The 72,089-nt window shown below is 42.0% G+C and overlaps 2 protein-coding genes and 1 pseudogene across 4 annotated transcripts in view; 1 reads left to right on the forward strand and 2 right to left on the reverse strand.

Annotated features, from left to right (window-relative positions):
• The first annotated feature begins 19,011 nt into the window (after positions 1-19,011).
• Positions 19,012-36,874, forward strand: LOC311048243 (carbohydrate sulfotransferase 1-like). Of its 2 annotated transcripts, none has more exons than XM_084061380.1 (5): positions 19,012-19,098; positions 32,136-32,237; positions 32,447-32,603; positions 35,043-35,344; positions 35,831-36,874. In XM_084061380.1, the coding sequence occupies exons 2-5, from the start codon at positions 32,176-32,178 to the stop codon at positions 36,456-36,458; spliced, it is 1,149 nt and encodes a 382-aa protein (XP_083917506.1). In that variant the 5' UTR covers positions 19,012-19,098; positions 32,136-32,175; the 3' UTR covers positions 36,459-36,874. The 2 variants fall into 2 exon arrangements, with proteins under 2 accessions (XP_083917506.1, XP_083917507.1); XM_084061381.1 differs by lacking the exon at positions 19,012-19,098 and adding an exon at positions 26,183-26,374.
• Positions 36,875-38,313: 1,439 nt separating this feature from the next.
• Positions 38,314-54,943, reverse strand: LOC311042583 (extracellular calcium-sensing receptor-like; annotated as a pseudogene). The gene is made up of 11 exons: positions 54,523-54,943; positions 51,562-51,746; positions 50,453-50,583; positions 49,848-50,130; positions 49,041-49,127; positions 48,700-48,921; positions 48,327-48,543; positions 47,381-47,550; positions 43,023-43,250; positions 42,804-42,927; positions 38,314-39,235 (listed from the first exon to the last, which is right to left on the reverse strand). The product of its transcript is annotated as an extracellular calcium-sensing receptor-like (transcript).
• Positions 54,944-71,443: 16,500 nt separating this feature from the next.
• The window catches only part of LOC311042590 (E3 ubiquitin-protein ligase RNF13-like), a gene marked incomplete at both ends in the record, with an annotated part of 912 nt that continues 266 nt past the window's right edge, over positions 71,444-72,089 (reverse strand). The window contains one exon of the mRNA XM_084053403.1: positions 71,444-72,089. This exon is cut by the window's right edge and continues 266 nt beyond it. Within this exon, the coding sequence (XP_083909529.1) occupies positions 71,444-72,089 (646 nt within the window).

The raw sequence follows: 72,089 nt of genomic DNA on the forward strand, positions 1-72,089 counted from the left end.
CCTTTATGTTTATCGTTCATGTCTTTAATGATGCATTGTTCTTGCAGAGAGTTACTGTCCACCAAGGGGTCCTGTGCTTGTGTTGTCTTTGACCAGGAGGTAATTTTATTATGCTCTTTACCAAGCTATGGCTGTACCTAATCCTATCAAAATTGGGGGGGCTACTACAAAATTCACGACTTGGAACGCCAGAGGGATTAACCATCCAGTGAAACGCAGTAAAATATTTGCACACCTATCAAAGTTGCAAACGGATATAGCCTTTTTGACTGAAACACATTTGCTTAATAAGAATCATAATATGCTGAAGAGGGGGGGCTTCTCTCAGGTCTTCCATTCCAAATTCAATGCCAAGTTCCGCGGTACAGCCATTCTTATACGTAGAGATGTGCAGTTTGTTCAATCAAAGGTGATATCCGGCAGTGATGGTCGTTATATTATTGTTCAGGGCCACCTGTTTAACATACCGGTAGTACTGACATGTGTCTATGCTCCCAATTGGGACAATGCTAAATTCTTTAGTGATTTGTTTTCTCTGCTTCCAGACATGAATAGTCATCATTTGGTTTTGGGGGGGGATTTGAACACAGTATTATGCCCCCTGCTGGACAGATCCAGAACAACACCTGGATCATTGAGTAAATCAGCTGAGACTATTAATGCTTTTCTCCAGGCATATGGAGTGATTGACGCATGGAGGTACAAACATCCGGGGACTAGAGAGTATAGCTTCTTTTCAGCACCACATCAGTCCTATAGCAGAATCGATTATCTTCTGATGGACAAGAGGCTCCTCCCATTTCTAAAGTCAAGCGAATGTGAGAGCATTGTTATCTCAGATCACGGTCCGGTTACAATGGCCTTAGGCTTTCCGAATAATGAGCCCCCGCAGCGAGTATGGCGACTAAATGCACAATTATTGTCAAATGAAGAGTTTGTTGATTTTATCAACTCCCAAATAGATTTTTTTGTGGAAACAAATAAAAATCCGGACACAAGCCACTGTAACTTTTGGGAAACAATGAAGGCGTATTTGCGGGGTCAGATAATAGCTTACAATGCCGGGGTGAATAAGAGACGGTCAGCACGCCTTAATGAATTGACATCTCTACTAAAGGATATTGACCGGAGACACTCGGCTTTGCCATCCACTGACCTCTACAAGGAGAGAATTATTTTGCAGACAGAGTTTGATATCCTGTCCTCCGGGGTGGTGGAAGAGCTCCATCTTAGATCTCGTCAGGAATTCTATGAGCATGGCGAACGAGCCAGCAAATTACTTTGTCACCAATTGAGACAGTCTGCGGAGGCGGGCCTTATTGCTGAGATTGATACTCCAAATGGAATAGTCACTGATCAAAAACTCATTAACGGTCAATTCAAGAAGTTCTATGAGGACCTCTACACCTCTGAGAAGGGTGGGGAGGTACAGATGGCCCAGTTTTTTGATAATCTTGAGTGGCAGACTCTAAGTGAACAGGACAGTTCTGATCTTGATCGCAATATATCTGGGGCCGAAATTGGCCAAGCTATTAAGAAAATGAAGTGTGGCAAAGCCCCGGGGCCAGACGGCTTCCCAATTGAGTTTTACAAAACATTCTCCCCCAAACTAATTCCTATTTTGGAAGATGTGTATGTAGAGGCATTGGAACGGAAGTCACTTCCCCCCACTATGACTCAGGCCACTATCTCAGTTCTTCTTAAAAAAGGGAAAGACCCTCTGAAGTGTGAATCATATCGGCCAGTCAGTCTACTTTGCTGCGATTATAAGATTTTGACCAAGGCCTTAGCCAGTAGACTGGAGTCCGTAATTCATACAGTGGTGCATTCGGACCAAACTGGTTTTATTTTGGGGCGTCAGCTTTTTGGCAACGTACGTAGGCTGTTCAATATTATCTACTCCCCTGAAGCCCCTCCCACAGCAGAGGTTCTATTATCTCTCGATGCGCACAAAGCATTCGATCGGATTCAATACGAATATCTTTTCACAGCTTTAGAGAGGTTTGGGTTCGGGCCCACTTTTCGAGCATGGATTAAGGTCCTATATACTTCACCACAGGCCTCAGTTCGTACTAATAAGATTATCTCCAGCTACTTCCAGATAGGGAGGGGCACTAGACAGGGTTGCGGACTGAGTCCCCTACTGTTTGATCTCGCCATCGAACCACTGGCGGTCGCTCTAAGGGGCGACACGGGCCTTACAGGTATTGTTAGGGGGGGCCAAACGCATAAATTATCACTCTATGCAGACGACCTGATCCTGTACTTGTCCGATCCCCATGTCTCCATCCCGAAAGCACTGGATATTATCTCAAATTTTGGCAAATTCTCTGGATACAAGATTAATCTCTCTAAAAGCTTGCTATTTCCGGTCAATGACTTAGGTCGAAGGATGTCGTTAGGAGTGTATCCACTGAAGGTAACTACTGACTCTTTCACGTACCTGGGAGTGACTGTTACGCGCAAATATGCTGACTTATTTAAGCTCAACTTTAAACCAGCCCTAGATAGGGCCAAACAGGATCTTGCTCGTTGGTCAACATTGCCTCTATCACTGGCTGGCAGGGTTAATTCAGTCAAGATGACAATTATGCCCAGGTTCCTATTCTTATTTCAAACAGTGCCCGTTTTTATCCCCAAATCTTTTTTCAAAGACCTAGACAAATTTATTTCAACTTTTATTTGGAATAAGACCACCCCGCGTATTAGAAGGGCATTTTTGGAAAGACAGAAAGAGGATGGAGGATTAGCACTTCCCAATTTTTTGCAATATTATTGGGCGGCAAACATCCATAAGTTGACGTATTGGATGGCTGCATCGTATGGGGGAGGGGGAATGGTCTGGGTGGACATGGAGGAACACTCTGCTCACCCTGTGTCACTATCCTCATTAGTGTGTGCTCCATTGCCACTCGGCAAAAAGCGCCTCACAAATAACCCCATGGTGATTGGTTCACTCCGTATATGGGCACAGTTTAGGACGCACTTCAAATATAAGCAAGCCTTGAACTGTCTCCCAATTATGTCTAATGCACTTTTCCCGCCCTCACTCATGGATACGGCATTCAAGTCATGGGCCATGAAGGGGTTAAAGCGGGTGAAGGATCTGTTTAAAAAAGGGTCACTTATGTCCTTTGAGCAGTTGGTAGGCGAGTATGACATTCCTCGTTCACACTTTTTTAGGTATTTACAGGTGCGGGGTTTTGTTAAGAAATATTTTGCTTCTTCTCTACTTCAACCAGACGGATGGCTTGATGAGTGGCTGGAGGGAGACCCAAACCAGAGGGGGATGGTGAGCTTAATATATAGCGATATTCAAGAGATGGCATCCCCATCACTAGACCGCATTAGGGAGTCCTGGTGTAATGATATGGGACTTGAAATCCCTGATATTTCCTGGCAGCTGGCAATTGAAAGAATACATAAGTCATCTGTTTGCATCAGACATGGACTACTTCAATTCAAAGTGTTTCATAGGTTACACTTCTCTAAGAGCAGACTTGCTGAGATTTACCCTAATGTTGACCCGACTTGCTCCAGGTGCCATCAAGCTCCAGCCACTCTCTACCATATGTTCTGGTCATGCCCATCATTATCACAATTTTGGCTTTCTGTTTTTGAGACCTTTTCTTTTATCTGTGACAAAGAGTTCTGCCCTAACCCCTTGGTTGCAGTCTTTGGTGTGGTTCCTAGTGAAGTGACTGTTTCTGGCGCCCAGTCTGATGCGGTGGCCTTCTCCTCTTTATTGGCTCGACGCCTTATCTTGCTCAATTGGAAATCAGCCAGTCCTCCATCGCATCGACGCTGGGTCGGAGATGTGATGGCTCATTTAAAACTTGAGAAGATAAAATATTCTACCAGGGGTTCTGTTGAGAAATTTTACAGGGTGTGGCAGCCATTTCTGGATTATTTTGATCAAAAATTCCCGGCTGGGGACACCTAGGTATGGGACGGTGAACTAATAATTTGACAATTTTTGTATGACAAGTGACAATCTGTATGAGAACGACATGTTTTTTGTTTGTTTTTTGTTTTTGTTTTTTACATTTTATTCTGTGTTTATTTTCTGATTTTTGTATTACTGTCTATTTACTTAAGGTATTGTTAACGTACGGTTAATGTATGGTTATATTCCTTTCTGTCCTGTAATGTATGTGTGTATTGTTGGTGTTAAAAAATCAATAAAAACAATTCAATAATAATAGCGCGGCACTCGGCACAAGCTATGAGCTTGTAGATCTGCCATTTTCACAATTGTTGCCTCTTTCTTATATTATTTGACAATTTGGCCACCTCTGGAAGAAGACGCTCTACTGGTCCTGAGGCACTTTCTCCTTCTCTGTTGATGAAGAAATGAGGCCCGTTATTTCAATGTGTACACTCAGGGATAACAATTACTTCCATCATGCATCCAAGAACAGTCCCCAAACTTGTTTTCAAGAACAAATGCAAATGATCACTTTGTGTTTTCTTTTCAATGAAAGGTTAAGCTTTCTTCCTTAATAGTGCCAAGTTACAATAGATTAAATGAAACTGGACTTCCAGTACGTGGACTTCAAAATGAAACCTGTGTTAACTAATCACATTATTAAGTTTCAGATAGTATTCAACAATGCAGACCTATTTTGAAATCTGCCTATAGTTTCTACAGGAAAGGAGTTATGTAGTAGAGAGAGAGAGAGAGAGAGAGAGAGAGAGAGAGAGAGAGAGAGAGAGAGAGAGAGAGAGAGAGAGAGAGAGAGAGAGAGAGAGAGAGAGAGAGAGAGACACACACAGACATTTTGACTGTACAGTACTTGTACCTGGTTGTCACGAGTCCACGAGGGGGGAGAACATACCTTTCCATATGCCCCATTTCTCCTATACACTCCTATACACAAACACAATAAAAACATCAGGTAAGACATTAGCCCAGCTCAACAGAGCCAATGTAAGAAAGTCTACACATGGAGACACTCATTACATGAAAATACACAACCTCTCACATAGACACTCATTACATGAAAATACACAACCTCTCACATAACCTAGACACACTTTAAAGAGATATTTCACTTTCAAACATGTTTGGGGTCATTTTAACGTCTACTCAGGCTTTTGTGTTTCACTCCAGACAGTGTTTAAGGTGTTTGAATCAACATTTAGATATTAATTTTAACAGACACGCCCCTTCCTATATAAACCTGTTGTAACTTCAAACTCCATTTTAATCATGATAGATTCATAGAAAACACCCATCCTTGGTTCTTTATATACAAAGTAAATGTAAGAAGTAATTGAAAAAGCACGGGCCCCTCACACATTAAGCCCGATCCATGCTAGAGTAGGAGAGACACAATGAAATCGGTCCGGGAGAAGTCCCCCGACCCGATTTTATTTCGACTCAATAAAAGTAATTTCATACTAATGTGACTCTGTGTGTGTGTGTGTGTGTGTGTGTGTGTGTGTGTGTGTGTGTGTGTGTGTGTGTGTGTGTGTGTGTGTGTGTGTGTGTGTGTGTGTGTGTGTGTGTGTGTGTGTGTTACTCTGAGGTGTACAGGGTTAGGTACACACACAATAGCAAATATATATCTGACTTTTTTTGTATATGTCATATTCATGTTTATATTAGACAAAGTTCTATATAACTAAATGTATTTGTTATTGTACTTATGTAAATTCAATACAGATGGTTTGTGGATTGTGGAAGAGAATTCAATGTATAAAGACAATATTGTCAAAAACTCAGTAGTGACCCCGAATAGGCCAACCAAAAATCACACTCCAAGGATTTCTAAGAAGTTAGCCCTGTTGTTCATAAGAAATTATTTATAATGTAAAACAGGGAATGGGCCAAGTTCTCTGATAAATGTCCCAAACTGATTAAGTATAACGCATAGTTTTCTTGGTACTCACTTTGCATAGGTTGAAATATTTCATTAATCCATATACCACGAGTCCCACACAGATGAACAGCAGACCACCAATGCCCCACCACTGGAAAACAACATAGTCAGTTAAGCAGTGGCACATACTAGTAAATATTACCAGGAAAACAACTGTTTGACCAGTAAAAACTGAATTAGGAAAATGACACGATAGTAGGCAAAAAGTCATCAGCATTGCAATATGTAAAGGTTTTTAACAGTGCGTATTTGAATGGCAGAGAAGGCGTAAAAGTAATAATTAATATGTTCAATTGCTAATTGAAATAACTTTTCAATCGTTACAGATCTTCAGGAATAGTGTTGATTTTGACAGCAATGTTTTATTCAATTTTAGTCATAGTATTTTGAATAAAATTCCATTTAGTTTTAGTCACATTTTGAAAATGTGTTTCTTTTTGTCTAGTTTTAGTCATCGTAGCTTAGTTTTTTTAGTGTTTTTTTTTGTCAGTGAAAAAAGGTAGTCGACGAACATCTTTCTTTGTAGTTTTAGTTGACAAAACACTGTTCAGGAACCAATTGAACAAGGAACATTTCCAGTGTAAGAACACTATTTATTTTCTAATGCCCTACGTTATGTGTCCTGCACCTGGACTTGACATTCGGATGTGCATGCATTTGTTTCTTATAGACAAGGCAATTTTATTTGTATAGTTCATTTCAACAACAAGGCAATTCAATGTGCTTTACACACAACATCAAGCAAAGGCAAATTAGAACAAATTAAGAAAGAAGTAAAATGAATAGATACAGTTAGGGTAGGTACACACTCTACGATATTTAGTCCGATTATGCTGTCGGGGACCTTTTTTGGCGATCGCCGCCAAAACCCCCGATCTGACGCAGATCGGGCTGTGATCGGCGAGGTTTTGGTCGCTGTGTGTGAAAGGCTCTGTGAGGGGATCCGGCCACAATAATTAAGCTCGGCGATGCGTTCCCGAGGGTTTCTGGATATCTAGCAGGTTTGATATTATGCTCTGTCGCCAACTGGACACCATACAATGTAAAAGGGGCTGCGATCACTCTGCAAGGAGATGCGCACTACAGCCAATGAGAGCACATTACAGCCAGCCACCGTGGCTATGGTGGGTCACTGGACCTGACCACAACAAACATATGCCCTGCATAGTTACGGGCCAGTCCTGTATTAAGTTAAACATTATTATAAAACAGAATTAGAGTGAGCGAGCGTGTTCGAGGGGGATGTTTATTTGAGAGGAATACAGAGAGAGAGAGAGTAAGAGAAAGAGAGAGAGAGAGAGAGAGAGAGAGAGAGAGAGAGAGAGAGAGAGAGAGAGAGAGAGAGAGAGAGAGAGAGAGAGAGAGAGACGGAGAGCGAGAGCGAGAGAGCGAGCTGTGTGTATGTGTGTATGTGTGTATGTGAGAAGCCTGTCTGAAATGTTGCCAGATTTTGCGAGAGAAGGAAGCAATCAAATCTATGAAAACAAGCCCAACATACTATAGGCCACATGAGCACTTCAAACCTATACAAATACATTGCATATTTGAAAATAGCTAATCTACAAGATCACAACGCGTCGCAGCTATTTTCAAAGAAAAATCTTGAAAAAATGTAAAAATTGTGGAATATTTTCCAAATCCACACAAATCTTGTATGGGTGTTCTATGGCACAACATATTTTCAGAAGGGGGGGTCTGCGGACAAATACATATTATGTGTTGTTTAAACCATTAGGAAACAAGGCCAAAACAGCAACTACACAAATAAGCCCCCCCCAAAAAAAAAACGCAACTCGCAATAACCAATATTTACAAGCAACTCTACAGAAAAACAAGCTCAAAGTCGCTTATAATAAGCGGACATGGCAACATTGTTTCTGAGTTGCATTGAGCACTTTTAGGCTGGTTGACTTGTTTCAGAGAGAGAGAGAGAGAGAGAGAGAGAGAGAGAGAGAGAGAGAGAGAGAGAGAGAGAGAGAGAGATACAGAGAAATAAATAATTGATTATTTTATGTCAATCAATAGCGTCCTGTCTCGGTCTCGTACATCACGGCTCACGGGAGCTGTGCACGTTTTCGTGTGACGTTGGTTAAAATGAATCCTAGTGAACTATCCTACAGTGTGTAATCCCTTGTCGGCGACCAATCTATAGTGTGAAAACCACAGCGATATATGACAGCCGATGTCAAGAAATAGACTCCTGTAGTGTGTAATGCTTAACGATCAGATGACTCCCCGGCCAATTTAAAAGTCCTGCTGTGTGTACCTACAGTGTAGAGCAGTTACAGTTACAGTATAAAGGAGGTATTGAATTTACCTGTGAAAAACTGTAGAACTCTTGTGACGCTTTTATACACTGTTGACGTGCTACGGGAACCGTCTTGTTGTGGACAGTGCGGAGACAGACCTGATCTATACCGGGATCACACCATTGCATTTGTGAATTCTCAATAAACACATATGTACCGTTCCAGTCGGTCTTAGCACAAGTAATGTACCGGCCATCGAGAAACATTATAGTCAGCCAAATGACGGCGGGGACGAAACACGAGACCAATGTGCCAAACCCGGCGAGAGTTAAAGATGGACACCCACGGTCGTTGGGGCCCTTGGGCTTCATCTTGAAGATCAGCATCAGGAAAAAGGACATGATGGCAGGAATGACCAATAAGGCAGATGTAGACCATACACCCGGCAAGTCTCCAACACAAGGACAGTTGAACTGCATCCCAACCAAATACTCCAGGCCCATGAGGACGAAGGTGAAAGATGCATTTGACGCCACAGGACTGTTCTTGAATACATCATCCAGCACGCCAAACCACTTCTTCTTCTGTTGTTCTGTTGTAGCACTGGCTTCAGTCATCTTGATCGTAAACGTCTGGCTAGCTGACTAGTATACTTTCTGACCCTGCATCTTTCATATGCAGCCTAGTACGTCCACGTCATACTGGATTGAAATTCGTCAAATGCCACACTTCCACTGTCATTGGTTTTGAACAGAGGAAGAGGGTGTCATCTGTTATGACATCTCAGCTCATTGGTCGATGAGGGGTTTCAGGCGGGGTTGCATTTCGTACAGACACACTGGAGGAAGTGGTTGAGTGGAGGGAAGTTGTTCTACTGAGCTGCAGTGATGGAAGAAGTACTCACATGTACTTAAGTAAAAGTATCAATACCCTATTGTAGAAATAGTCTGTTACAAGTACAAGTTTGGAATTAAAAATGTACTTCAGTAACAGTGCAAAAGTATTGGCATCAAAATGTACTTAAAGTACCAACTGTAAAAGTGCTCATTATGCAAAAGGTCCCATTTCACAAGTTTTCACAAGTTTAAGATATATTCAAATCCTTTGAAAATAACAGATCTACTAGCTCACAACACGTCGCAATGCGGCGCCTTGTCAGCTCGGCTATTTTCAAATTACAATTTTGAACATGCCTTTTACAGACTTCTACATTGTGGTATTGATACTTCTACTTATGAAAAAGTGCCAGTACTTTTTCAACCACTGCTAATAAAACACATTTTACCATGAATGCAGGGTTCAATGATAAGGTTTTTTACTACTAGCCATGCCTAGGCTATACTGTAGGTTACCGTTGCCAGATGTGCAGTGCAGATTTCTCCCCTCATATTTCTAACTATCGGGGTGATTCTAGGATCAGATGTTTAGGGGGCTCTGCCCCCTTAAAAGTATTATTTTTACAATAATACTTTTAATGAATTACTAATATCACAAGTTTTACACCACAAATGTGAAATGTGAAAAAAATAATCATTCAAATGTCATACAGTTGCATTTTTATGCACAGTCTATCAGTGAAGATTCAACCATAATTGTTCCATATAGGCACAGCGCAGAGCAACATTCACATCGCCTCTGTCGAGTGGAAACCTCATTATGTCCAAAACTGTTACTTTTCAGGATTCAAATTCAAATATATAGTCTCAGTCAACTTCTCATCTCTCCTGGCACACTGTGGGAGCTAATAGTTCTGTGGGAGCTCATATTTGTGTATTTTGTATTTGTGTTATTGTTAAATTGATCGTTTAGTTACTTTGATCAGTTAGGATCCTTGGCCTCATGTTTTTTTGAGTCCTTGGCCTCATGTTTCATTAGCTTAGGGTTCTTAGATGCGTATTTTCATAGAAATAAAAACTAGAGGGGGGCAAAAATAAGTTAACAATGCATCACATCACAACTGTTGTGAGCTTGTAGATTTGCAGATAAATAGAAAAATAACATTTTTTTTGCCTTTAATGCCATGTGTAATTATGTTTGCATGAAGTGTCAATCTAAAATCAGATGAATCTGACAAGAAAAAAAGATAAGTACACATTCAGAGGTGGAGGAAATATGAATACCTACAGCGTTGTGCGCCACTGAAGCCATTCTCTGCTTCACTCATTTCCCTTCAACCTAACTATAACTCTAGGCCTTGCAAAGAGCACCTGCCTCTCTGCAACCACCATCTCTGCAGGTCTCTGTACAAACATAATCTGAACAGAGAATGCTCTGTTTCCTATGTCAGCTGCAGTATGAGTTTGCATGTAAGGAGTTATTAACCCCATAACCCTGGGGCTATTGATGCCACTGTATGACATAAATATATCATAGTCAGCTAATATAATAGTGTTTTTTTGTTTTTGTTTGTTTTAATAGATACACGTTTTAGATTGGCTACAGCTGTTGTGGTGTTTACCCTGTAAGCTAAACTCTCTCTTTGCTCTTGTCTAATGTATTAATGGCAAGTGTTTTTGTTGTATTATTATCAGATCAGCAGTAGTACAATATGTTATACCGTAGTGCTTTCTGCACAGTAGCACACTGCTAGTACGAAGCGGGACCTCAACTCAGAGCTATCGTGGGGGTGGGGTTCCAACCCATGGGCTAACACTCAAACAGATGTTGTGTTATTGGGCATAGTTCTGGTCATTTTGATTGAGTCCTTGGCCTCATGTTTCATTAGCTATGGGTTCTTAGATGTATATTTTCATACAAATAAAATAAAAACTAGACCGTGGCAAAAATAAAAGTGACCACTTAAGCCCTTCAAAAAGAACAAAAAGAACATTTCTTATTGCGAACGCGGAAGGAGCCCAAGTGGAGCTTACTATGAAAGTCTGCTCGGCTTGTGTGTGTGTGTGTGTGTGTGTGTCTGTCTGTCTGTGTGCAGTGCACTGCCTGGGTGCGGCCGACAGAGGGCGCCAGAGTGCAGCTACAGTCAAAACACAAACACACACACACACACACACACACAGAGTCCGTAAATACACAATATTTTCGAGCTGCGTTCGCTTCCAGCGTTCGCGCGTCTTACTTGTCTACAAGTTCACATTGCATCACATCACAACGTGTTGTGAGCTTGTAGATTTGTAGATGAAAAGAAAAATGCCTTTAATGCCATGCCCAATATGTTTGCATGAAGTGTCAATCTAAAATCAGAAGAATCTGCACAAAAAAAAATAACTAAACATTCAGAGGTGGAGGAGACATGAATAAAAGCCAAATGTGAATGCTGAGGGGTGGCCATTGCCGGGAGGCATGCGTTAATCCGACACTAGCGTACTGCACCCGCCATTGCCATGCACTGGATCCCCAAATGACACCGCTGGGGTCCTCTCTAAAATATATGTACTGTATAGAAATGTATTTGTTTACTGATGAAAACTGAAAATCCAAAAGTAATTTACTATAGTAGAAAAAAAAAAGATTTTCCCAAAAGCATCAAGTAAGTAATATATGTCTCATTTTTTCTGTTTTGCTGATATTGATTGTAAGTGCATAAACATAATGCATTTAACACAATGTGAGGTGACAGCAGCCCAGTAGGAAATAAAATGTTGGTGGTTGATTGAAAATGCCTGTGGCGGTGTGGCGGTGTAGAAGACAGCGAGGAGAGGAAGTGGTCACACAGAGTAGCACGTAGATAAGTTTAGTTCCAAGAAATTGTGCCGCTTTCTACCTACAGCCTCATGCGCCACTGAAGCCATTCTCTGCTTCACTCATTTGCCTTCAACCTAACTATAACTCTAGGCCTTGCAAAGAGCACCTGCCTCTCTGCAACCACCATCTCTGCAGGTCTCTGTACAAACATAATCTGAACAGAGAATGCTCTGTTTCCTATGTCAGCTGCAGTATGAGTATGCATGTAAGGAGTTATTAACCCCATAACCCTGGGGCTATTGATGCCACTGTATGACATATATATATCATAGTCAGCTAAAATAATAGTGTTTTTTTTGTTTTTGTTTGTTTTAATAGATACACGTTTTAGATTGGCTACAGCTGTTGTGGTGTTTACCCCGTAAAGTAAACTCTCTCTTTGCTCTAGTCTAGTGTATTAATGGCAAGTGTTTTTGTTGTATTATTATCCGATCAGCAGTAGTACAATATGTTATACCGTAGTGCTTCCTGCACAGTAGCACACTGCTAGTACGAAGCGGGACCTCAACTCAGAGCTATCGTGGGGGTGGGGTTCCAACCCATGGGCTAACACTCAAACAGATGTTGTGTTATTGGGCATAGTTCTGGTCATTTTGATTGAGTCCTTGGCCTCATGTTTCATTAGCTTAGGGTTCTTAGATGTATATTTTCATACAAATAAAATAAAAACTAGAGCGTGGCAAAAATAAAAGTGACCACTTAAGCCCTTCAAAAAGAACATTTCTTATCTACAAGTTCACATTGCATCACATCACAACGTGTTGTGAGCTTGTAGATTTGTAGCTGAAAAGAAAAAATGCCTTTAATGCCATGCCCAATATGTTTGCATGAAGTGTCAATCTAAAATCAGATGAATCTGCAAAAAAAAAATAAACTAAACATTCAGAGGTGGAGGAGATATGAATAAAAGCCAAATGTGAATGCTGGGGGGTGGCCATTGCCATGCACTGGATCCCCAAATGACACCCCTGAGGTCCTCTCTAAAATATATGTACTGTATAGAAATGTATTTGTTTACTGATTAAAACTGAAAATCCAAAAGTAATTTACTATAGTAGATTAAAAAAAAATGTTTTCCCAAAAGCATCGAGTAAGTAATATATCTCTAATTTTTGCTGTTTTGCTGATATTGATTGTAAGTGCATAAACATAATGCATTTAACACAATGTGAGGTGACAGCAGCCCAGTAGGAAATAAAATGTTGGTGGTAGATTGAAACTGCCTGTGGCGGTGTAGAAGACAGCGAGGAGAGGAAGTGGTCACACAGAGTAGCACGTAGATAAGTTTAGTTCCAAGAAATTGTGCCGCTTTCTACCTACAGCCTCGTGCGCCACTGAAGCCATTCTCTGCTTCACTCATTTGCCTTCAACCTAACTATAACTCTAGGCCTTGCAAAGAGCACCTGCCTCTCTGCAACCACCATCTCTGCAGGTCTCTGTACAAACATAATCTGAACAGAGAATGCTCTGTTTCCTATGTCAGCTGCAGTATGAGTATGCATGTAAGGAGTTATTAACCCCATAACCCTGGGGCTATTGATGCCACTGTATGACATAAATATATCATAGTCAGCTAAAATAATAGTGTTTTTTTGTTTTTGTTTGTTTTAATAGATACTGGTTTTAGATTGGCCTTTTAGTCCTGACCGAGCTTGTAGATCTGCTATTTTTGAATAGCCAAATAAATCTAAAATGACACCTTGTGTTCATTTCTTATGAACAACAGGGCTGCCAACTTGTTAGAAATCCTAGGATTTGGATGTATTATTATTATTATTCAGTTTTGTACTTGAAGTAAAGTAAAAATGTCTGTTTACATACATTTTTCCAATTTTCTTAACTTCTACTCTTAAGTAGAACTTTAGAGGGGGCAAGTACTTGCCCCACAGGGCATGTAGGAAAAACCTTACATGGGACCAAAGACTTTCTTACATTGGCTCTGTTGAGCTGGGCTAATGTCTTCTGCTTTTTTATTTTGTACGTGTATTAGGAGTACGAGGAGATTGAGATGAAAGAGATCTTGTGTGATGACCCTCCAGGAAGGTATGTTCTCGAACACTCCCCCCCTTCTCTCTCAGCCTTTGTCCATATGCTAGCTGTATGTCCCCTAAATGTCTCCCTCCCTCTCTTTTTTTCCCACAAGTTTTCAAATGTGTCCTCTGCCTGCTGCAAGTGTCCAACTGCACCTCAATAATTCAAGGGATAATACAATTGTAATCCTATCCTAAAGTGAGCTGTTCAACATAAATTGCATTCCAAAAAAAGGACCAGAGGTTTAATCAAATGTCTGACAAGTAAGATGACAATGACTTAATGTCAATCACTATACACCTCAGACTACAGATGGGCACTAGCGGAATGGATCTGTGTGTAATACATGTACTGAACTGTGTGTGTGTGTGTGTGTGTGTGTGTGTGTGTGTGTGTGTGTGTGTGTGTGTGTGTGTGTGTGTGTGTGTGTGTGTGTGTGTGTGTGTGTGTGTGTGTGTGTGTGTGTGTGTGTGTGCGCGCGCTACTATACACAGTGTAGGTATACAGTGTGTACTATATGTTGGTACATCAGTGTAACAGTTCAGTAACACATTGTACTGAACTGTAGCAACTCAACCTCATTTTAATCATCATCTAATTAGATGTAGCAGCTTCCCACACAGTGTAGAGGCAGGACAGGCGGTCGCCTGCCCAACTAAGATCTCCCCTCCAGGGACGTGCACAGATAGACTCTAGGTGGTGCTACAGCAGCAAGTCTTTTTTTTTTTCAGTTTACAGCAGGGGTCTTCAACAGGGGGCCCGGGACCCCTAGGGGATCCTCAGAGTTACTACATGGGGTCCGCCAAATCTTTTTGTGATATGATGTTTCTTTTTACCATACCCACTCAAAACCTAACATCCCTTTTCTGAGGAGAACTTTAGCCAAAAACAGCAGATCTACAAGCCCACAACGCCTCGTGCTGCGAGGCGTTGTGGGCTTGTAGATCGGCTATTTTTGGCAAAGAGGTATAGGTGTAGAGGGAAAAAAGAGCAGACCAAGTAAACAAAAAAAGTATCATTTACTTGAGTACCTGCCCCTCAAAATGTCTGTGCACGCCACTGCTCGCCTCCCCTAGAATTAAACCCAACTAACCCGAAAACGTGTCATTGCGTGCTTAATGTTCTCAAAGTCACACATCCAACAAGCTTTGAACTGACCAGATTGGACCTTCCGTTACAGAGATAATGGCCAAAACATCTTGAAAACGGCCACTTTCGCCGTTTTTTATTGTCGATTTTCGAGGGGGGGGGGGTTTAAAAAAAAAATCATTCCTGGGACGCTACTGTTCCCACAATGTGTCATGTCACTATTCTGTACATTCTTTCTAGATGTATGTGTGTAATTGTATTTTACTTCAAAATTAATCAATCAATCAATCAATCTGTGTGTGTTTTGGCAGAGTGGACAGAATGGAAAAACAACTGACTGAACAGTTCACTGAACAGTTCACTGCACAGCAGACTGAAATCAGAATCGTTGACGAGAGACAGAGAGCTTTGGAGACCAAGGTAACGTCCAGATGTGTATTCAAATCTCGTCTCTCCTCAGTGTCTGTTCCTATACGGATAAACATTGTTCTGTTTGATCTGTAATGAATCCTCATAGAACAGTTTACTACACATGTTGTCCACCATTCTGTCAAAGAGTTTTATCATTTAAATGTTGACATGCATGTTTTTACTGTTTGTGTCCACTAGGTGGAGAATTTCTCTGACGCTCTCGCCCTGTGTGATCTGATTGTACTAGAACAGTTCAAACATTCAGTCCCTGAGCAAGTGGCCGTGTACATTCGTGAGCAGAAGGCACAGACTGCAACTGAGGCTGCGGCGCTTGCAGACACGTTGGCGCATAAAGGGTGTGGGGACAACCGTAGCTATGCTGGTGGGTTTACTGGTAACCTCAGTTGAAATCACTGCTAAAAAATGGTCGAAATCACTGCTAGAGAGCGGTAAAAATCTTCTATTATGGGGGTCCCTGGCATATCTTTTCAAATGGGGGTCCGCGGGCTAATAAGTGTCTATTTGGGGGTCCTTGGCACAAAAAAGTTTGAGAACCACTCTCCTAGACAACCAACATCCCAGGTCTTGCCCAGGTTGTTGGGGAAAAGTAATTCCCTGGCAGGACCAGTGGGGCTTGGAGTTCGGAGCACAGGAGTGGACCGAGTGGTCGTGCTGTACATGACTCCGGTCATGCCTGTCATTTCTGTCATCAGCAAGGACACTGGAAAAAAAGAGTGTGCTATGCTTACGTCATGTAATGAGAATACCTCAGCAAGGCCGAGAGAAACATGGAAAAAGTTATTGGAAAGAACGTCATGTGGATGCTTTATTTAGGGCCCTATAAATTCATTGAGTGGGTGAGGCATAATAATGGAGATGTGAGCTGGGGGGGAGGGTAGTTTCAAATAGGGTTTGTTTTTGTAAGTATGTACACATGTATAGTATGTTTTGTTTGATTGATGTACTTGTTTTAGTAAGACATGAGAAACAGTACATGGAAGTACAATTCACAATACAAGGTCTACTAAACTGGAAGACTCCTAAAGCACTAAGCTTGTTTAAAATGAGATCCCATGCACACACATCATGATGACATATAAGAGACAGACAGATATACACTACTATACAGAACATCATACATATCAGCTTACAGGTTACTGATTACATGACTGACTGATTACATGACTGACTGCTTACGTATTTATAGGGGGGGGGGGGGGGGGGGTGACAGCCCCCTGGGGCCTTTGACTGTGTAGTGTGTGAGTGTGAGTGTGAGTGTGTGTGTGTGTGTGTGTGTGTGTGTGTGTGTGTGTGTGTGTGTGTGTGTGTGTGTGTGTGTGTCAGTACTGCCTAACCAGATTCTATTGCAGTGCTGGTTTGGAGGGGAAGGGGAGACACCTAGCCATTGTCTCCTCAGACACTATAAAAGACCTGCTCTACAATGCTCTGTCTCTATCAGTCCTCAGGCTACAGGCAAATTCAGATCAATTGCTCCAGCCACTGAGGAGAACCGGGCAGAACATTTTTGGTCTCACCACCCACCACTACAGAGTTTTTTTTTTCTCAAATTATAGGAGGATTTGTTAATAAACGTAACCCTTATTTATGCATTACCTCCGTGTCGTTTGCCCTTTTTTGTTATGGCCTGTGATATCCTTCCAGCGTCATGTGTTCATTCACTCTGCACCTGACTGGATGTCAGCTGTGGATGCAGTATGAGGCATGAGCATATTATCGTGTCATATCACCAGACCCTTTTGGGGTTCTTGTTGCTATGTACAGTATATAGCAACATACATTTGTTGGATTTTGTTACAGGTAAGGTCTAAATGGGTTAATGCAAACTTGAGAGCCCACCTAGGAAACCAAACCATGGTTCGATTCCAGGACTCAGCATTGTGTCAGTGGCGTGCACAGACATTTTGAGGGGCAGTTGCAGAACCGCCGGCTGCCTTAGTAGTGTGAGATTTATAGAAGAAAATTGCAACGCACATTTTGGGGAATTGTTAATATATTAGAAGCTTTTAATCCAGAATTGATCGATGTCACCATGGGCTACATACTGTAAACCAGGGGTCTTCAATGTTTTCAGGCCAAGGACCCCCTAACTGAGACAGAGATGAAGCAGGGACCCCCCTCTATATTGTATAAAATTGTGTTTAAGATTATACTTTTTTTTGTGTACTTGGTCTGCTCCTTTTTCCCTCTACACCTAATACCTCTTTGCCAAAAATAGCCGCGTTGTGGGCTTGTAAATCGGCTATTTTTGGCAAAATTTCTCCTCAGAAAAGGGATGCTAGGTTTCGAGTGGTTATGGTAAAAAAGAAAAATCATATCACATAAAGATTTGGCCGACCCCTTGTAGTAACTCTGAGGACCCCCTGTTGAAGACCCCTGCTGTAAACTGAAAAAGAAAAAAAAACGTTTTTTCCCCTTTTTTTCAAAAGGGCACTTCTGGTCAAGAGGGCAAAGGGCAGTGGCTCTAGCACCACCTAGAGTCTATCTGTGCACGTCCCTGGAGCCCACCTAGGAAACCAAACCATGGTTCGATTCCAGGACTCAGCAATATGTGGACTCAGCATTGTGTTGAAGTGTCCCTGAGCAAGGCACTAAACCCCTAACTGCTCCCCGAGTGCTGCACTAATGGCTGCTCACTGCTCCTGTAGGATTAGTGATGTGTCGTTCATGACTGATTCGTTCAAAATAACTAGTTCATTGCCGTGAACGTGAACGAGCTTGTTCACTTTCTGAAACTGTTATGTTCACGCTATCAGTGGCGTGCACAGACATTTTGAGGAGCAGGTGCTCAAGTAAATTATACTTTTTTTTGTTGACTTGGTCTGCTCTTTTTTCCCTCTACACCTATACCTCTTTGCCATAAAATAGCCGATCTACAAGCCCACAACGCCTCGCAGCGCGAGGCGTTGTGGGCTTGTAGATCTGCTATTTTTGGCTAAAGTTCTCCTCAAAAAAGGGATGCTAGGTTTCGAGTGGTTATGGTAAAAAGAAAATCATATCAAATAAAGAATTGGCGGACCCCCTGTAGTAACTCTGAGGATCCCCTAGGGGTCTTGGACCCCCTGTTGAAGACCCCTGCTGCAAACTGAAAAAAAAAACACGTTTTTTTTTCTTTTTTTCAAAAGGGCACTTCTGGTCAAGAGGGCAAAGGGCAGGTTCTCTAGCGCCACCTAGAGTCTATCTGTGCACGTCCCTGCACGCTATAGTTCATGCCCCCCATCCCCTCCCCCCGTACACAGGACGGGAGGGCGGGCTGTACGCACAACGTAATAATAACGCTCCCGCGATAGTGTTTTTTCCCTAGAAAATAGCGCTACTGAACGAGAACGTGAACAAATCATTTGAACGAATCATTGCCGTGAATGTAAACTAAATCGTTCGTCCACTGAAATGATTTCCCCCCCCCATCACTACATGTGTACAAATGTACAATGCAGAGGACAAATGTCACCTATATACAAATATACAGTGACAAACCCCCCCCACCCCGAGGTCAGAGAGATCATTTTCCAGAAACAACCCCGCCCCCTCCATGACTGACAGTGACACCATGTGATCTGAAGAGGTGCCTCCCTGTTGTAATGTCTTTTTAAGAGATTGCACTTTTTCAAGTGACGGTAAAATGATATACAAGAGAAGATACATACTGAAGAAAGAACAAACAGAGAGACAGACAGAAGACGGACGTTTTGTTTTGGAAACTTCTGACAAGAGTGAGTAGAAAGAAAAAAGCAACATTTATAATAATAATAATAATAATAATAATAATAACAATAATTAATAACTATAATAATAACTGCATTATTATTATTATTACTATTATTATAATTATCTTGACACTTTTTTTTACAATAGACAATCATGGACAAACACAATAGACAATGGGCAGCATATATCCCTGCCTGATTTAGTTTGGAAACTCATTTTGATGCTTTCTTAAATTATTCACCATTTGTTAATAAACGTACAGTAACTCTTATTTATGCATTACCTCCGTGTCGTTTCCCTTTTTTTTTGTTATGGCCTTGAGCCAGACCATAACACCTGGTAGCCTACTACATTGGTTCTCAAAGTGGGGTCCGGGGACCCCCAGGGGTACTTGGGGGAGTTCCAGGGGGTCCCCAGCTAAATGATGGACAGGAACCAAATGGACCCTTATGGGTCTGTAACTCTGAGAGTGTACAAATGCATTTGTACACTCTCAGAGTCACACTAACATTGATTTTACAATATGGGTCCCAGAGATATAAATGCCATTAAATGGGGGTCCGTAGCCCTAATGCATGTCAAACTGGGGGTCCTTGAAGTTAAAATGGTTGAAAATCACTGCTAGACAGCCGTAAAAAATAATCTTCTCTTATGGGGGTCCCTGGCTTATCTTTTCAAATGGGGGTCCACGGGCTAATAAGTGTCAATTTGGGGGTCCTTGACATGAAAAACTTGAGAACCACTGGCCTACTAAACAGGTGAAACACCTGGACCATCGATATCCAGTCAGGGTCATGTGTTCATTCACTCTGCACCTGACTGCACTATGTCAGCTGTTGATACAGTATGAGGTGAGCATATTATCGTGTCATATCACCAGATCCTAATTTATAATCTGGTGAACCAATGCAAATGAGAGCCCGCCACTTAACCCATTTTGGGGGCGGGAACCCCTATTGTATACCTTTCAGGACAGGAACCACTTTTGGGGTTGTTGTTGTTGTTGTTGTTGTTATGTATGTACAGTATTATAGCAATATACATTTGTTGTAATGTTTGAATAAATATTTGAAGTTTTTCAGAAAACTTAGGTCAGGATTTCGAAGGCGTTTTTAGAATCGGCCACAGGTCTAAATGGGTTAATGCAAACTTGAGAGCCCACCTGGGAAACCAAGCCATGGTCTGATTCCAGGATCAGCATTGTGTTGAAGTGTCCCTGTTCAAGACACTGTTAGGATGCGAACAGTGACTTGGCAAGGGGGCGGGGGGACGGGTGGGGAGCGCAGTCAGGGCACAGACGGCTGTCTTGTTGAAGGACAACGGATGCACGCTTATGAGAAACAACACAAATAAAACATGGCAAAACAGTTGCGTGCATTACCGCAAGATGAGGATAAAGGAAACATTCAGTCTAAATGTTCAGTTTGCTAATTCACTACTACTACTTTTGTACTTGCAACTTTATATTTCTCTAAATATTATAAACTTACACGAAAGTCTAAGTACAAATATAATTTATGGAAAGGCTACTATAGGCTACAGTGAAGTCGGACTGAATGACGGAAACGTTTTTCTTTTTTACTCTCTTGGTGTTTTGTTGTAGGGGATTATCTGGCACATGTATCTGTTATGAAAGAGAAATTATACAACAGGTAGTTCCGACCAAGCAATCTGATTGGCTGAAATAGCTATCTAGCCGTGCTTCAAACCAGCATCATAGCACGGGCCTAATCACATTAATAAATCACTCCGCACTGAGTCCGCACCTGATTAGACCATATATCGCGCAGCTGTGCTGTATAGTCACGCTGTCCCACGGTAGGAAAACAAACAGACAGTAGCCTGACCCACCGCCGCCACTGGAGAACAAACAGCTATGCAAAATGGACTATGTTGTTAATTTTGACTTATTTGGTGGACTTACGGTTGATCAATGGTTAGAAGGTTACAAATATCCTCCTGTATAAAGTAAAACTACTCCCATTTCGTTAACAGTCCAGTGTATGTTATACTTTATCGTACAAAGGTATCGCACGGCGAAAATAGCCGATCTACAAGTTCACAACGCGTCGCCATCGTGACGCGTTGTCAGCTTGTAGATCAGTTATTTTGGCCACGTGACACGGTCGTACGACGGAGCATATAGCCTACTGGAATTCATTACACTGCGCAAGCATTGATAGCTCAGCTGTGTTGATGAGGGGTGCAGTACGTTAGTCCGACAGCGCATTCCGCCGACAGCGCAGCGCTCCGACGTTTCCAATACTAAACCCGAACCAAACCCGCACCCTAACCCTAACCGCACGCGGATGCCACATAGTCGGAGAAAAGGTCTGTCGGATTAACGCATGCCTCCCGTTGATGAGACGGTGCCTCAAACTCAAAGCGCTGCTACAGGGACTATTTAATGTCTCTCAGTCAAAAACTCTTCTCTTTACAGGGAAACGGACAATAGCGAAACATTCTTATGATTAATTGCCCCACAATATGAATACATTTGGATGTGTTTTGTTGGTAACTGTTGTATAATCCCAATATTACACGAGAGGGTGTGCTTTACCTTACATTATTGGCACTTCAGTGATGCGCGGGGAACTCGGCTTCATCTCGTTCCTGACCGCATCACTGGCGTGCCAATAATGACGGTAAAGCACACCCTCTCGTGTAATATTGCTTAATTGTATCATGAGTGAAACGGCTGTAGTCTTTGGGAAACCATAAACCTACGTAGGCCTACATGTAAATGAGTTGCCATATTTACATATCCTTACAAATGACAAATTCCTTACATTACAAATCCTTATAAGCTATATATTTCTGGGATGCATAGTAGCTGACGTGGCCATCCGTTGTCCGTCAACAACACAGCCGTCTGTGCGCCTTGACTTCTGTGCCCTGACTGCGCTCCCCACCTGCGCCCCCCCCCCCCCGCCGCGCCCCCATTGCCTGCAAGTCACTGGGAAAACGATGTTCGCTCCTAGGTTGGGTACAATGCAGAGGACAAATGTCACCTATATACAAAACACCCCCGGGGTCAGACCACCAGATCATTTTCCAGAAACAACCCCGCCCCCTCTCCTCTCCTCTTCTCTTCCCTTCTCTTCTCCTCTCCCCTGCCCCCCCCCCTCTAATCTCCATTCTCCCTCCCCTCCCCTCCTCTCCGCTTCTCTCTGCACACACGTCACGCCAGCATAAACGTTATGCGAAGCCCTGCCTCTCCTCTCTAAAGCTGAGAGTCCCATCACTGGGGAAAGAAGCCTAAGTATTAACCAGAGCACTTAGTCCATGGGCCAGACCAGAAGTCAGGGACACGTAAGGTGGCAAAATCTCTTTGGCACCATTTTGTTTGTAGGGTCCATATAAGTACTTTGAAACATGATAGCCTTTTCAAATGAGTAGCTTTAATACTTTTTTAGGACATTCATTTTTTTGCCATTATCTCCCCACACTATCTGCACAGTAGTCCTGTGCCTGGCCTATAGACCCGACTCTGTCACAGACCCTGCGATCCACAGACTTGGACCTCCTCTCTGTCCCCAAGGCAAACAAGTGAACCTTCGGGGACAGAGCCTTCAGTGTGGCAGCCCCCACCCTGTGGAACTCTCTCCCAATAGGAATTCGCCATGCTCCAACACTGGACTCTTTTAAGGCTGCCTTGAAAAGACACTTCTCTCAGGCTTATGGCTTATAGTTGTTTGTTGTTTTGTTTGCTTGTCTGTTAGTTGTTCATTGTTTTTGATGAAGCGTCCTTGGGTTTATGAAAGGCGCTATATAAATTCAAGCTATTATTATTATTATTATTGAAGTGAATGAAAGAGAGAAAATTAATTTGTTTTGACATGTTCTGTTAAAAAAAAAGTGGCACGCTTTCTTCACTGATAACTGTGACTCCACGTGGGAAAACTATCATGATCAAATATCATCTAGGGATATAGACCTATTCAAAATACAAAACTAGAATTTTCAAATGTTGCACTTGAGTGACCCCGCAAAAGTGAAAATGCTGTTCACATTGTATCACAACGTGAGGTGTTGTGAGCTTGTAGACAAGCCATTTGCTGAATGTTTGCTCCAGAATAGGCATGCTAGGATTCATGTGTGGTTCATAAGGTTCATAAGTGAAAGAAAGAGATTGAATAATGTTTTTTTCCCCTCTGTATGACATGTTCTATTCAAAAAAGGTTAGACGATTTTTTAAGGCTGATAACTGGGACTAAGCTACTACTTCGGAAGGGCTATCATGTTGAAATGTTATCTAGGGATATAGACCTTTTCAAAATACCAAACTAGAATTTGCAACCTTGAGTGTCCCTGATTAGTGAAAATTCTGGCCTGGGCCCATGGACTAAATGCTGGGCTGAAGCTGAACTCTCCCTACTTCTCTGTCCTCAGACCATAGAGACATGTCGACCTCATCATCTCCTCGACTTCAGCATGGTTGACCCCATGCTAGTAAAACATCCACACACACACGCACACACACACACACACACACACACACACACACACACACACACACACACACACACACACACACACACACACACACACACACACACACACACACACACACACACACACACACACACACACACACACACACACACACACACACACACACACACACACACACACACACACACAAACATTGATAGTTGTGGATTGCGTATTTTTGGGCTTGTTTCTAAAGTGTAGTTGCTTATTTGTTCTTGCTTCCTATAAAGAAAAAAATAATCAGTGGTTCTCAAAAATGTTCATGTTAAGGAAATTAATATGTATAAGATTTGTGTTGTTCAAAATGTTTAAAAAATCTTAAGCATTTGTCACTTTTTTCAATATATATATATATATGTTTTAAAATAAGAGATCTACAAGCTCACAACGCATTGTTGTGAGCTTGAAGATCTGCTATTTTCAAAAGCCTATGTGTATAGGTTTAAAGTGCTCATTTGGCCTATAATAATAGTCGCTTCTTTTGGAATAGTTTTCATAGAGCTGGTTGCTTATTTCTCTCGCAGACACTGATAAGACAGCTCTTCCCTTCCATTAAACTAACAACAAGCCCTGCTAAATAAAACAATGAAAGAAAATCTCACAATATATCCATGATACTTAAGATACCAATAACAGGCTGTGTCCCAGAAAGCTTTGGTCATAAACAAGAGGAAGAACAATGTCAGCTTGTAAAACTTATTAGGTCAACATATTATTCCCACAATGTTACCAAAGCTGTCTCTATCATTTTATTCACAAAGATCGGATAACATTTCCTTTTCTATTGTTGGATTCACATGGATCGGTTTGCATTGAAAAGGTTATTGTCTCCGCCAGTGTTACGCTCCGGCCTACGGGAACCGAGACGCAACATAATGGTGTGGAAGACCGCCCTTCCCAGCTCCCAAGAACCTGTTCTGTTCAAAAAAAGTGGCAAGCTTTCTTCACTGATAACTGTGACTAAGCTACCACTTGGGAAAGACGATCATAAGGCTGAACATTAACATGTCCGACGTTGTATGAATGATCTACATGATTAAGGTTATTTAAAAGAAACGCACTCTCCTCCTGGGTTCCCCCACCGTTCCCCCGTCTTGGAGAACTCAGCCCCTCCCTCCCCTCTGGAGGGAACGTCAGAAACCCTTTTCTCAATAATGTTGCCATTAATCACGGACTTAAACACAGAATGATCCTATTATACCACTAAAGGTCTTCAACTATATTTTACTAAAGCTTATCTGTGAATTTAGAAAAGACTAGTAAACATTTTATAATGAATCCTGTATGTATTAACTTAATTCTTGTCAGTCTGCTGGTTGAGAGAGCAGCTGTCCTAATGTCAACAGGCACTCTTGCATAATATTCTGTGGGAACAAAGAGCTCGGCCGGTGTGGTGTTTTAGATTCACACCTATAACAATAGACAGGATACTTAGAAATGTTATCTTGATTAACTCCACTGTAACAGACAACCACAGCTGAAATCCCCCAAATAGCAACTTTTTTTTAGTGTATTTTGGTCTCCTGATGTCATGAAACACTTTAACAGTTCCTGGGTTTATAATGTATTAATAAAGTAATTTTAGTCCATATTCTATAGCACAGGACCCGATACACAACATTTTCTCCAGAATAGGCATGCTAGGGTTCATGTGGTTAAATAAGTGAAAGAAAGAGATTGAATGATGGTTTTTTTCCCCTTTGTATGACATGTTCTATTCAAAATAGGTTAGACGATTTTTTCATTCTTTGTATCTATGGTTGGTGTCATTGAAGGCTGATAACTGGGACTAAGCTACTACTTGGGAAGGGCTATCATGTTGAAATGTTATCTAGGGATATAGACCTTTTCAAAATACCAAACTAGAATTTGCCACCTTGAGTGTCCCTGATTAGTGAAAATTCTGGCCTGGGCCCATGGACTAACTGATCAATAGTCTGTGGCAAGTTTAGAGGCAAGTGGAGTGATTGTGTGCTGACCAACCCTGGACAGGCATTTCAATTAAATAGTGGTAGGATAATGATCTTGACAAATGTTTTACAATAGACAATCATGGACAAACACAATAGACAATGGGCAGCATATTTCCCTGCCTGGTTTAGTTTGGAAACTCATTTTGATGCTTTCAGACACACATGACTGGACTATGTCAGCTGTTGATACAGTATGAGGAATGAGCATATTATTGTGTCATATCACCAGATCCTAATTTATAATCTGGTGAACAAATGCAAATGAGAGCCCGCCTCTTAATGCAAACTTGAGATCCCACCTGGGAAACCAAGCCATGGTTCGATTCCAGGCCCCAGCAATGTGTTGAAGTGTCCCTGAGCAAGACACTAAACCCATAACTGCTCCCGGACCCAGAGTGCTACACTAATGCTGCTCACTGCTACTAGGATGGGTACAATGCAGAGGACAAATGTCACCTATATACATACATACATACAGTGACACAAAGACTCCAAGGTAGGTTTACAGATCCTGTTCCAGAAACAACCCCGCCCCCTCCATGACTGACAGTGACAGCATGTGATCTGGAGAGGGGCCTCCCTGTTGTAATGTCTTTTTAAGAGATTGCACTTTCTCACCCCACTTACTGTCCCTTCATTCTGAGGTACAGGTGTACATGTTGTGCTTTTCTGCATAAGCTTCTTTTTTGTTTTCACTTTAAAAGTTGATAAATTAAGTGACGGTAAAATTACAAGAGAAGAGACATACTGAAGAAAGAGCAAACAGAGAGACAGACAGGAGACGGACGTTTTGTTTTAGAAACTTCTGACAAGAGTGAGTAGAAACAAAAATGCAATAATTAATAAATGTAATAATAATAATAACTGCATTATTATTATCATAATAATAACAATACTTATTATTATAATGATCATGACAAATGTCTTACAATAGACAATCATGGACAAACACAATAGTCAATTAGGACTATATTCAACGATATGATAAACAATTACAGACTTATTGTTGAGTCCAGGGGCGTCGCGTCATGAGGGCAAGTGGGGCAGCTGCCCGGCCAGTAAAGATCCTGCCTGTTCTATAGCTGCTCAAACTCCTGGGCTAGATTCGCCAGGGGAAAAAAAATCAACAAAACAACATTAGCAGACCCTCACCCTCTTCTGTTGTAACCAACCACAGCAAGTCACCTTTGTTTTCTATAGGCCGAATTGTACATAAGGGCCATTTGTAAACCGGTTTGGCCGCATTTGTTCTTTACTTGAGTATATCCAATTTCCAATACTTTTACTTCTACTCCACTATATCTCAGAGGCAAATATTTTACTTTTACTCCACTACAATTATTTGAAAACTTCAGTTACTGGTTACTTTGTAGATGTGTATTATTATTACAAAACATACAGTAACCACTTCAGCCCTATATCGGCCATTTGAAAATAGCCGATCTACAAGCTCACAATGCGTCACAAATCACGATTTGACGCATTGTGAGCTTGTAGATCTGCTATTTTCAAAAGATTTGTGTACAGTTGAAAACTTGAAATGGGATATTTTGTATAATGAGTACTTTTACTTTTGCTCCTTTAAGGACATTTTGACAAAAATCTTGACCCATTTCAGATTCTGCTTTGCCCAGTCAACATTAGCAGGGACAACGAAAAGAACTTGCCTTTTGGTGGCCGAGGGTCCACGGGGGTCCTCGTAGCAGCCGGGGGTCTACCGGGATCCCCGGAGTGCCACCCTACCTGGGTACCAGATGGGACGAGTGGCCCCCTCCCAGCTCAACGGTACCCCGTTGTCCCTTTCCGAGCCCCGGAGCTACTCAGCAGAGGGGGGTCCCAGGCTCGCCGGAACTGGGGCTCCTGGGGCGGGTGGAGACGGAGCTCCGAGGCGCACCTCCAGGGCTGGGAGGGGGCCACTATCCCTTACCACTGCCCGCTACCCATGAAATACGCACAAGGCTGCTGGCACTGCCCCTAAACGGTATTTTATGGCCGCACTACCCGCTATGCATTATACCGACTCTGTTGCATTATCCCTAAAATTGCTATCTTGCTCGCACGCGTTTGGGAAAGCGCATAGCGGATTCTAAAACCACCCGCTACGCCACATTCGTTTGGTAGAGCGCGTGTGCGCCTGTCGAGAGTCGGGCCGGAGCGCACAACGGCACAAAGTTCAGAGGCTCCCTCTCTCCTAATTCTCAATTAATTTCTGTGATTCTAATTTGTATTGTCAATTGTATTTATATAAGATGATAGTCTATTCAAAGATAGCCTCAATCTCCATGCTTTTATTTTCCTTCGCGTTTTGCTCAAAAAGAAAGCCTGGGCCAAGCTGTTGACAGTTCTGGCATAGGAAGTGGGAGTCAACCTTTCATTTCCCCAACCAACCAGAGTGCAGTGGGTGTCGCTCCAAATGTTGTGATGGCAGGGCTCTCAATGCTGCACATTGGGGGAGGAGGAGTGGGCGCGGAGCGGGCCGGGCGCACAGATCAGTGAACCAATGGGAGCCCACGGATGTTTTTCGCCGGAGATTTTGAATCCGCCCCTCTATGTCAGATATCAGACGTGCTGGGGCAGGCTAATTCAAAGAAGACAATGATTTGTGCTGCGTGTCGTGCACGATGCCATTCGCTCTGTTCAGTTTCATTAATCCATTGCGCAGGAAATGTAGAACGGATTACAATAATATTACATTCTCTATAATCAGTAACATGTAGGTGATAGTTATGTCTATCCTTGGACTTGGTGATCACTAAAGGTTTGAATATCACTGTTGACAGTATTATTGATAAGCCCGAACTAACAGACCACTATTTATTGTGTTTTAATATAACTGTCTTTGATCTAAGGAAAAACAATACAGAATATACTATAAAAAAAACGTTTTTTTAGCTCATCTGCAGCAAACGAGTTTCCTCGTCATCTGGCGTGTGTGCAGGTGCCCCCCCTACTTGATGCTCCCTCAGTGAATGATATGGTTCAACATTTCAATCTCAAATTAGAGTCAGCTCTCGACATAGTGGCTCCTATGAAAACTAAAAAGAAACTTAATTCTAGAGTAACACCCTGGATCAACGAGCACATGCGCTCACTCAAGAAAGAATGTCGTAGAGCTGAGCGAATTTGGAGAAAAAACAAACTCACTGTCCACCTAGAGATTTTTAAGAAGTCAACAGTGGCCTATGACAAAGCACTGCGTTTGGCAAGGCAGGCATATTTTTCAGGCATTATCAATGACAACAAGCAAAATGCCAGAGTCTTATTCTCTACCATTGAACATCTCTTAAACCCCCCCCAGGCTTACAAGGAGTCGCTCCCTGCTTCTAAAGCTAAGTGTGATGAGTTTGCGTCCTTTTTTGCAAACAACATTTTTAGCATTCGAGCTGGTATTATGAATGCTGCTGCTAGCACTGCAAATGCTGCAAATGGTGCATGGTGCAAAAACGTAGATCACTCCAGAGGAAGTCTAATATCTTTCTGCGCAATTAATGAAGAGGAACTCCGTAAAACTATATCACAGATGACATCATCATCTTGTTCACTGGATGCAATACCCACCCCGTTTCTCAAAGAGGTTTTAGACAGTGTGATTGGAGATATCCTAAGAATTGTAAACAGCTCTCTACTTTCAGGCGTCTTTCCAGACTCACTGAAAACGGCTGTAGTCAGGCCGTTACTCAAGAAACACAACCTTGATCCATTGGTGCTGGGTAATTATAGACCAATCTCTAATCTGCCATTTCTGGGAAAGGTCTTAGAAAAAACTATCTTTCATCAACTGGATGTGTTCCTACAGAACAATAAGGTTCATAACAAATTCCAATCTGGCTTCAGGAAAGGTCATAGCACAGAAACAGCACTTGTAAAAGTAATTAATGATCTTAGGGTGTCCGTTGACAACAAAAATATATCTGTTCTCCTACTCCTTGACTTAACCGCTGCTTTTGACACGATTGATCACAAAATTCTACTACAACGCATGGAGTACTGGATTGGTTTGTCAGGCACAGCCTTGTCTTGGTTTTACTCTTACCTAACAGGCAGAAGCTATTTTGTCAGCCTAGCTAATTTTGACTCAGACAAACATGACATCTGTTCTGGTATTCCACAGGGCTCAATTCTGGGTCCCTTATTGTTCTCCCTGTATATACTACCACTGGGAGAACTCATCGCCGATCACGGAGTGAACTTCCATTTCTATGCTGATGATACCCAGCTGTATCTTTCGGTAGCTCCAGACGACCCCTGCGCTCTAGACCCATTGTTGACCTGTCTGTCCAGTATAAAATGCTGGATGAGTGAGAACTTTCTTAAGCTAAATGAGGATAAAACAGAAATTCTCATAATTGGCTCCAGTGAGCAGAGAGAATCAATAATAAGTAGACTTGGTAACCTGGCTGTAGAAAGTAACACCACAGTAAAGAACCTGGGGGTTATTATCGATTCTGAATTGAATTTTAATGCACACATTAATCATGTCACCAAGATTGCTTTCTTTCATCTTAGAAATATTGCGCGAATTAGAGACTATCTGTCGTTAGACGACGCGAAAACGCTGATCCACGCTTTTGTTTTCTCTCGGCTTGATTACTGCAATGCACTCTACTCTGGCCTGCCTAAGAAAACAACTGACAGATTACAACTTGTTCAAAATGCGGCAGCCAGAATTTTAACTAAAACTAGAATGAGAGAACATATCACTCCAGTTCTAGCTTCACTACACTGGCTCCCGGTTGTTTTTAGGATTGATTTTAAAATTCTTTTAATAGTTTATAAAGCTCTAAATAGTCTGGCACCTTCCTACCTCTATGACTGCCTAGAGAGACATGTTCCAAACCGGACCCTCAGGTCTTCAAGTGCTGACCTACTCGAGGTGCCTAAAATGACATATAAAAAATACGGTGAAGCAGCATTCTGCTTTTACGGACCAACAGTGTGGAATAAACTCCCATTACATCTAAAACAGGCAGCCTCTGTCGATAGCTTTAAAGCACAGCTCAAGACCTATTTCTTCACTCTTGCTTTTAGCTGACTCTTTGGTTGATTTTTAAGTCCTCACTGTATTGCCTATTTTAATGTTTTATGCTTTTGCTTTTATTTTATTTTATTTTTTGTTTGCTTTATTGTTAAATTGGTTGTAACTGTAACTGTATTCTTGCTCTGTAAAGCACTTTGCGCTGCATTTCATGTCATGAAAGGTGCTATACAAATAAAGTTTATTATTATTATTATTATTATTATTATGGTTTTATTGAAAGGCAATTGTGCAGTCTTCTCGTAAAGGCAGTGCCATCTGGCACGGCGATTGGTTAGATTATTGTAACGCCCAAACCACACCTATGCATAATGTAACGGGCAGCACAGGTGATAAGGCTGGTGTCCGAAGATAGCCACTTATGCACGGGAATGCCCCTTGCGCAATGCTAAATCCCCAAATAGTGGGTTTAGCCACTTCGGACCAAGATAAGGCTCCTAGGCTTTAATGTAGCCTGAGAGAGCATTGCGGGTTCGAGTCCCGCTCCTGACCATCTTTACTTTATGTCTCTCCCAGTCTCTCTCTCCCTGTTTGCTATCCATCTCCACTAAACACTGTCAATTAAAGGCAGCAAAGCCTCTAAAATAAATTGTGAACAGGTAACCACTATTTAACTTGAGGGCTCCAGTTAAACTACTGACATTTTCAAAACAATATGATTACTGCACCCCGTGAAGCAGTGTCATGACTAAATTACATGGTTTTCACATGAATACGTTTTGGTTGCACCACTGGAGCCAGTGTGCAAAATCCCATTCATGCACTGATTCCTGTGGAGGTGAGCAATGATCACCTGTATTAAAACAAACTTGTGTCGCGCTTGGCACGGGAGGCATGCGTTAATCCGACAGACCTTTTCTCCGACTATGTGGCATCCGCGTGCGGTTAGGGTTAGGGTGCGGGTTTGGTTCGGGTTTAGTATTGGAAACGTCGGAGCGCTGCGCTGTCGGAGGAATGCGCTGTCGGACTAACGTACTGCACCCGCTTGGCACATGCACAGAGCAAGCTATGTCAGGGAACTCAGTGCAGTTGCTCCTGGCCGACCATTGGTCAGTCTCAGCTCCATGCTACTATTCTCAGCCAATCACATACTGACTTCATAATAGAGCATCCTATTTCAATGGGAAAGTTGCATTGCTCATTCCTTGCTTGCTGTTTTTCCGCTGCCTGAACTTTGCTGCTCACCCTCCACCACCCCAGCCACCACCTGTCGTTTTAGATCTACTTTTATGTACTGGGGGATTCGCAGTCCCTATTGATAGGAAGATGTAATGTGCGTTCTCAGAGTACCTAAAAGCAGATCCAATTCATCGCCAAACCAAAATAAATATATTGCTCATTGTATATTCAGTAAAAATATTCTATCCATTCGTGAGTTGTCCTGACTGAACTCATTCCTGCGATGCACTGTGAACTTGTAGATCAGCTATTTTCACTATTTCAGAAAATGTTTGTTCCATTTCATGAAAAGTAACGGTTTTGGAGATATAATGTTTCCAAACCGACCATGACAGTATATGTTTTTACTTTACTTTGCCAGGGAGAAGCTGGCCCACTGTGTCTAGCTGAAGTGCTTCAGCATGCAATGCTGGAAGGCACTGAAGGCAGTCTTCCTGCTGGCCTTGGTCTTCATCGCCATCCTGTACACGGCCATTCATATTCATTTACTTTAAGATCCTGAGAGGAATACCAGAAGCTGTTTTTTTGTGTTGTTTGTTCTGTTTTTGATTTTGTTTGTTTCTTATCTTCATAGTACTTTCATTACATAGATTTTAGAAATTGTTTGTCTAAATGTTATTTGATCATTGAGCAATAATGTTTATTTTATGTATTTCTTTTGTCTTTTAACAGTGTTCGAAATGAACAAATCAATCAATCAATTCGGAGGCTGACCTCCAAGCCCTACGTCTCCGTCAATGCCACGGCCAGGAAGACCCACATCCTGGTCCTGGCCACCTACCGCAGTGGCTCCTCCTTCATGGGCCAGCTGCTCAACCAGCAACAGGAGGTACAGTATGGAGTAGAACACAACACAATATACATTTTTCCCAAAATGCATATTGACTGAGACGCGCCGTCTAAATCAGACTCAGCGCCGTTCAAGTTAATGTCCCGATAGGGACAGATAACTCATATCCCCCGTAGTCAACATGTGCCATTTTTGCCCCCCCCCCCCTTCCAGTCAAACGTTTGACTTATTAAGACGTCTGTCCCAATAAGACAAACATTTGAGGTCTTGGGAGTGAGAATGCGCACCAGTCTACCATGCATTTCTATGGTAAAGACACACTATCATCACACTTCAGTGCTTCCGGCGCATCCGAAGAAGGAAACGGTTCCACCTTTGTCCTGATTGTAAGTGACAAATCTGATCAATCCAACGTTGAATTGTTAGGCTACTACAACCATGAGAAGTCTGTTTCCTGTGTACATAGTCTCAGTTAAGCTATTTGTGCTAATAAGCACTGCAATGGTTGATAGGTTGGAACAGTGCGGTGTGTAAGCGCTATGGACATGATATCCACACTGTGTGTGAACGCTATGGACATGATATCCACACTGTGTGTGAACGCTATGGACATGATATCTACACTGTGTGTGAACGCTATGGACATGATATCCACACTGTGTGTGAACGCTATGGACATGATATCCACACTGTGTGTGAACGCTATGGACATGATATCCACACTGTGTGTGAGCACTATGGACATGATATCTACACTATGTGTGAGCGCTATGGACATGTTATCCACACCTTGTGTGAGTGCTATGGACATGATATCCACACTGTGTGTGAACACTATGGACATGATATCCACACTGTGTGTGAACACTATGGACATGATATCCACACTGTGTGTGAACACTATGGACATGATATCCAAAGCACTCCTCTGCTCAAAAGACGTTCTCTGCACACGGCCCTTTGGTAGCCTGGGTGCCAGCCTGCTTCGCTACGTTCGGCGGATTTTTTTTTTTCTCTGCGCTTATCAGTCTGGAATGCCCCCGATTGACTCGTCTTGTAGAACTACACTGGAACTACATATGTTACGTTAGGCAACGTCGTTGCTGATTGGATGTTGTTCAAACGAATGACGAATCAAAACGATCACACAGTTTTTTTTGTCCCGCCCCGCACCACAGACCAATCAGAAGCCACGGTAGGTTTCGAACCTTGGCTGCTGTGTCCCGCCTCCTGGAGATAGGAGGCATTCCAGACTGAGAAGCGCAGAGAGAAAAAAAAATCCGCCGAACGTAGCGAAGCAGGCTGGCACCCAGGCTAGCCCTTTGGGGGATGGGACGATATGAACATTTCATGTCACAATTATTGTGGCCAAAATAATTGCGATTAACACATTGAGTGCCAGGGGTTTATTAAAATATTATACGTTCAGTGCATGCATTTCTTCCATCCACTTACGTTATACGTTTCGTGCTGTAGAAGCCCCGACGCGGAAGTGCATGTAAACAAAGCGTGCGTGCGAGACGGCGGAGGGTCCCGACTAACGCCTGGAACAATAATATTTCCAACGCGATCCTCCATTGCAGCGTGGTCACCGATCGAAAACGGCTCGCTTCCACCACGTTAAAAAGAAATGGAGATATTAAGCTTTTAGTCACGGAGTTAACGGGAGGCATGCGTTAATCCGACAGACCTTCCCTAACCCTAACCGCACGCGGATGCCACATAGTCGGAGAAAAGGTCTGTCGGATTAACGCATGCCTCCCATTCTCGCTTGGATCCTCAAAAACGGTCCGGACCGTTTATGGCACTCGATGTTTTAAAAACAATATTACCGAGATAATCAAAATGTGCTTAAAACTTTAAAAATTCCACGTTTTGAACTTCCGTTTTATTACCGTATATACAGCCGCGACATGCTGCGGAGCCTCTACGACTGTGACCTCTACTCCCTGGAGAGTTACATCAAGCCGGCGCCGGCCAACCACATCACGGACAAGCTGTTCCGCCACGGTGCCAGCCGGGCGCTGTGCGACGCCTTCGCCCCCACTGACGTCAAGAAGGAGGACGGTGACTGCGTGTGCGCGCCGCTCAACATGATAATTAAAATGTGCTTAAAACTTTAAAAATTCCACGTTTTGAACTTCCGTTTTACTAAGTACCGTATATACAGCTTGGAAAAAGGGAAACCATCCCAGTGTATTACGGAAGACAGTTTCACGATAAATTAAAACATCTATTATACATGCTGATGCTTTTAAAGGTGATGTATAGTGCGTGCCAACGTGTCGTCACCACGGGGGGACGTGGCATAGTAGCTGCAGACATACTTGTGGGGGTCGATGTTAAGTCAACCTGTTTATACCCCACAAAGATGTCCGCTGCTTCAAATGACACTTGTTGACGCCCCCTTCAGGATTTTTTGGTACGCACTATTGCTTTGGATTGTGTGTCAATGAAAGTATCTATTGCGTTGTGTAGGTCTTCTACCTGTTCGAGCCTCTCTGGCACGTCCAAACAGCCCTGAACACGGCCAACCGCCGTGTGAGGCTGGGTGCCAGCCGCGACATGCTGCGGAGCCTCTACGACTGTGACCTCTACTCCCTGGAGAGCTACATCAAGCCGGCACCGGCCAAGCACATCACGGACAAGCTGTTCCGCCACGGTGCCAGTCGGGCGCTGTGCGACGCCTTCGCCCCCACTGACGCCAAGAAGGAGGACGGTGACTGCGTGTGCGCGCCGCTCAACATGACCCTGGCGATCGAGGCATGCCGCCACAAGAGGTACATCATTTTTTAAATGTATTTATTGATCTCCTTTCACCCTTGCCCCCCCCCCTTTTCTTCTTTACTTTCTCTTAAGGCAGGGGTCTTCAACAGGGAGTCCGAGACCCCTAGGTGGTCCTCAGAGTTTCCCCTATAGGGGGGCCTATAGGGGAAACATTAGCCCGAAAATAGCAGATCTACAAGCTCACTATAGAGCTTTTAGGTTGGCTGTTTTCGGAGGTTTGTTAAGTATTGATGGTTTAAGTGGGTAAATGTCTGAAAACACACATTGAACATGAATCCATTATGTAGTGGGGGGGGTCTCTGCTTCATCTCTCTCTCTCAGCTAGGGTTTCCTTGGCCTGAAAAACGTTGAAGACCCCTGTCTTATGGAAATAACAAAAACGATGGAGCTTTGCACAAAAACGAATGTCACCCTCTGTTTTTACACCTGTAAACCTTTGATGTGACAATAAAGTTGACAATTCTGATTCTGATTCAAAGGCACGTGGTGCTCAAGATCGCAACGGTGCCGGAGATCGGGGACCTGCGCTCTCTAGTGGAGGACCCCCGGCTCAACCTCAAGGTCATCCAGCTGGTCAGGGACCCCCGCGGGATCCTCTCGTCGAGGATCGAGACCTTCACGGACGATTACCGCCCGTGGAGCATCTGGCAGGCCACTGGCCGCCGGCCAAACAACCTGGACCTCAGCCAGCTGACGATGGTCTGCGACGACTTCCTCAGCTCCGTGTCAACCGGCCTCGGCCACACGCCCTGGCTCAAAGGGAAGTACATGTTGGTTCGCTACGAGGACCTGGCGCGAAACCCGCTCCTCAAAAGCAGGGAGATCTACGACTACCTGGGGCTGCCCATGGACGAGAACGTGGAGGACTGGATACAGGCGAGCACCAGGGATCCGTCGGCCAGACACAAATACGGCACGGTGAGGGACTCGGCGGCTACGGCGGAGAGCTGGCGGTTGAAACTGTCGTACGACATGGTGGAGCACACACAGGTGGTGTGTCAGAAGGTGCTCCACCAGCTGGGGTACAAAACTGTGAGATCGGCGGAGGAACTGAAAAACATGTCCCTCTCACTCGTCCAGGACAAAACCTTTGTACCTTTTTTGTAAACAAAGATAGTTCTGGGAAAAATACTATTTTTGATATATTCATGAATGTTGTCTTAATTCCTTAGTTCGGTTATTGTTTCTGGAATTGTTTTGTTCTGTTTCTTCAAATGTGCACAAACACCAAAGATCCTTGAATGCACCACCATGGGAATAAAGGATGATTCTCATTTTGTTCTAGAAATATTACACTTTTAAGTACAAATGAGAAAAAGAAAAAAAAAACATCTGATTGAAGGATTTAAAAAAAAAACATTTTCGTCTCCACAAATAGAGCCAAGACAAGGCACTGTCTCCATTTTGTGTTCATTGATTCAAAGCTGTTGTTGGTCTGTTCAGGCAGACAAAGAATGAGTTTGTTTTTATAGAACCTGTGATTACAATGGTCTGTAAAGCCCTACTGTGCAATAAATAGTGAATGTGGCAGATGAACCTTTACCACTGTGGCATTTCTGTCCTACTGAGAACAGAGGAGATGTGTGTGACCGACGTTTCCAATACTAAACCCGAACAAAACCCGCACCCTAACCCTAACCGCACGCGGATGCCACATAGTCGGAGAAAAGGTCTGTCGGATTAACGCATGCCTCCCGTCGCAGTCGGGGGGTGGAAACCTTGTATGTCCAAAACCGTTTTCGGGAAAAAAGCTCTTGATACTTTTCATTGGTTCAGCATTTATAAAAGTCACACAGACGTAAAACCAACAAAAAATGAAAAATGATTATATTATATTTTTGCTGACTCTGATATATTTATGTCATACAATGGCATCAATATTCCAGGGTTATGGGGTTAATTACATGAATACCCATACCACAGATGAGCGCATTCTCTTTGTTCAGATTGTGTTTGAGAGTTATAGTTAGGTTGAAGGCAAATGAGTGAAGCAGAGGCTGGCACGCAAGGCTGTAGGTTGAAAGTGGCACAATTTCTTGGTACTTAACTGATGTACATGCTACTCTGTGTGACCACATCCTCTCCTCGCTGTCTGTCTGTCTTCTAATCTACACCATACATGGGCAACTGGCAGCCCGGGGGCCACATGCGGCCCCCACCTTGACTTAATGTAGCCCGCAGGTTAATATATGAATACTGATATATCATTGATTTCAGCTGTTACAACTCCAAACATGCAAACATGACCCGCTTTATTAGTAGCTTGATGACTAGTATAACAAATCTGTTGTCTATTTCATGTCCAATGTATTTGTATTTACAGTAAGTTCATAAAGTTAACATAAGTATAACTAAATGCATTTGAAGTAAAAAAAATGATACTTTTAAGAATTCCATTCCAAAATAGCAGATCTACAAGCTCAAAACGCGTCGCAGTGTGAGCCCCTCAATAGAAAAGTAGAACTTAAATGGATTATAGTCCAGAGGTTGTATTGTTAGACTGAAACGTATAGTTATAGTAAATGAAAATAACAAAAAAATATAGTATAACAATTCTTGCATCAGTTGAGTAAATTTTTTACTACAATTTATTAGGCCAAATATATATTAAACCATATTTAAAAAAAAAATCTTATATTGTGATGTTGTGATGACATATATGTTGTCAAAAACATATTACAATATGCACTCTTAAATAATATCAATGGCAACTGTTAAATCATTGACATAAACTTGTGGGTGAGTAAATTACAGAATTTATTTGTGCTGTATTAATGTGTTCATGGGTTTCTTCCACAATGGGTTAAGGAAGACACTGGGAGTATCATAATCATCATTATCATTAATAATTAAAGACAATGTTCCTTCACCATGGTTCATCGTGGTTGACCAGCTGAGGCATATATCCAAATAAACTTATTGTAAAATACAAAGAACATGAATTATCATTGAATTTCTGCTTCTACGTCTTGGTGGCACCACGGCCCATGATGGACTTCTTAGTGTTTTTCTCAGGTTTCAAAAGGATTATATAACACTTTGGTCCAAACAGCGCCACCAAAAGGCCAAAACTCGATGCTAAAATAGCAAATACTTCCACTACATCTGCATATTTGCCTGGAGAGCTGATATATGCTGGGATGAAGGCTATCCACACGGCACAGAAGATCAACATGCTGAAAGTGATGAACTTGGCTTCATTGAAGTTGTCTGGAAGATTCCTTGCCATGAATGCTAGGACGAAGCTGAGGAGTGCCAGTAAACCAATGTAACCTAGTAAGACAGCAAAACCAACTGCTGATCCCACTTCACACTCATAAACTTCTCTTAATCTTATCACTGTGGTATTGTGTGTTTTTATGAGGACTTGGTGAGGCAGACACAAGCCAGGCTGTGCAGATTATTGCCTGGATGGAAGTAAGAGCCAGAACTGTTCCTCTCTGCTGCATGGCACCGAAACACTTCATAATGTCTGCGCCACCAGGCTTGGAGGCCTTGAACACGGCCAACACCACCATAGTCTTTACCAGGATACACGAGACACACAGCACAAAGCTGATCCCAAATACTGCATGCCTCAGCTGACAAGTACAGAGTCTGGGACGACCAATGAACAGAAGTGAGCACAAGAAACACAGTTTGAGTGACATCAAAAGTTGGAAGCTGAGTTCTGAGTTGTTGGCGCGTACCATGGGCGTGTCCCGATGATAGATGAAGATTCCCAGGACAATGGCACAGATAAGTGTGCCTAACAATGAGATGGTTGTCAAGGAGATACCCAGGCCCTCATGGTAGGAGAGGAACTCCATGCTCTTTAGGGACACAGTTGTCACGCTGGGGACTGGACCAGAAGTCCTCTGGACAACTGGTGCACTCTGTAGAGTCTAACAAAGTGTGAAAGGTTAAAGAGAGAGAGATAAGTAAAGTATTTTCCTAAAGATATCCTACATTGCTACATCCTACTATCCTACTATTAGTGCAGCAGGAAATGTTTGCTTCACCGGTGGGTGCTGGCGATGCCTTTCGCTACTTTACCACTTCTTCAGCAGCCATTGTTTCAATATGTTGCCAGTCTTTCCACGATAGTATAGTCTTCTTTCACGTTTACCCCTCCAAGGTTGGCACCAAAGTGCTAAAGCACTTAACACATTGCCTGCCAAAAGACAATCTTGTTCTCAGAAATTACACTAGAGGGCACTCTTCCCTAACGTATGGATGATCCTTTGACTCTGAGAGAATCATAGAAGCAGAGATGACGTCATCATAGAAGTAGAGATTACGTCATCCTAAAAACAGTCAGTCCCTCCACTCCCATGTTATCGGATGTAGAAAAACACATCTTTTTTTGGGTGAAACCGGGCCATATTCAACTGCCGATTACAACAGAATGGACGATCGCGGTAAAAAATCACACCCTGTGTGAAGGTAGCGGCGCCTTTGAATACATTATGTCATCGATATGTGTTTATAATGTGTTTATAGCCATGTGTCATGTGAAGCTTGACCAATCACTTTGTTGACGGGTCTGACCAATCAGAGCGTCGACGACAGATAAAGTTAAATTGAGGATCTAACTTTAAATAACTTACCTAGAAGGAGACTTTAGCCAAATAAAAATATATACAAAAAAAAACATGAGGAAATAAAAAATAAACCTTGACATCATAGTGATGTCATGAATAGTCCCCTTGCCTGACAAATCACAACCTTGACGGGCCTGACCAATCAGAACCTTGACGGGCCTGACCAATCAGAACCTTAACGGACTCTTGGATTCTCGATCGTCTCTATCAAACCATTCTGTCATTACGGATGACTGGGTCCCGAACTCAGACTTTTCTATACATTCACCCTTCATCTGTTCTTGTATCTTTCTCTTTCTATTCGTCATATTAACTTTAAATAACTTACCTAGACGGAGACTTTAGCCAAATGAATAATAAGATGAAGTCATTGTCATCGTTTATATAGACATCGAATTCTATATTCATGACATCATAGTGATGTCATGAATAGTGACCAATCACAACTTTGGCGCACCTGACCAATCAGAACGTTGACGCACCTGACCAATCAGAACGTTGGCGCACCTGACCAATCAGAACGTTGACGCAAAAGCCAGGCATAGAGGGCTAATATCCGCTCTATACCTAAAGGTATAGAGCGGCTAGCGCCGCTAAAAACATGTTTGTTCGGGTGCATAGACGAGACCCTACATTGTGGCTTCCGTGGCTCTCAGTGGATCGTCAAAATAAGGTAAAAAAACGCTGGCAAGGTGGATTAATTAATTAATTAATTCCTGGCACTTAACACTCGCATGACGGCCGTCAGCCCATCCCCTACGCAGCCTGAGTTAAGATGAGAATGACCGTTCATTTCCTGCTATTCCAACGGCCAGTGTCTCCCCTCTGGCTCCAGACGATCCTGACAGCTTCTCCCCCGCGCTGCGGGGGACAGCGGGGATTCCATTGTCTTTTAAATGCCTATTAACATTTCAATTCCACTCGGCTCAGTGACCTCACATATATTGTCAGACTATATGCAGGCAGAACATTATAATATAGGCTAACTGGGAACGTGCATGTGTAACTTCACTAACTTGTAATAGTAACTGCAGATCATGTATATAAAATCTTTATATGAAAAGCGTATAAAACAGCATGATCTGTAGCGGTACATTAAACTCTTGAGTGAAACATGGATAGCCTATATGAGCCACTGAAGCCTCGGTCTAATTGTGTGACTGTCCCCAACTCTCCATTGTCCAAAACACATGGATATCTCTTGACAAACCAATATTATATTATATAAGTAAGCGTCTCCTCTGTAAGCGTCTCCTCTCCTCGCTGCAGTGCAACAAGTGAACACATCGGTATGTTTCATACATGTGCTCAATCCTGCTCTAGGCTACTTTTGCGCAAACTATCTGATCTACAAGCATAAAACAGTTGCTGCGTGACACGTTCTATGCTTGTAGATCACATCTGTTCGTGCAGCATTTTAAAAAGTGAAAGTCCTTGTGTTGCCAAATCTTGCGAGAGAAATTAGCAGCCAGGTCTATGAGAATTGTACTGCATGCGTTGTGTCTGTCTGAGTGTGTGTGGCTTATATGTGGCTAAATAAAAAACATTTGACTAATGCATTGTGTCGTTCATTTAAAAATAACATGTTGGTAATATTTTTATATTATTATTATTATAGTGTATAATAATATAATAATAATAATATTAATAATAATAGGCTCTTAATTTAACTATATATAATTAGGATCTGCTATTCTCAAAATATGTTTATACATTTTATACATTTGTAAACTTTTGAAATTGGAGAAATCAAGCCGATGTCTTTCCTTACAGATAGATAGCTCACAACGTGTCTTCATAGAAAGACGTGAAAAACAAGCCCAAAGTCGCTTATAATAAGCAGACATGGCAACAGAGAGAGAGAAGTATACACTGCTACACTATAAACAAATACGGAGCAGCTGCGCACAATGTTTAGATGAAATACAGCATTTAGAGGTTAGATTTATGGGAAAAACACAATTGTACTTTTTATTTCATTATTAGTATTGGCCTAAAGGAGAGAAGTCGCTTGGCCAATGCAAATCATCCATTAACTAGAATGGTCTGGGTGGTCTGGAGGTGTGAACGGCTCTTGCCTGGGGGAGAGAGGGGTGAGTCCGGTCAAAATAGACGAAAAATAACGTCAGAGATGGTATAATTATAGCTAATTTCATATTTAGAAAACGTTTCAGATTTAAAAAAAAAAAACAGAGATGATTTGAATCGTATATTTAGGAAAAGTCATGAAAGGGGAACTTCCTCAGAGCTTCATGAGAGAAGATAATCCACTTTAAATTCTCAAAATCGGTCAGATTGACCGGTTAGTCACGCAAGTGTTAAAGTCCTTCCATTAAGCCAGTACTGGTAGCTGGCTCAGGAGCCTGAGCCAAATCGTTAAAGAGTGCATCGGTTACATCCGGGTCAAATGTTTTGCTTTTGGACACGTTTGAACGAAAGGAGAGCCCGGACTGTTGGTATATCGATCTGAAAGCTTAAAGCTTATTTTTTTACTGATTGATTGGTTGATTGATTGAATACTTTATAAACAGTTTGCAAAAAAAGCACAGAAAGTACAGGTCTATACAAAAGGATGCTAAAAGGATTAAACCCAAGAAAGTCTTGTTTCCATTTGGGTCCTGTGTATTCAATTCATTGAAACATTTAATGACAGACAACAATACACAATACTATGCAAAAACATCATGAACAAGTATTAATCAAAAAAATATATATGTTCAGTAAACAGTTCGGGGGCATTTCTGGTGATAGGCTTGGACTTTTTACAGCTTTACAACTTTCATATAGCTCTAGATATGAAGTGACAGTTACAGTCCCAAGTCTCTAGTCTTCTAGTAGTGTGGGTGTGGAACTAGTAATGTAAACCTACCAGTCTGATTGCTGATCTCTCCCTCAGAACAAGCAATGCAGTCAAAGCAGCAGACAGGTTCTCCTTTCCTTCTGGCCACACGGGTTCCAGGAGAACAGCTCTCACTGCACACTGACCGAGGAGGCTGTAGAGGAAAGTAACAGCGATCAGTTTCAGTCTAAACTCAATTACATTCACATCATGAGCTCTACATGAGTGATTTTAGAAAGCTGAAATTACCTTTTTGGATTCAAAGTTCCAGGAGATTCTGTCTTCATCAAGGATGAATTCTTCATCTCCGGAGGCTGACTTCCTGACCACACCTACATTGTGAATCTTTGTGCTTCCATCAGGAAGCCACGCCCAGTTCATTATATCAAAGATTGGTAAAGCATTACCATTCTCATCGAATGATACACGATCACCAACAGATGTGGTGAAGTTGACCTTTTCCAGGTAATAGAGAAGCTAGGAATAGTGATGAGCAGAATCATGAAGAGAAAGAGACTTCTAAAAACAACTTAAGGGCCCTATTTTGCACCCAAGTCATGCTACCCACTATTTGAGGATTTAGCATTGCACAAGGGCCGAGTTGCTATCTTCCGCCACCAGCCTTATCACTAAAACACCTGCGCTACCCCTTACATCATGCATAGGTGTGGTTTGGGTGTTACATTAATAAAACCAATTAGCGTGCCAGGTGACATCTCGTCATTGCACGCACAGGGTTGTCGTAGTAGAGGGGTAAATATAATATCCGCACAGAGTAATCCCTCGCACAGCTGTGGCCGTTTGAATCCAGCTTGTTTACGCCGTAAAGCAAGAGGAACGGAGATATTGGCATTTTTCCACAGTAAATAAACAGGAAGTAAACAAGCCATTTTTGTTTTGCTTCCGGGTCAATTCCGGGTCTGACGTAATCTGGCAGTGAAAGCATCATTCATACAGTTGACAACAGCGCCATCTGATGGAAAACCACTGAAAACACAAAATCTTGTCTTTCTCGTCGACGGCACGCTGAGCCTTAGCAGAATCCGATGAGAAGTCTCTGAGTCTTTTATATACAGATTTATCACTCACACATTGCTGGTTATAGAAAACTTAACATTACAGCAATTGCTTGTGTTCTAGATCATTTAAACTGAATGGTCTGGTGTGGTTGTAGCAAACTCAGATCAAATGACATTGTATTTGTCTCGCCCCAAAACACGTTTGTCCGGGGTCAAATCCAGCGAGCTCGGGATGGTTGCCACCAGGTATTCGTAAGCGTATCCTCAGTAAAACTATGACTAAACCATGTAAGTATCACCCACATGTTACTGATTATAGACAATGTTATTTTATTGCAATCCGTTCTTTATTTCCTGTGTAATGGATTAATCCAACTGAAGTGTGTGGTTTGGAGCAAATGGCACTGCGCAGCGCAAATCATTGTCTTTGAATAGACTCAAATCTTATATGAACACAATTGACACAAGGAATTGACACTCTCACCTCTGCTGATTATAGGAAAATTAGAATCACAGAGATTCGTTGAGAATTAGGAGTAAGGAAAACTTCTGAATGTTGTGTGACTCTTGTATATTGAAGAGAGCCATGACCACATTTCTAGGCAAGACGACACTGCAGTATTTTATTTCAAAGACCACCTCCAGATGAACATATAATTACCACCTGTACCCTATAAAGACCACCTTCATTGCTTCTCCCCCTCTGTGTTCTTATTGGATGGGGTTTAAACAGCCATGACTCCAGTTCCCAGCATGCTAAACACCCCAAACTTGGTTAGGTGCTCTAAGACAGCTAAGCAATTACAGGCTGTAATTGTTTAAGCCCCGCCCTCTCTTTGTTCCAATTGGCTGGGCTTAAAATAGCTATAACTCTTGTTCCCAGTATGCTAAATACTTCAAACTTAGAGGGTGGTCCCACAGACTTCCAATTTCATAAAACATGACCACTACTGTTTTTTCCTTGTTATTTCCGGTTTGTTGGGTTGCCTAGAGATTTCACCCACACACTCTCTGAGGGGTGTGGAGTTCAATGGTGCAACCCGATAGTGGATCTGTTCACTTCCAGTTTTACCAAGGTATATGTAAAGAAGTTAGGGTCATCTACGTCATTCTCGCTATATCATGCAATTCCAGCTGGCAGATTCGTCGCACCATGGGAGCCAGACTGCAGCCGTGAGTTCAGTGGAATGCATTGGAGTTAATGAGAGCCCGGTGGATCAGCTCATGAACAAAATATTTTTCTGAATGACTGGGACCTTTGCAAAGTAAATGCTTCTGGAAAATAAAAGAAGACATATCACACATTGTTGTCTCCGCCAGGCCGTAAGGCATGGCGAGAGAGTATGTTTTACCCTCCGTCCGTGTGTCCGTCCGTGTGTCCGTGTGTCCGTCCGTCCGTCCGTGTGTTACCACCAAATCTCCGGCACCGTTGGCCCGGTCGCTGCGAAACTGTGCACACACACTCCCTGGATGCCAATTCAGAACCTCTGCCTCAAATTTTTCACATGGGCCTGTTATAGCGCCACCAGGAGGCCGATTTGTGCAAAACCCATTTTTTTCACATTATTCCTACAGTTTTTAACCAAACGTCATGCAAATCGGTACACAGTAACTCTATAGTCATGTGATCAACCCTGATCTGTCCGATTTCCCATATTCCATCCTTATTGGTTAAGGTTGCCATCCAAAGTTTGCAGGATTGGTCCGTTTTGAACAAACTGCCTCAAACCATGAACGCAGCGTGCGATTTCCATGAAATTTCACACGCACATTCCCACTAGGCCGAGGAAGAAATGCCACCCTTTTCACATTGGCCTGTTATAGCGCCACCAGCAGGTCTAATTTAGCAAAACACATTTTTGGAACAAAATGCTTCAAATCATGAATGCAGTGTCCGATTGCCGTTAACGACCTAAGAATAAATGGCACCCTTTTCACATTGGCCTACTATAGCGCCACCAGGAGGCCACAATAACGTATCTGACCTGGCGGAGACCTGTGCTCCGAGGAGCACTTTATCTAGTTTTCTGCTGTGTTGCTTTTCGATGTGTCCACTGTATACGTTTATTGAGCTATCTAAAGAGCACAAAGTACGCGATACTGCCGAGACAGAAACCAGTGTTGCCATGTCCACTAATTATAAGCGACTTTGGGCTTATTTTTCTGTGAAGTTGCTTGTAAATATTGGTAGTTCCGGGTTGCGGTTTCATGGGCTTTTTTCTAAAGTGTAGTTGATAGTTGTAGTTATTTGGACTTGGGCTTCACAAATTTTAAATTATTTTAACCAATGGTTCTCAATTATGTTTATGTCATGGACCCTCAAATGAATATGTATTTGTCCCAAACCCCCATCTGAAAATGTTTTGTGCCATGGAGCCCCGTATCAGATTTGTGTTGTTAGTGTTTCAAAAATCCTCAATATTTCACATTTTACTTCAAGATTTTATTTTAAATATCAGATCTACAAGCTCACAACGCATTGTGAGCTTGGAGCTGTAGATCGGCTATTTTCAATAAGGATAAGGATAATTCCTTTTAACAGGTCGTTCATGAAAGTCCTTGCGGTCTTGTTTCCAATGAGAACCTGTGAGCAATTAGGGGTTAAGAGTCTTGCTCAGGGACAAATTTAATTTCATCGACACATATGCTGGCCTGGCCTGGAATCGAACCTGGGGCAACCAGGGCCTCTGGCTCCCTAGACGGGCTCACTAACCACTCAGCTATGGCCGCCCCTAAAACCAATATATACAGTAAAGGTTTAAAGTGCTCATAAAAGTGCTTAAAGTGCTCATATATATATAGTTTGGGAAAACGTTGAAGACCCCTGGCACCCGGTGCTTCTTTTGGGCTTGTTTTCCTAGACCTGGTTGCTTATTTCTCTCACACAATCTGGCAACGCTGCCAGAGACGATTTTTATACAGTCTATGGACGATATATGCCGCTGTTTAGATGCCTCAATAAAATTATACTGTGTGCTAAAAAAAATCCGAATTGATTGGATAAAAACCTGTGATATGTCTTCTTTTATATTCCTGAACCGATTATCTGACATAAGGACACAATTGTTCAGAAATAGTGTTTGTTCACAAGCTGGTCCAGCTGGCTGCCATAGACTTCATTGTATTTCACCAAACTTCCTGTTCCAGTTTTGGCTCCCATGCGCATCAATGGCGTCTGCCATGCAAGCAATGGCGTCTGCCCGCCCCCTAGGCCGTCCATTCCTTCTTTTCTAATTTCCTTGAGTTTTACCAGGAAGTGGTCGTAGACCCCTACCTCCTGAACATAAGGTTGCACAGGTATGATAGTGGACTTGGGTGCTGCAAGTGCATTGCTGCTCGGAAGCAGTGTTATATTAGTGTTAAGCAGTGCTTAACACTTCAAATGTCCATACTTCGGTGACCATTGCTCTTTTCAGCGCAACATGGACTAGGTTTGAAGGCCACGTGGCGGCCTGAAAATCTAGTTCTTGAATCCAGAATGCAGAATCTTGAATCCAACTAGAAACAATTTAAAGGTTAACTGAATTAGTATCCCACCTGCCATGGCTGTATTGTCTGCAAACTGGCACAGCTGTGCCCAGTGAAAGGCCCTCTTCCTGGCACACATTGCAACATGTCATGGAGGGCATGGGCCAGAGCATACACAGCCTTGTATATATTATAGTCTCCCCTGAGGTCAGACACATCCAACAGGTTAGTTTCTGCTGTTCCTAGGTCCTCTTGTCCAGTACACACCCTTCCACCAGCATCCACCGACTCTGACGGAAGGGGTGCAAATTTACACTGAAATGTTTGCTCCCAAAACTGCCTTACCTGAAGAAACAATGAATGGACAATTAGAAACTAGAATACTTGCAATTCTTGGAAATTGCAAAGTGTGATTGCGCCGACTCGAGTCGCGGCCGCCGGAACGCAAGTAATACGCTGGGAAGAATACTGTCTGAGGCCGTGCGACGTGCGATTCGAATTCGGTGCCCAATCGGATCCTGCGTTCGTGATACGTGGCGTTTTGATTTTAAGAAATAGGCCCCTCCCACTGAAGAAATAGGCCCCTCCCACACATTTTTACCGGCCAATCATATTGTCCCCTCACTCCTGAGATCACTTGCATTCATTTTGAGAGGACTGATCCCCCCAAAAATCATGTTTTTGCATCTAACTGTTACATTTTGCGCATTTCTGGGGCCCCCTATGGGTCAACGTGGAAATGCTTAAAAGGATTTGTTGAGTACGCCACCCTTGACATGCGTTTCAGATTTGGGATTGACTGGACGTTTTGTTCGTGATTTTTAGCATTTTTTGTAAAAGAGGCCCCTCCCACTAACTTTTGAAGCCAATTACGGACGAACGGTACGGACTATCAAAATTCTGTTTGGATTTGTTTATCGCATGGGTTCGGAGATCATGTGTACCGATTTTACAGTAAAGGTACAGTACAGTAAAATCATCGTTTTCGCCGGCAAGGGGACCAGAGACCGATGAATTAATGAATGAATTCCTGGCAGTGAAAGAGTGAACAAATTAAACAAAATACGCACTATGTTATCTTCATGGTTGTTGTCAGGGTCATTGTCAGGATGTATTTTTAACAAAAAGTCCTTGAGACCCGGTATCTCGCCACGACGAATGGCAAAACCCAGGGTGCCTCTCAGGTAGGGCAGGTAGTGAGGAGCCTGGAGATATCGGTCTCCCCACCAACCTGAAGTGGCAGGTAAGATCCATAGCCGACCTGTCACATTCTGCTTTACCACCTGTTGAATGTTTTGAAAAAAAGGAGGAAAAAAACAGGATGCCTGTCCTTCAATACATTCTCATTTTAGATTACTAATCCCTAAATTGCCATGTATCACAACACAAACCTCCTCCATGACATTATATATATATCTCCCATATCCAAATAGAATGACCACAAGAGCTGTGGACGTCTTCATCACAGTGACAATCCTCTGGAGTTTGGCCAGGTCATTGTTATAGGGCAGAGCCTCTGAATAAGCCACACAACCCAGACCAGACTGGTCCAGGTCAGACTGGAGTATTAGGGCAGCATCACGGCCCCCATCATCATCACTAAACAACAGTCCTACCCAGGTCCACTCAAACCACCTCATCGTCTGGAGTATAGCTCGCACCTGATTGGTTAAAGAATGGAGGGATAAGCGTTTAGGTTAGATTATTCACATGGTGGTAAATCAGTGTGTGGAACATGAACTACTAGATACCAACATGTCTATTTTGTGTACAAGTTCACCTGGAAGACAAAACTTGGTATTGTTCTAAAGAAGGATGGGAACTGAGTCAGGTCACTGAGACAGGAGCAAGAAGCATAGTAACTTATCTGGAAAAAAAAAAGACAAAGCACAAGATCGTGGGTGTTCAACAGTAGATTTGTTTTTCTTTTATATGAACCAATTGAACCCTAGCATCCCTTTTCTGTGGGAAACATTTGCCAAAAAAGGAAAAGGGGAGAAATATAAGTTGCATTTAGCTTCAAACAAGCAGTGACTGCCTTTGCCCGTTGGAATCTCATTCCAGAAAGCAAGTGGAATACAATGTGCTGTTTGAACACAAACACTCTGCCCTACCCTATGATCACAATGCAGACTGAATACATCTGTGTATCCTTCAGCACCATGGACAGAGACACTGTCACAAAACAACACGTTTTAACCCCTAATGAATTACTAGGCTACACATTGTTGCTTTCCATTTTCAATTCAAACTAACAAAAATAAATAATAGAAAAATTAGCAGAACCCACAAGCTTACAACGTGTCAAACTGTGATGCGTTGTGACCTTGTTAATCGGCTATGTTTGCTACTTTGGTCTAACACTGTAGTATGATGAAATAGGGTATTCATAAAAAATAAAACATATATAGAAATATGGAGACACAAGGTTTCTTTCTGAAAGCAACGATTATGTCTTTCAAACTGCAAAAAGACCAAATATATTATTTATCATATTTTAGATTTGCAAATAGCCAAGTAAGCAACATTGAGCATGTACAGTATTCAATAGGCCAGGGCAAAAAGGGGATTCAAGTAGAAAACTTACCATGGGCACTCTGTACAAACCTAACATTCTAGAGATGGCAATAGAACTTTTTGAGGTAGCAGGACCCACAATTCCGATCACTTGAGGAGACCCGACACAGCTCTCATCCAGTGTAAACTGCTCCTCTCTCCCACTGATCAGTGACATCGCTGCACGGACTGCAACTCCAAGCGTGTGACAGGTGTCATAGAGACTGTATCCCAGAGTCACATTGGGCAGCAGGCTGGGGTTTCTGTTGATCTCATTGATGGCAAAAGCAACGATCTGGGCCGCTTTGAACCCACTAAAACTAACACACAAAATTACACTGTAACCTTGAATATCATTGCTGTCAAAAAACATGTATCTCCATATTGAAAGTTTTATGTTATTGTTTAATAAATGAATGCCTTACTTTGTCTTACTACAGGGTCACACAGACATTGGACCACAGCGCCTTGTGAGCTTGTGGATCATCTAATTTAGGTATTTTTTAAAAAGTAATTTACAAGGTTTCCACCCGACAGCGACTATGTACATTTATAGAAATATACAATTCCACTAATCCTGGTTCTATTTATCGAACCATGGTCAGTGTTCTCTTGCTTGCTAGTTGTGATACTCACTGACTGCAAGAGGGCTCCTGTTGCTTGGAGGTAAAAGACAGCTCAGGGAACACAGAGGAGACGTGTAAGGGACTCAAAACACCCAGAAGCACATCTCCAGCCTTGTACAATCTGTTGAGATTAAACTGTGCCTGTAACTCACAAGAAGAGGAAGATGAGGAAGACAAAGGAGAGAAGGAAGAGAACAATATCAAGTATGAAAACAGGTGTATGTCTAGAGAAACCCTCATGACTGTCCTCCTCTGTCTAACACACCCCTCCCTTCTCTAAATCCATTGTCTAGTTGGTAAGTTTTATACACAGTGCTGTGCCATCCCCTGTGCCACCTTATGGCATCACGTAATCTCTTACAACACCCATCTGGGCAGAGACAGAAGTAGAGGCAGGGCTTAACATAGGCCTACAGTAACAATACTTACATTTTTGGAGTTCTATTTGTTTTTGCAAGCACATGACTTTTAGGGCTACTACATTTAGTGTTGAGGAAAGGCTTTCGCACACCTAGAGTAAAAGCTTAAGAGCAGGTGCATAGGTGAACAAGTGCACATCAATAATAAAATAATACGGCCGCATACGCACACTGCCGAACGGCACGGTACAGGAGCACATTTATTGAAGGAGGCGCAACATTTCGGTCACACAAATAGAAATATTGGACTTTTGACTCCACTACATTTCTGGGAAGAGACCCAAACTACAAAACATATATTATGAATTAACCACTTCAGCCCCATTTTCAGATTGTTCTACCTTTGTATATACTTTCTCAAAAAAATACTTTTGATAAATGTTCTGAATTTCAATGCACCAATGCATTAATATTAAAAAGAAAACATACTTTGTACTTTTGAATACTTTTTTATTGACTTGAGTATACTCTGTCCACCACTCTCCACAACCCCTCCAGCACCACCCACCCATACCACCCATGTCAATATGCACAACTTGAAATATTATCTCTTGGCCTTAACCCTGTACGTAATCTTTTGATGCGATGCGAGAGTACGGTCTAGCCAACACCAACTCGGGACTCCTGAATCGCTGCCCTCCACGCTCTCCTATCTAACAGGGTCAGGATCTCTACAGTGTTGTTAGCTAAGCTGTCGCACCGCAGTGCATCTATGTAGGTTGTTCCGCTTCTTGTCTTTCCTGGCTTTGCCCTGGGTTGGCTCCCATAGTGTCAGTTTCCTCGCCACTAGCTCCGGGTGCCTGACGCAGTACCCTGCCAACCTCATCCTTCTCTCTCTGACCTCGTCTGTGACCCCGTGGCAGGTCCCCAGAGAGGACCACATTTCTGATGTGGTCCATCCATGTGACACCTAGTGCCGTAGTCGTTAAATAAAGTGACTTGTTCCTGACAAACGGATATGGACATGACTGACACCATACTGACCAGAGCCACTGGGTTACTAAGAGTTGCCTCAATGAGGGGTCAGAAACACTACAGGTCACATATTACCGTCATGTGGTTCACGTAGCTCTAAATAGTTACAAGGGGATGATTTGAATCCATTGTTTTCTTTGGGAGCACCTGTTTTGCTAGGGGAACATTTTCTCTCCGTCTGCCATGTTTTCACACACCACATGTATACCCTACCAACAGTCAAGCAAAAAGTGTGACTCCTTACCCTCCTTCAAAACCCCCATAAAAGAGCACCTATCTGCAATTTGTAACTGGTCCCTGTAATAAAGTCTAAGCTTAACACCAGAAAACTCCCCCCTGCCCGCCCGACCCCCCAACTGTTTACTCTACTTTCTGTTTTATTGCTGCTAGTGTTGATTATACACAGGACCACAATGGCAACAAGCCCTTAGGGCTTTTTGTGTTATCCTTTTATCACCTTTTGTATAATCGTACCACTGTACTTTTTTGCATTTTTTTTTGCAAATAGTTAATAAAGTATTCAATCATTCAATCAATCAATCAATCCCTCCCTGACATAATGTTTTCTTAAACTTAATTGTACAGTATATTTCTAAGTGAATCACTCAGTTACACCAGCATTGGTGTAACCAGCACCACGGTGAATACGTTTGTGTTTAATGGTGAAACTATAAGGCAGAGAGTGTTGATCCCAAATTGTTCAACATCTGTACGTCCACAGATCGGGCTCCAGACCAACTAGAGGCCCTAGATTTACAGCAAGACCAAATCATTAATCTGGTGTTTGCAGGTGCTCTGGAAAACTTTTCTCCACGTTCACCCTCTGAAAGGAATACCAAAACGCTCGCCCAAAACACAGTCGCCCCGGGCGCAAATCCGGTGACCTCGGAACAGTCTCTACCTGGTATTCCTAAACGTAACCTCAGTAAACTATGCCTGAACCTAACCCTATTCCTAAACTTAACCTCAGTAAACTATGCCTAACCCTAAACATATTTCTAACCTTATCCTCTGTAAAACAAATACAACAATACAAAAAACTCCCCAGCGTGCGGTCGGCAGAAAAAATGGGGCCGAGCCTCTTTTGGGGTGAGTTTTCTGGTTACCTCTGAAAGGTCTACAGGCGCTAAAATCCTCAGACTCTTTTGATGAGGAATTGATCATTTCAGGCAAACCTTCGTCCAGTGGTTCTTGAATTCGTTTTACAGAGGTTAAGGTCAGGAATGAGGTTAGGTTTAGGCACAGTTTTACAGAGGTTAAGGTTAGGAATGTTTAGGCATAGTTTTACTGAGGTTACCTTTTGGAATACCTGGTAGCGACCGTTCCGAGGTCGCCAGATTTGACTGGGGGCAAGCGTGTTTTGGGGCGAGAGTTCTTGCATTCCTCACTACGCATCTCGTATAGCCTATGGAAGCACGTCCTCATCTCATAACAAATCCATGGGGTTTAAAAGACCCTGAGAGATTCGCAACCTGAGCCCACTTGTTCAACATAAATTGTATTATTCTAATCACATTGCACCAATGTTACGTGACTGGAACGAGAGAGCTATTGTAACACACGCACACACGTGTACACACTGTTCTGTTCACTACTCTCGCTCTCTTCTCTCTGCACCTCGACCAGCAAGCTGGGCACTTGACCTAGAACCTTGACCTTGCCGTCATAATGAAAAGGGGTAGTAGGGTACTTCTGTATGTTGTTCTCCTCATCCACTTTAGTCGTGCTCTGCTTAGCAATAAATCTCTAATCAATGTACATAATTATGAATTAATATTACAAACATTATTACAATGTAGTCACAAATTGATGTTACAAACGTTTGAAACACCTTACAATAACCTGAATGCACATACATGTTTTAAATGGACTGATTTTAACCACTTCTCAAATCCTCTATATTTAGTAAAACAGACCTGATTTGCAACTGTACTCGGTAGGCCTACGCTCTTTGTTTCCCACTCAACGGGAAACTTTATCCTGTTAAAGTTTCCCATTAAATGTTTTTGTTTAGATTTTTTGTGTAGATCTGCCATTTTTGGATAATTATTACTGAGAAAAGGGTGTGAATAGTCAGCCAATCACAGTACAGGGAAAGACAAATTCCCAACCCCACTTATAGGAGCGGCTACACTGCTCAAAAATATTATTAAACTAGAAATTGTGCTCTTCGGAGCACAGGTCTCCGCCAGTACTGTTCCTGATTAATCCTGTCTTATCTCACTTCAAAAGATATAAATGATCTTTTGAAGTGACACACCTATTTATAGGCCTCTATTTCATCATGCGTCTCGCTAGCCAATCAAAGCACACCCTTTCAACATATTGTCACGTGTCACGTGAAGCTTGACCAATGTTAGCTTGGTGGACACACGGAAGGACGAGAACGAAAACATAGTCTCCTGGCGGAGACAATGACGAATTACTGTGTATAAGTGAAAACACATGTAGTAAATGTGTGTTTGTGTGTTATACAGATATTTACTGTGAAAGAACAATACATGATTGTGTCATGTTTTCAAGTTACATTATTACATGATATTTAATTGGTGTTATTGTAATGGCCTCTAAGGCCTGGGTTAATTAAATAACAACACTGTGTGTGTGTGTGTGTGTGTGTGTGTGTGTGTGTGTGTGTGTGTGTGGGGGGGGGGGGGGGGGGGGTCCCTGGCTCCAGAGGCTCGACCCTGGCCGGGAGCCACCGCCCCTGGGCACGGAGGTGGGCCGGGGACCCCTGGGGGATCATAGACCGGGGACAGCGCCGGCGGCGGTATTGCGCCCCACGACAACAGGCTTTTCCATGCTTTTCCGGGCTTGTGGATCTGCTCTTTTTCCACCCTTTTTGAGCCCGGATTTCGGAACAGCGGGTCGTCGGAGCCGCGCCACGTTGCCCTTTTTGAGGTACAAGGACCCACAATTCCGATCACTGGAGGAGACCTGACAGAGCTCTCATCCAGTGTAAACTGCTCCTCTCTCCCACTGATCAGTGACATCGCTGCACGGAATCCAACTCCAATCGTGACACATGTATCATAGATACTGTATCCCAGAGTCACATTGGGCAGCAGGCTGGGGTTTCTGTTGGTCTCATTGACGGCAAAAGCCATGGTCTGGGCCGCTCTGAACAATTGGATGCTAAAACTAAAACCATCATTACACTGTAACCTTGAATAACATTGCTGCCAGAAACCATATATATCCATATTGAAAGGTTTTATATTTTTGTTTAATAAATCAATGCCTTACTTTGTCTTACTACAGGGTCACATAGATGTATCGAACTAGCCGATCTACAAGCTCACAAGACATTGCACCACAACGCCTTGTGAGCTTGTGGATCGACTAGTTTAGCATTTTTTTTTAAAGAAAATATTCAAGTGAAAGTGAACTGGTTAAGTGTGTCTGTGGCTCATATACATATTGAACTAATGAAACATATTAGAGCTTGTGACTAAATAATATCAACAATGGATCCAAGAGGAACAGTTTTGAACATACAAGGTTTCCACCCGACAGCGACTATTATATATTATTGTGAAAATAGACGACCTACAAGCTCACAACGCCTTGCAACGCAATTTTATCTGGAACCACTAGAGGGCGTAATCCTACCACTCAAGAAATGTCAAAGCTCTGTTAGGGGAAATAAAAACCAAGGCTACAAAACCTAATGTGATCATGATTTTGAATTTGAATGTCACAATAGCAGATCTACAAGCTTGTCAATCTGCTATTTTCAAAAGATCTTTTATACATTTGAAAACTTGTGAATTGGGACTTTCTGCATAATGAGTACTTTTACTTTCATACTTTAAGTATATTTCGAGACCAATACCTTTGTACTTTAACTCAAGTCAATTTTGATTACCCAGACTTTTACTTGTAACAGAGTATTTCTACATTGCAGTATTGATACTTTTACTTGAGTAAGAAATGTGGGTACCTTTTCCACCACTGTTTTTCTTTTTCCACCAAGTTGCATGCAGAAGCTAATTTAGGTAATAGGCTCTATGCACAGCAGCCATATTATCACTTCCTTCACAGGTGTTACCAATGATACTAATGAAGGCTCTGTTCCATATAGTGTAGCACCGTGGTTTCCACGACCCCCATAACTCTGAGAGTGTACAAATGGAACCAAATGGACCCGTAAGGATCCATTTGGTTCCATTTGTACACTCTCAGAGTTACACACCTGTAAGGGGCCTTTTGGAAGCCCATGAGGGTCCCTGGAGCCCAACTGTAGACCCACTGGTGTAGCAGAGTGTTTCCAGTGAGCCAACATGCACAATATCAGCACCCTGACTCTGTTTGAGCAGAATGGAACAGAGCCTTCATTAGTATCATTGGTAACACCAGTGAATGTCTAGAGCCTATTATATGTTTCTCCCCTTTTTGTTGTGATGACAGGAGTGCTGGCTCAGCTGTTACAGGCCACCAGTATGTTATCATACGTAGGGGTGAAAAACTGTAACAAATTCATTGATGTGATATACAAATGTATATTAAAAAAAACAAAACAATAATAATAATAAGTTGTGTTTATGAATTGTTTATGCACTTGGAATCAATATCAGCAAAACTGAAACGTAGAGAGAGATATTACTTGTGCTTGATTAATTTGAACAAAATAAAATAGTTAATTAAGTCATTTCTGACAATATAATGTCAAAAGAGGGACTTTTGAAATGTATCACAATGCTATGCATTGTGAGCTGTACATTGGGATTTGTTGTTAAATAGACTAAGGGCTTAAAGGACCACTTCAGCTATGTTCAACCTATCTGCATATTAATTCAATTTTTTTTTTAACAATGATTGAGAATTTCATAAATACAATTCTAAGAAATTCCCCCCAAATAACGTTTAACAGGTAGTGCAAATAGCTGCTCTACAAGCTCACAGATCTGGTATTTTCACTGTTTCAACTGGGTTAATGTAATGCACTTTGCAAAACGCTTTGGATAAAGGCGCTTTAAATGCATCGAATACTCCTGATGCGCTGTGCATAATGAAGTATATTAACCTTTTAGTTAATAGTACATTTTTGGAAAAATCACGGTTGAAAACCACTGGTCTAGACGTCCAGCACCAAGCAGCACACAGCTCTGCAGTCTGTATGTAGTCTGCAGTGAGGATGTCACATCCTTTATATAGTGCATCTGTCCGCCTCCCACACGTTTCATCTTCTGGTGAACACACCCCCTACACACGCCCACCTCCCTCCCTCTGTGTGCTGACATCACGTTTTATGCTCTTTTCCAAAGCAATACACCGGAATCCCCCCCAATTGATTGCAATTAGGTGCAGATGGTGCTAATCACAGTGGGCCCAAGGCAGCCACTAGGCTCTATGCACAGCAGCCATATTGTGAAGACATTCACAGGTGTTGACACTGATACTAATGAAGGCTCTGTTCCATTCTGGTCAAACAGAGTCAGGGTGCTGATATTGTGCATGTTGGCTCCCTGGAAACACTCTGTTACACCAGTGGGTCTAAAATGTGGGTCCAGGGACCCTCATGGTTCCTTAAAGGATGACTTCACCACTTTTCAACATATCTTCATATAATAGGTCCTCACTAATGCTCATGATAAAATGATAAAACAAATTCTACTTGGTCTGTGTCTCATAGGAGGGCTGTGGACAGTCCAGAAACCCGTCTACCAGTGACATCATCGTTAGGCAGGATTTTTTTTTCCAAAAAGATCACATTTTTTTTATTCAGATTTTTATTAAGGCGAGAACAATGGGATCTATTATTGCATTGCAACTTTCCAGGAATACAAAGTCTGCAGTTTCTATTAGCTTGGATTCCCCATCGCTGACGTCACTGGTAGACGGGTTTCTGAACTGTCTACAGCCCTCTGAGACACAGACTGATTAGAATGTTTTTTTACCATTTTATCATGAGCATTAGTGAGGACCTATTATATGAAGATATGTTGAAAAGTGGTGAAGTCGTACTTTAAGGGGTTTCCAAATGGCCCCTTTACGGGTGTGTAACTCTCAGAGTTATGGGGGTCGTGGAAATTGAAAAATCTGAGAACCACTGTGCTACACTAAATGGAACAGGGCCTTCCTTAGTATCATTGGTAACGCCTGTGAATGAAGTGACACTATGGCTGCTGTGCATAGAGCCTCTTCCCTGTAGTTGGAGAGAGACATGCTGTCATTTGTCTTTGGTTCCCCGTTTAGTTTCCTGTGTTTATCATCAGAGTTCAGAGTTCTTTTAATGCATTATTTTGAGTAAGTACCGATTTATCATTCGTGGTTATAGTTTGTTCCTGATTTAGTTCTGTTTTCCTTACTTGTTCATATTTTGGTTAATGATTGTTTGTTTCATTTGTATTTTCCCATAGCCTTTAAATCATCATGTTTCCATCCATCATCATGTCCAAACCTGTATGCCATGGGCAATGAATAAGAACTTTTAAACCCATCCATTTGATCCTGGTCCTCATACTTTTACCAGTATACCAATGTCTGAGTGCTAACCCAACTACAAGCTAACATAGCCTACAATAGGCTCTATGCACAGCAGCCATATTATCGCTTCCTTCACAGGTGTTACCAATGATACTAATGAAGGCTCTGTTCCATTTAGTGTAGCACAGTAGCCTAGTTCTCAGATTTTTGAATTTCAGATTTCCACAACCCCTATAACTCTGAGAGTGTACAAATGGAACCAAATACGGGTCCATTTGTACACTCTCAGAGTTACACACCCGTAAAAGGCCATTTGGGAGTGTTTCCAGTCAGCCAACATGCACAATATCAGACTCCGTCTAACCAGAATGGAGCAGAGCCTTCATTAGTATCATTGGTAACACCTGTGAATGTCTTCATAATATGGCTGCTGTGAATAGAGCCTATTACAACAGTAGTGGTTCTCAAACTTTTTCATCTCAAGGAGCCCCAAATGAATATGTATTTGGTCGTGGACCCCCCCCCCCCCCCCCCCCCCCCCACAAAACATCACTGCAATGTACCCATATTTTCTCTGTTACAGAAAGTCTGAACTTTGTATTCAGACTAGGATCTTGTGGTCCAGATGGCCTCTTGCTGTCTGTCTGGGTATATCTGAGTGAAAAACAAACCTGAGGGTTGGCTCGCAGCTCACTTTTTAAATGCTCCCAATTCTTATTCACAGCAGCAAGCAGCAGTGGTGTAAAGTAATTAAGTACATTTACTCAAGTACTGTACTTAAGCACAATTTTGAGGATTTTTTACTTTGCTGGAGTATTTCCAATGTTCAATACTTTTACTCAGCTGCAATTTGAAAACTTCTGTTACTAATTACTTTGTAGATTTTGATTATTATTACAACACATGCATTACCCACTTCAGCCACATAATATACATTTCGGCTATTAGAAAATACCCAATCTACAAGCTCACAATGCGTCGCGATGTGACGCATTGTGAGCTTGTAGATCGGCTATTAAAAAAAAAAATGTTATTAATTTCTTACATTTGACTTGTGAAATGGGACATTCATATAATATCAACCAATCAGGAGAGAGTACCCATTTATCAGCTTCAATGTTATATTGTTCCAGTTCCAATTGTGTGTGTTAATTTCTTTCACTTTATCCTGTATCCTGTATGAGTTCTTGAAAATGCATTTTCTGTTTTGTAAAGCGCTGGAGAGACAGGGAGACACCTGTTACTGCACAAACACTCCAGTCTATTAGCAATGATTACTATCAGAATATATAGTCATTTAACACTAAATTTAACAAAGGAATATCACCTACCCTACCTTTAAGCAGTGGTGGAAAAAGTACTCAAATGTTTTACTTAAGTTGTAAAATGTCTAGCTTTGTTATAGAGAATTCACTGCATGGCTAACTTATACACCCCGACACCAGTATGCTGACAAGAGCATTTGGACCAGACCAGGATTGAGTTCAAAGTGTTTTATTGCCAATCTGTGTACAACACATATGATGATGATGATGATATGGCGGTGGTGATGATTTAACTAAATAGGAGTGAAAGACAGAAACAATCAGTAACTTAAACAAACAGACAATCAGTAACTTAAACAAACAGAAAGCATAAGCAGACCGGCATTAATGTCTATCGAGCTAAATAAACCAAGGAACATAAAGTCTAATAAACAGAAAACAAACTTACTTATAATGCATCGGATGTGCTCACATAGCTGTGGGTTTCCTGCAGTGAATCTCTACCCTTCAGACAAAATGTTTGTCTGCTGGTTCAACCTGAGTTTATATAGGCCCACCCCAGCTGAACCAAACTAGGCTCAGATTGGGCCCCGCCCACCACTAAGTGACATGATCAGTTTGTGAACTCTAATCCACTCTCAGTTTGAGAGGGGGTGGATTTTGTACATAAGTAAAAGTATCAATACTGCAATGTAGAAGTACTCTGTTACAAGTAAAAGTGCGGAATTCAAAATTGACTTGAGTAAAAGTACAAAAGTATTGGTATCAAAATATACTTAAAGTACCAAAAGTAAAAGTACTAAAATATTTGAAGATAGAAGATCTACAAGCTCACAACGCGTCGCGATGTGACGCGTTGTGAGCTTGTAGATCTGCTATTTTCATTTAGCCTATGTATACAATAGGGCTAAAGTGGTTAAAGTAAAAGTACCTCAAAATTGTACTTAAGCACACTACTTGAGTAAATATACATAGTTGCTTTACACCACTGCCTTTGAGTAAAAAAATAATAATCTGAATACTTCTTCCACCACTGCAGGTATAGCTTTTATACACACAAGGGTCTGGCAATGTTCAGGGTCAGTAATCCATCATAACCAGACCACACATCAAATATAGTGCTCATAAAACTGATTTATTGATTGATGTCAGGAACAGACAGGACATTTAGCCCATTAAGACCGGGAACGCATCTGTGTGCCATTTTTAGATTTCTTTGGCTATTCAAAAAATAGCAGATATACAAGCTCATAGCGCGGCACCGTAGATCTGCTATTTTTTTTTAAATCTTGAAAATGCGTGCAAATCTTTGAATATATATATATATATATATATATATATATATATATATATATATATGTGTGTTTTAAAGCAAAAAAATGTACTACTATGTACTCCAATCTCTGCTTCTGGGAGGTCCCTGGAACAACATATTTTGAGCTGGGGGTCCGCGGCCAAATACATATCATTTTGGGGGTCGTTGACATGAAAAAAGTTTGAGAACCACTGATAGTATAGAAACATAAAAAACAGTTTTGAGTATTGAACAAATGCTTGCTTTAAATATATTTATATATTCAAAGATGTGCACAAATGAGGACATAATATTTACAAAAAAATTGCAGATCTACAAGCTCATTGCGCGGTCTAAATGGGCTAGATGAAAACATATTTGTAAAGCACATCTATTGATGGCATGCATGGCAGAGAGTAATGGACAAAGTACTCACCCCCGGTACTTGAGTCAAAGTATAGGCCTACTCCTGGTCTAATATTACCCAACTACAAGAAGTGGTGTAAAGTAAATAAGTACATTTACTCAAGTACCGTACTTAAAGTACAATTGTGAGGTGTTTTTTTTTTACTTTATTGGACTATTTTCAATACTTTATACTTTTACTCATATATCTCATAGGAAAACATTGTGCATTTTTTACTCCACTACAAATATTTGGAAACTTACATTACTAGTTACTTTGTAGATTATTATGACAAAACTTACATTAATTACTTAAACTCTATATACTTTGGCTATTCTAAAATAGCTGATCTACAAGCTCACAAGCATGTAGATCTGTTATTTTAAAATGATTGTATATATTTTATAAATTAGAAAATGTGTGAGAAGGGACATTCTGCGTAATGAATACTTATACCTTTGGTACTTTAACTATATTTTGAGGCCAATACTTTTGTACTTTCAGTCAAGTCAATTTTGAATACTGGACTTGTACTTGTAACAGAGTATTTTCTACAGTGTGGTATTGATACTTTTACTTAAGTAAACAAAATGAGTACTTTTCCCACCACTGATTACAAGTTGAAAGTTGCTCAGTCAAATTTGTACTCGAGTTAAAGTACTGGAAGACTTGTAAAACTATGTAATTATTCTACATGCTTTAAAGTGTTTTTTTTAAAGTGTTCAAAGCTACACATTTTTACAAAGATTACATTTTCTTTTGAATAAACAATGCATTGCTGTATTCAGTAAATGTAGACATTTCCCCAAATCATTCAAAGATTTCCTGTCAGCCTACTTTCCCTATCCCTCTCTAAATAAAGGCATACAAAATGCAGTGGAGTGAAAGTCATAAGTATCCATACAAATAGGCCCTATGCACACAGCAGCCATATTGTAAGACATTCACAGGTGTTACCAATGATACTAATGAAGGCTCTGTTCCATTCTGGTCAGACGGAGTCAGGGTGCTGATATTGTGCATGTTGTCTCACTGGAAACACTCCCAAATGGCCCTTTACGGTAGCCTGGTATCCAGCCTGCTTCGCTACGTTCGGCGGACTTTTTTTTCTCCCTTCACTTCTCAGTCTGGAATGCACCCCATTGACTCGTTTTGCAGAACTACACTGGAACTACATATGTTACGTTAGGCAACGTCGTTGCTGATTGGATGTTGTTCAAACGAATGACGAATCACAACGATCGTCATTCAGGGGCGGCAGTGGCTCAGGGGGTAGAGTGGCCGGGTAGTGTGAGCTGGAAAACCGCAAGGTTCCCAGTTCGATCCCGGGCTGGGGCGCTCCCCTAGAGTTAGTGTCGAAGTGTCCTTGAGCAAGACGCTGAACCCCTAATTGCTCCCGATGAGCAGGTTGGTGCCTTGCATGGTTTCCTCCGCCATCGGTGTATGAATGTGTGTGTGAATGGGTTAATGGCACAATCAATGTAAAGCGCTTCGGATAGAAGCGCTATATAAATGCACCATTTACCATTTTATTTATCACACTGTTTTTTTTGTCCCGCCCCGCACCACAGACCAATCAGAAGCCACGGCACGACTCGAAACGTTTGCCATGTCCCGCCTCCCTTGGAGATAGGAGGCATTCCAGACTGAGAAGCGAAGAGAGAAAAAAAAGTCCGCCGAACGTAGCGAAGCAGGCTGGATACCAGGCTACCTTTACGGGTGTATAACTCTGAGAGTGTACAAATGGAACCAAATGGACCCTTACGGGTCCATTTGGTTCCATTTGTACGCTCTCAGAGTTATGGGGGTCGTGGAAATCTGAAATTCAAAAATCTGAGAACTACTGTGCTACACTAAATGGAACAGAGCCTTCATTAGTATCACTGGTAACACCTGTGAAGGAAGTGATAATATGGCTGCTGTGCATAGAGCCTATACTCAAGTAAAGTACAGATACTAAAGACATGTACTGAAGTAAAGTACTCAAGCTAAACGCTGTGTAGCCTCCTGAAGAGAGAGAGAAAAGAGCGAGTTGCAGTTCACCTCTGAATAGTTGGCCATGCGGTGACGCTGTTGGATCATTTCAGAGGATAGTCGTTTAAAAGCTTGTGGAATATTTAATATAACCGCCCCCTCCACCCTAACACCTGCATTCTCTCTGTCTTTCTGAGCAGATCATAGCTGCTTAATCACAATGGAGGTCTCTCTCTCTCTCTCTCTCTCTCTCTCTCTCTCTCTCTCTCTCTCTCTCTCTCTCTCTCTCTCTCTCTCTCTCTCTCTCTCTCTCTCTCTCTCTCTCTCTCTCTCTCTCTCTCTCTCTCTCTCTCTCTCTCTCTCTCTCTCTCTCTCTCTCTCTCTCTCTCTCTCTCTCTCTCTCTCTCTCTCTCTCTCTCTCTCTCTCTCTGCAGCTCACTGTTTGATCCTGGTCCAGTTTTTTTTAAGCACGCATAATTCAGAGTCTATCCTCGTATGCTCCTGTATGGTATAGTGTTGTAGGCTGTAACACAGGCAGTGCCTCCTGCTCAGCCAAAGGGCCAATAAGATGCAGTGTGTTAAATCCACACTGCATGCGTGGGGGTCTGAATGAGTGGGTTCTCTATCATAGATAGGCCTATGCTTCATTGATATGCTTTGTTTTATTCTTGCACTGAAGAAGCAGTGGTTCTCAAACCATGTCGTGCCAAGGACACGCACATTGAAACGACCCCATTTTAACATATTATGTGCCAGGGACTTTTAACACATTCATTGGCAGGTATTAATGAATGAATTCTTCCGCTGCCGGCGGTTTTACCTTATTTTGAATATTTTTGACGATCCAGCAATCTTTTTTTTTCAACCCGGATGTAAACAAACGATGTCTCCATGGGGAGACGAGTCTCTCCTCTCTCTACCGGAAATCCGAGCTAGATGTGTTTTTTCTATATCTGTTAACATTGGAGTGAACAGAGTGATTTTTTTTTTGCATGACATCATTATCCGGTTCTATCCTTCTCTGTTAGTCAAGGCATCATTCATCAGTACCGCGGGAAGTAGGGGTGCGGGGGTTAAAGTGCCCATGTGGCCCATACCAGGCCAAAAGAACCGACTATGGGCCACATGGGCACTTTAACATCATCAGCTATTTGAAAATAGCAGATCTACAAGCTTACAACCCGTCGCGAAGCGACGGGTTGTGAGCTTGTAGATCGGCTATTTTCAAATAAAATCTTGCGGGGAAATAAGCAGATCTGGCAACCCTGGCTGGGGTTGACGTACTTGTACATGAGATAGGCTCCTGCCCCATGGGCCACATGGCTGTTGGTCCCAAAGGTTACGTACTATAATAACCCATGATTCACCCTTCAACAATATCAGAAATCCTCACTTAACAATAGAACCACATGTATTATTTATTATCATGTGAGTTATTATTGTTATTTGCACAGGTCTGCACTGTTGCTTTCAGAAGCGATGGACCTGCAGTACATGTAAACCATTTAGTGAGGAGGGATTGAAATTACTACTTAATTACTATCCTGTCCCCGGATAAACAAAAAAGAAGTATAAATAGTTTTCAAAGGAAATACCAATTATTCACTGAATGCATGAACTCACCTTGTGACCGGATTATCATTTGATTAATTTGGCTTTTGTAATGAAAATGTGTGTTTAATTTAATCGTGTTTACCTGGCTCTACACATAGAACACACAGGGTGAGATTCCCCCCGCCCCTCGTGTTGTGTCAACGCTGCAAAGCGAAGCTGGAGTGTCCTCTCCAGGGCGTGGGTAGGTAAGTATGGGGAAAAGCTGTGACCCATGCAGCAGGTCCCCCCGCTGCATGTCGCTGGAAAGGTCCAAAGCAAAGGCAGAGCCAATACACTTGGTTCCAATGCAGGAGTTCCAAGGCAGGAGTTGCCAGGTCATTTCCATAATATGGCCTCGACCTGCCTTAGGGACTCCAGCTCCTGAATTTTCCTCTGGGTTGACTCCCGAAGCCTTTCCCATGGGTGGGTGTGGCCATAGGGCAGTGGAGGTTTGAGGTCAGTGTTTTCTTTCACTTAGAAGAGCTACCAGCCAAGGTTAACGAGCCCCATCTGCCCAGGTCGCTATTTAACCCATAACTGGGAGGCTAAGAGAGTACTACCGCTTGCCCAAGGCGGACTCCCAGGCTAGCAGAGGGAAGGAGGCGCCTTACTTCTCCATTGTAGGCCGCCCTCAGTGGGGGGGGGTGCCCACCTGCTGCCCATACAGGGTGAGATATGTGATGTGATTTCAGCTCTAGTGTTTGTACTGGAGGTAGCCAGGTTACATACTATGCAATTAAAATGCACTTCCTTTAGTAGACACTCATATCCAGTCTGACTTCAGTGCAGACAGGGTTTAATTTAAAAAATAAAAATAAATGCGAGCGGCCATTCACTTTGTTTACGATAAATAGTGTCAATTATTATTCTGTTTTAAATTAAGCTATTTATTAATTTTGCAAATGTTTATACATTTTTGCCTGTGGGGTTAATGCGGTTAACATACATTTGAATGAAACCATTACGGTGTTATATTATCAAACATACTAAAAGGAAAGTCTGTATTTAATTGAGTGTGACCAGAAGCAGGGATAAAACACATGCCCAGCCACCCCGTTTTCACTCCCAAGGCGTCACATTTTGCCGCTCTGTCAGTAGGCCTGAAACGTCAAGTTTTTACATGATGGGACGCCCCATGGCGACGTTGCCTGTCGAAAAAACTATGCCTGAACCCAACCCTAATCCCAACCATAACCTCACAAACATATACCTAAACCTAAACCTAAAAAAACAATTTCGAGAAAGCCACGTTGGGATTAAATCACTTGAGGTTGTGGTTACTAGCTTAGCGCTGCTACCAGGTTAGCCACCGAGACAGCTGGCCAACCTCTCGATTTGAGTAGTATTTGAAGCTCCAATACGTGCCTTTTAGTTGTTGTAGTCTTATAGTGACGCATTAGGGAGTGAAAATGACAAAGCGGCAATAACTGACGCCTATTTGTGAGAATGTGTGCCCCACCGGACATAAAACTGAATGACCAGATGAGGGATGTCAAAAGCAGAGGCATGGAAAGGTCTTGCATTGTGTTTTTGCTATTTTTGTTATTACTTCAAGAACTCCATTGATCGTTCCTGTCGGGCAGAAACCTCTCATCTCCAAATGTAATGTGTCGTAAATTAACGCCCTACTTGATCATACTACAGTGACAGTGACACACAAAAGCATCAAAAGTAGCAGATCCACAAGCTCGAAATGCATCTCGAAGCGGCGCGTTTTGAGCTTGTAGATATGCTACTTTGGCTATTTTTGAATTTAAATCCTGAAAAGTAACCGCTTTGGACATATGAGTTTTCCACCCGACAGAGACTATATTTTCTTCTTCCATGAGAATAAAGCAAGAAAAGCAAAAAAAAAAGCAAACATCAGATCATTCAATCATGCACTGAAGTATCTCTGGACCTAAAAAACCCATTACAGTAAACAAACCTGGACTACATTCTGCCTGCGAGTGGTCGGGTTTTGGCTTTAACAGCAGTAACCCTGAGCATCAAACGGAAATGATGATGTATGGCATACGCGTTGAAAGTACGATCGAGTGAAAGCAAATCGAGATGGATTCCCTGCTGTTAAAAGTTGGGGGGGATGTTGATGAAGATGAATTTGCGGAAATATCACATAGATCCTGTCCAAAGCTTCAAGAACAGTGGTGTGTGTGTAAACGCACAGCTTGCAGATAAAGAGCACCGGGTTCAGGAGATAACGGGGGAGAGTTCAAAGCCAGGCCAAGGCTGATGTGCTGTAGCGTAGATGTGGCTATTTACCACGTCTGAGATGATCTAGATTAGAATATTAATGAAGGTTGAGGAGACGGACGGAACGCGGAAAAAACCTCACTGTCGATCTAATTGCCTTGAATTGCCTTACCGAGTCGACATTGATTGCAACTCTGGTTTTTAGTGTTGTATGGCTTTTAATTCTTATCTTTATTTGCTCATCTGAGTTTTCTTTTCCTAATAGTCGTTCTCTTGTGTTTCCACCTCTTGCCTGCCCCCCCCCACACACACACACAACTTTGAGTCATTAGAGAAGCGCTATATAGATTCCAAGTATTATTAAGTGTACCTGCCATGCCAATGAGGTATTGGGGTACTTATCAATCATCGCAGAGGCGATGATTGACAGGCAAAATCCCTCAACAGCGACACCCGCAGGCAAAGATTTATTTTTTCATTGCAGTTGAAAAGGCTTTAGAAATGTGAGAGAAGAACACCTACCATGGATCACTGGAGTGGAATTTTTTGTTAAAACTTTGTATACACGTTTGAAGGACCATGACAAAGACTTTTAATGTGTGGTAAAACTGAATGTCATGAAACCTTTAAAATCTCTAAGAAATGTAGTCTCTAGTTATTATTATTATTATTATTATTATTACAAAACATACATTAACCACTTCAGCCCTATATACATTTTAGCCATTTGAAAATAGCCGATCTACAAGCTCACAATGCGTTGCGATGTGACGCATTGTGAGCTTGTAGATCTGCTATTTTCAAAAGATGTGTATACATTTGCAAACTTGAAATTGACATCCTGCATAATGAGTACTTTAAGTACATTTTGATGCCAATACTTTTGTACTTTTACTCAGGTACATTTTGAATTCCGGACTTTTACTTGTAACTTGTAAGTATTTCTATATTGCAGTAGATACTTTTACTTAAGTAAAACATGTGAGTACTGGATAACAGACAGCCAGGGGGTCTTAGTGTAAACACAATACTGTCGGTGGCAGTGGGGGAGTGGGGACACCCCCCAGCATGCCCCAGGGCACTTTTAGCTCTGGCTGTTGTTTTATTATCATTCAATTGAGACATTCACCAGTCCCCAGCACATCCACCACATGATGGGAGAAGGTCTGCGTGTTGTGTTATCATTTATTTCATATGTGTTTACCACCCTGAGGGATGATGGATGTCTGTGGGGACCCCCCCCCCCCCCTCCCCTCCCCTCCCCCACCCTCCATCACATTCCAGGTGTTATAAATAAACGTGGTCCTATTCTGTCTAGGCTCTTCTATCACGGGAGAAATCCACTAGTCATTGCTATATAAACCAGAATGTGGGCAACTTTGATGATGGACAGGGGCCACTATATTTCCACCCTCACTCCAGAGGGCCACATTTCATAATACTGTCGGGCAGACACGTGACACGTCTTATCTCCGTATTTTAACTTTTTTCGTAAATGAATGCCGTACTTCGCCATGTCTCTCAGAAGTAGCAAAAACTGCCGATCTACAAGCTCAAAACGCGTTGCACCGCGACACGTTTTGAGCTTGTAGATCTGCTACTGTAGTTTTGCTATTTTTGAATTGGAATCCTGAAAAGCGATTTTCTTATTTAATTTCAAATGTATTTTTTATACTTATGTTAACTTTATGAACTTAAATACAAGCACATTGGACATAAAAAAGACAATATAGAATTGTAATACTAGTCATTAAGCTACTAATATAGACTGAAGTTATTAAAGTGGGGCATGTTTGCGGGTCATGTTCAGTATTCCGATATCAACCTGCGGGCCGCATTAAGCCATGTGCCCCCCGGGCCGCCAGTTGCCCGTGTATGTCCTACTCTGTCTAGGCTCTTCTATCACAGAAGAAATCCACCCGTCATTACTATATAAACATTGTGAAATGAACGTGTGGCTCTTCAGACGGAGCACCGGGCTCCAAACACAAGGGGGCATTTTAATACTTCAATAACTGAGCAACTCGCTGGGACCGAAAGCAATCAGCCATTACTTTCCCTGATAAAGTATGGTTCTTGAATGGTTCTTTAGATTAAAAAAAGCTATGTTTCCACAAAGAACCATCAACTATACTAACTAAAGAACCATACAATTTAGTCAATGATTCGTTATGTTCCTCTTAGCATCCCGGCTTTGGGCAAAAAAGGCTTATAAAGGCGAACATCTGTCGAAAATAGCAGATCTACATGTTCATATAACTGTTGCGTAGTGCGTAGTGTCTGCCATGAGATGTTTAGATTTCTGACAAAATAGTATTGTTCAAAGATGCAGATTCAACGTCAAATGAATGAACACCAATCAAGTACTTATTTTTGTTTCACTTCACTCCACTACATTTCAAAGACAAATATTGTACTTTTGACCTCACTATGAAGGGAAACATTACATTAGGAATTAACCACTTTAAGTAAGACCTGGAACTGTGTCATTTTTAGATTTGAGCTAAAAAGCATTATGTTATACTTTGGGCTATTCAAAAATAGCAGATATACAAGCTCATAGCGCGGCACCGAGTGCCGCACTACGAGCTTGTAGATCTGCTATTTTTGAAAATTCGTGAAAATGTGTGCAACCTTCTGAATATATATATTTTTAAAGCGAACATAGATTTACTCAAGTGCTGTACTTAAGTACAGTTTTGAGGTATTTTTTACTTTACTGGAATACTTTACTTTTACTCCACTACAATTATTTGAAAACCTTAGTTAATAATCAAAATATTTTGATTTCAATTTTGAATCCCAGACTTTTACTTGCAATAGAGTATTTCTAAGTTGTGGCATTAATACTTTTACTTAAGTAGAACATGTGAGTACTTCTTCCAACACTGTTAAACAAAGGTCCTTCTGTTGTGTGTGGTCTCCCGGCCACACACAAGTTCAAAGCAAGGGCCCAGCATTGGCCTTTGAAATTGAGTCCATATAGGAAGTGAGTTCAAGTGACAGTTCATATGAATGGCCTGTAGTTTTGCTGTTTTACCCCTGCTGGTGTCAGAAAGAATTTCTCTCAATGCAAGTGGATGGGTTTTTGCCGAACTTTAGACCTGATTTTATTACCTTAATGCACATTGTCATAAATACTATATGCTTCCAGTTCTAAAGTCTAGTTTAAAGTCTTCCTTCAAACAAAGCACATGATGTGCGTTTTGGTAAATTATGGTCCCATTTATTTAAAAATTGACGATAAAGTAGGATATGCTCTGAGGGGCGAGATGATTTGATTGACAAGCTACAAAACCAATAGCAGTCATTCCCCGCCCCCGCTCTTGATTGACAAACTACCAAAACAATATTGATCTGGTTGCGTTGCGCAGGATATGGCGCGATATAGAAAGATGGTGGATTTAAATTCTTGAACAATCGGCTTCATCTACGGTCTGTAGAAACCAATGGTGTCGCTTTGTCCATTCTTTTTTAGTCTATGGTTCAAAGTCACGGCTGTGGCCGTGACTGCTGCTACAAAACTAAAAACTGCCAAAAGATGAGTAAACAATATAACTAAAACATTAGAGAACAGTTAAAGGAGAAATTAAAGACACTAGAATAGAAAGGAAGTATTGATGATTCAGTTATCTCATGATTCAGGTTTCAGTCCGATCTGAGGCCTCTTTCAGAGACATAGTTCAGAACAGTGGGTTTGAGCACATCCAGTTTGTTGCTGGTGCTGGACAGATCAAAAGAATAAGTCTTCGCACAACAGCATTGCTCCTAAGATTTTAGCTTACTTTAAAACACAGAAAACGTGACATGGTACTGTAAATTCCGGCCACAGTTGGCCTTCAACACCAGAGAGCAATGCTGTTGTGCCAACACTGTCTCACTCCCCAAAATGCATATTGTGACTCCTTGGGACGGACATCCCAAGCAGTAAAACGATGACTGGAAGGGGGTACCGTTCCCCCTTCCAGTCCGTTTCTCACCGTCTGGAATTAAAAATGTACTTGAGTAAAAGTACAAAAGTATTGGTATCAAAATGTACTTAAAGTGCCAAAAGTGAAAGTACTAAAATGTTTGAAAATAGCAGATCTACAAGCTCACAACGCTTCGCGATGCGTTGTGAGTTTGTAGATCGGCTATTTTCAAATAGCCTATGTATTAAGTAGGGCTAACGTGGTTAATGTATGTTTTATCATGTAATCATTCATATCTGCGAAGTAACTAGTAACAAAAGTTTTCAAATAATTGTAGTGGAGTAAAAGTACTATATTTGCCTCTGAGATTAAAAGTAAAAGTATAGACAATTAGAAATACTCCAGTAAAGTAAAAGTACTTCAAAATTGTACTTAAGTACTGTACATAAGTAAATGTACTTAGTTACTTTACATCACTGGTGCGGACTTTTACTTTCTTGAACTCTATCGGAGACGTGCCATAAAAAATAACTATTAGATGGTCACACCTCCACCTTCTGCGTGCACATTGGACACGTCATCTTCATGGTCAGCCAGGGGTCCACACACATACTGTGGTGGGCATGAGAACATGCCAGGACCCTGAGCTGGTCTCCTTCCTCGTACCCTTCGAGACAGATTGCGCAGACATCATACGTGTCCCCCGTCTTATAGCTGTGGATAGGGACTTTCTTTAGCAGGGCTTTGCTTTTTCGGACCCGGCGGAAACGCCGGACAAACCTAATCGTGGCCAAAACAATAAATATTAAGAGATATGTAACAAGGAGGCTAATCATGGCCAAGATAACGATACGTAAAAATAAGAAGATATTTCTTATTGTGGCTTTGAGGATAGAGACATAGTCATTATTATCTCTGTTGAGGACAACATGCCCCCCCTTGTCTTGAGTGTAGTTCTTTTTCAGAGAGTTGGCAGTATCCTCACTCACAAACACAGCTGGGATGTGTAGCATTAGCTTGCTGAGGATATCCACATTACTAATAAACACAGGATCGATCAGCTTCCATATACTAACACGCCAGCTGTGACTCATACTGATAAGGTCATTGGAGTCAACGTTGTGAACAATGGCCGTCTCATAGCCGGCATTCTGAGCATTAAGGACCTGGGTGTCAAATTCACAGTCA

This window comes from Gymnoscopelus microlampas (assembly GCF_963454915.1).
Source record: "Gymnoscopelus microlampas genome assembly, chromosome: 1".
Classification (NCBI taxonomy): Eukaryota; Metazoa; Chordata; class Actinopteri; order Myctophiformes; family Myctophidae; genus Gymnoscopelus; species Gymnoscopelus microlampas.

Bases quoted from the DNA above. Each gene is read 5' to 3' on its own strand.
- LOC311048243 (XM_084061380.1), top strand. From the start codon at position 32,176: ATGCAATGCTGGAAGGCACTGAAGGCAGTCTTCCTGCTGGCCTTGGTC. The intron at 32,604-35,042 runs GTACAGTATGGA...TGCGTTGTGTAG, and splicing joins TGCTCAACCAGCAACAGGAG to GTCTTCTACCTGTTCGAGCC. The intron at 35,345-35,830 runs GTACATCATTTT...TCTGATTCAAAG, and splicing joins GAGGCATGCCGCCACAAGAG to GCACGTGGTGCTCAAGATCG.